This window comes from Zosterops lateralis (genome assembly GCF_965231275.1).
Source record: "Zosterops lateralis genome assembly, chromosome: 1".
NCBI lineage: Eukaryota > Metazoa > Chordata > Aves > Passeriformes > Zosteropidae > Zosterops > Zosterops lateralis.
Window position 1 is genome coordinate 43,873,798 of NC_139762.1, and position 60,948 is coordinate 43,934,745.

The 60,948-nt window shown below is 40.0% G+C and overlaps 1 protein-coding gene across 2 annotated transcripts; it reads right to left on the bottom strand.

The window, feature by feature from the left end:
* Positions 1–3,458: 3,458 nt before the first annotated feature.
* On the bottom strand, positions 3,459–60,361 carry ZNRF2 (zinc and ring finger 2; the record flags this gene model as incomplete). Of its 2 annotated transcripts, none has more annotated exons than XM_083857303.1 (6): positions 3,459–4,236; positions 8,720–9,346; positions 10,473–10,550; positions 11,264–11,369; positions 30,748–30,843; positions 59,896–60,361. In XM_083857303.1, the coding sequence occupies 4 exons, from the start codon at positions 60,359–60,361 to the stop codon at positions 10,493–10,495; spliced, it is 726 nt and encodes a 241-aa protein (XP_083713429.1). In that variant the 3' UTR covers positions 3,459–4,236; positions 8,720–9,346; positions 10,473–10,492. The 2 variants fall into 2 exon arrangements, with proteins under 2 accessions (XP_083713429.1, XP_083713428.1); XM_083857302.1 differs by having other exon boundaries at positions 8,720–9,349.
* Between the last annotated feature and the right edge of the window lie 587 nt (positions 60,362–60,948).

The following is a 60,948-nucleotide window of genomic DNA, read 5'->3' on the forward strand; positions in this document are numbered from 1 at the left end:
CACGGGCCTGCAGCTGCTGCTGGCACCAGCACGGGGGCTGCTGGCAGGGGGCTCCCTGCAGCCCAGGAGGCTGCCCATGGTGCAGTGCTGGTCTGAGAATGGTGACGGGCAGCTGGCTCAGGAGGTGGCTGCAGGTGACACGGCTGAAGGGACACTTCCAGCACTGCAGGGAGTGGCTGTGCCCGACAGCAAACCAGCCCCGGGGCAGAAGTGTCCCCCCTTGCTCCCCTGGGGCAGGGACCAGAGCCCCAGCTCCAGCAAACTCCTTGGAAACAACTAAATTATGCCCAGACTCTCCTGTCTGGGGATTCCCCTTACACACTGAAGGCAGCAACTTAATTAGCTGAAGCCGGGAGACTTGGACCTCACAGAGTGGAGCAAATGAAGCTGTCAAGCTTTCATGCTCCCATTACCTGCCAGACACTTTAATCCTGAGTTCAGCAGATGTTAATCCTGGCCCGGGTGACTTGTGAGGAGGAAAGCTGCTCCCTGGAGAAGCCCCCGGGCCCGCAGGGGAGGGAGGGGGTGAGGAGAGCCCACTGCCAGGCGGGATGGGAACAGGAACAGCCCACGGGGGTCACTCCCTGGGGACAGAGCCCGACGGGGCTCGGGGAGAGGCCGGGCAGCTTCCTCTGTCTCCTGTTTGAAGCCGGCTGAAGGAAATAACCAGGAGGGAAGGGGGGGGGGGGGGGGAGGTTTTGTTAAAATGTAAACGCATGTTCAAACAAAGCAATCTGTAAACAGGAAGGAACGAAAGTAGGGCAGAAGCTCGACACAAAACATGACTCTGAAGATAACGGGCCAAGCGGGGAGAGGCACCTGCGATTGCCAGCGGGCTCAGCTGGGGCTGTGTCCTCCCTGCGCCTCGGATCTGCCTCCTCTGCGCTCTTGCCCTTACCAGGAGTGAGTCATCTTGCGTCAACTGAGGATGGGCTTTATGCAATTATTTATTTATGTCAAACCCTCCTCCCTGCCACCATGCATCCCTGATCTCATCCCCCTCAGAAAACAGATGCTTTATTACATGAGGGCTGGAAAACTCCATCTCACTTGGCTTTTGCTGAGGCTCCCTGTTTCCCAGTGACTGGCTGGCAAGGAGACTGCAGGAATGAGCTGCACAGCACCTCACAGGCAGAGTGCTCTATAGCCCTATTTTGCTTTTTGGACACCAGCAGCCCTCTCCCTGCAGGGTGGGATGGAGCTGGGAGCCTCCTCTACTGAACAAACATGCTGGGGGATGTTTGCAGACAGCAGCAGGCTCCAGCCTGCACCCCTCCAGGCACAGACATTGCTCAGGTGTTGTAGCCTCAGAAGGAGAATGAGACCTTACAGAACAGGGCACTCAAAAGCCAGGGTAGGGACTTCCCTGTTTAGCTCCTGCTGCTGCAGGGGACTCTTCCCACCTCTTTGCTGCAGGCTGTGTTGTTTCCCTCTTTCTGCACAGCACCCAGAAATGTACATGGTCCACTGGCTGTACCAAACAACAGCGTGTGTGGTAGGGCCAGACACAAACACACACGTGTACAGCATCACCATCTATTGCTGACAGTTCCCAGGAACACCCTGGGGCCAGCACAGCATCCCAGATCCTACAGGACAAGCAAGTTGGGGCAGAGGTGGCATGTTCCATATCCCAATCATAGGGAGGAAGGTAGGATGTGATACCAACAGATGTCACTAATTTAAATTTCACACATGAAATCCTGTATCTACTGAACTGGAATGATTTCCAGCAGATTTTTCGGATGCAAAGCCAAACTCGGCTCTAATGAGTTATCAATTGCTTCCATGACACAGCTCAGGACTGAGGAGGAAAACACAGAAATAACCGGCAGTTAAGGAATTCCAGAAGGCGACTGGGAGGAGCGGCTGGGGAAGTGGGGAGGGGTGGTGGAAAAAAAGTTACTCTGACAAATGATAGGAACATGTTCCTCAGTTATTACATCCAACTGTTTCTGGGTGCAGACTTGAATAATTCATGCATTAGAATTCTCATCTCCCACAGGGAGAATTGTGATGGTCTAATTGTCACTGTGCTTTAGCAATGGGTTCAGCTACCCCCAGCCACACCAAAAGGCTTATCTCAAAAGTGGAGCAAGCAAGGACGGATGCACAGCTGTGGGGAAACCTGTGCCATGAATCCATGCATCACATTCCATCAGCAGGTATTACCAGCCTGCACAAGTCCCCCTGGCTGGGAGCAGCACCCGAGAAGCATCTCCTGCCTGGAGAGTGAACTCCTTTTGTTATCCCCCACATCCTCCACATAACCTTGGTGAAATGCACTTGGATTTATTCAGATCACCCACAGTTCCACTCCCAACTGGTGTAGGGGGAGAGGTGTAAAATCACACCTTCCCCGCAGCAGACTTACCCTGTACACTATCCAATACCACACAGCTCATCTGTTCTCCTGTCCTCATCTCACTTCATGTTCAGCACAAGGGCTACAGCTCCCAGCTGCTCCCAGGCCAGGCAGGAAGGTTTGGAGTGACAGCCAGGTCTCTCACATGCACACCTGCCTGCTGCAGGTGACCTGACTTGCAGAGCTGCAGCCACTGCCCCAGGAGAAAGTTTCCAGGCAGTTGGCGTCACAGTGCTCTGCCCTTGCCAGGATGACTGGAGAACAATTTAACACCCTCAGTGGCTCTGGGCAGAAATTCCCTCCTCCAGCAACATGTCTTTGCAGGAGCCTGTTGTAGTAGCCTCCTTCCAGCTGTTCAGGGACAGACAAGAGTGCTGGTAACCATTGGGGATAAAGAAATCCATGCACTGTCCAGCTACAGGTATGCTGTGAGGCAATCAGTTTTTAAGAAGCCATCATGAAGTGTTTTGGGAGGAAGCTAAAGGGGTATTTAAGTTTGAGCAAGCTGAAGGAAAAAGCAGCTATTAAGTTATTTTGATCCTCTGATGGAGGTTCCCAGACTCCAGGTGATGAGAAAGGACTGTTTGCTGCCATCTTCACCTCATATTCCATTTTTTTTTCTTTTGAAACCACCTGTGAGTTTCCCTACCTCCTGACCTGGCAGCTCTAACTTATGCTAACCTTGAAGGCCATCGTGTCAGCTGAAGACCTACAGAGGATGCATTAACCAGAGACATCTCACCTCCAGCCACCCCCACAAAACAGCAGCTACATCAGCTCTTGTCTGCTGAGACCTTCCCTGGCCAGATGGACGCAAGCCTGTCACATCAAGCAGTGATGTGGGACAGGTGAAGAGTGAGAGGAGCACAGAGGGGCTAGAGGCTGGCCCAGTGGGTTGGTTGCACTCCCCACCTACAGGATTGCACACAGGTGAGATGCCAAGCTGCTTTTCTGGCTGTGACTCTAAACCATGCACTGCTTTTCCTTCCTCTGCTCCAGCTCAGACTGTGGCACAGACATAGCGAAGTTCTGTCCCACAGCAATGCCTCTTTGATCAATACTTAAAAAAAAAAAATCACCTGGAAGTGTGAGGAAAACTGTGCTTCAAAAGATTTATTACATATATTTGTACATATTTTACATGAATGGAATGTTAAACATACAACCTAAAAATCAATAAAAAAATATTTTCATTCGTGATTATGTACTGGCAAACCACTGAAAAGAGTACCTTAGAACAACTTAAGTCAACTTGCAATCATACTGCTCAATTAAAAAAAAAAAAAAGAAAAAAACAACAAAACAAACAAATATGTTTTACATTTACATTAGACATTGCAAATTACATTCCAATTTCCGCTCCGGGTAATGAAAGAAGGTATCTTGTCCATTACCACTGCACGTACAGGTGGCATTTCAGAAGCAAGCATGGACTTCCCTCTAACTCACTGTGGGCAAGGTTAGCTCTGTAGGAGGAGGCATGTAAAAAAACGGAGTACACACTCTGCTCCCTACCAGCAGGTATCTGCCAAAGGGTAGGAAGAGCCAGGATGAGATTTGTAACCAAGGGATAAAGGTTAACGCTGGATCACCACTCATTCTGTGCCACTGCAGCTCTTAAAATTTGTTACAAATAGTTTTTATATAGTTCATTAAAGCATCCCCTCTACAGCTAAGCCAGCTCCCTTCTTCCTTGAAAGTTACACAGTGCTTTGGCAATATCAGCTAGGGGAGAATTCTTCACTGTATGGTAATGAATATTCCAGCTTCATCCGAATATATACGAGACCACAGAATCAAGCTTTGATGTTTCTTCCTCTTAGAATTTCACACCTCGAGAGCTTGTGACCAGTCATGTTGAGAAGTGTTTACTACGAAATATAACATATCAGCATTAAAAGGGACAGATTTAAGGGAAAACAAGAGGAACAGGATTCAGCAACAGATTATGTTCTTGCAATGTCGGGTTACTTACACTTGAAACTCTGCCAAAATGGAGCAAATCCTATTTATCGTTGCAAAATCTTTGCCAAAGCACACCCAAGGGCAAAAGTCTCTCAAACAAACACACATAGATTAAAAGCTGCCAGAAAGATCACTGAGTGGGCTGGCTGCCTTCTACTTCTTGTATACTGGCAACTTTTTAGATCCAAGGCAGAACCAAGTCCAGCCTTTTTCAGGTGCAGGATATTCCTACGGTAGTTTTCCTGAGCAAGTCTTCAACAGCTAATAATGCCCCGCAGTGAGGTCATTTTACAGTTATCCCATCATCAGCTCTGATGTACTAATTGAGACATGACTTTACAGAACACAAGCAGCTTGGGAAGCCAGCCTACAATTGTGGAGTAAGACAACCAAATGTAATTATAGAGTTTGGACTGGGTTTTTTTTTAACCCCCAACAGGCTAAAACATCTCCAACTTGATTTTAGAAGCAGGTTAACTTATGTGGTGAAACAGAAACATCACAAATTTTCTATTCAGGAAACAAATCCTGGACACAGTTCTGTTGTGAATTTCTCACACAGAGTCTTTTGAATGACAAAAAATGTTATGTGGTAGGAGCTGCATGAAAAAAGAAAACATAACAAGCCTTCTCTTACAGTTACAACCTCTTACATCACTTCTGCTGATCCAATGAAAAGCCTATTCATATGGGAATATGGCCTAACATATCTCATCTTCAGCAAGGCAGAGAAGAAATTGATACTAAAATGACTTTTATAAGCTTGGAAGGGTGAAAAGTGAATCATTAAATACAGCACTCATTAAAAAAAGAGTTAATTCGCCACTGGCAAAGGTGAGCTGGAAGATCCCATAGTAGCACTTCTGCACTCCCAGGTGTGTGGTAGTTTCTCAGCAGGAAACTCCCAACTGCACAGCAGAATTAGTACCAAATTTGCACACAAATACTGTTTCAATACAGGAAAGTGGTTAAAAGCCACAGAAACTCAGAGAGATCACTACCTGTATCAAAACCAATGTGTTTTGCCACCATTTACAAAGAGAGAATAGCAACATTCAAGTGCCAAGTTCCTTGCTTTTGGTGGAACACAGAAGAAATGGAGCAAGTTTCTAAAACCCTTACACAGAAAAGGCAGTGCATTAAAAGCATTCTTAAGCACATGTCACATATTAGACATATCCCTCCAGAAACACCAAAGATCCACATTTCTGAATAAAAATTATCTTTCCCATATTTGCTGAGATTTTGGTCTCCCGGGAGTCTGTTTTACCAGCTCTCCAGCCTTTCAGCAAGGCTTAATTAAAAACCCAGTGCTCCTAAAATTAAGAAGTAGGATAAGATAATCTTGAGATTTAGTCACAAACCCCCTTTACATCCTAAGGGGGGAAGCAGGGAAAAAACCAAGGTCACAAGTATCCACCTACACTTTTGCACATCACCTACATGTTTTCCATTCCAAAATACCCCAGTACACTTACCCTTGATTATGACAGCTAACTTGACTACAAATAAGACCATCTGGTTTTGGCTTTATCCCTCCCAAAAATAAAATACCAATAATTGGTGGTGTGGTTCGTATTTTTGCTTTTATATCCCACTCAACTCATTGCTGAATGTACACACTGAAAGAAAATGAGCTACCTCCCTCCAAAGTGAAGCATTTACTTCACTTCAACTTCTAAGTGACTTATAAGAGCCAGGACAAAGGGTACCCTGCGCTGACAGCAGTTTTGACCCCCTTGTTATTGTACAGGGAATGGTTATATACAATCCAACTGACAGCCACCTCCACTATGAACTTCAAAACACAAATTGCTACTGAAGAGACATGAGTATGCTACAAGTTCAGAAAAATCACACATTTCAAGACAGTGTCAAATCTACTCTTCCCCTGCTGGCAAGCAGCATGTTTATGGCAGACCTGAGTATGGGAATTATTTCACACCCTTACATACTTAGGGAAGATATAGGTCAGACGACAGAAAATACTCTGAAACGGCACAGAATTGGCAATCTCAAGATATTTACAGGCAAAGAAGCATATCGCACCGAAATTGAAGTTATTGCTTCTTGTGGACAAGTGTGGTGTTCCTTGTTTGAGACACAGGACTTGTTTGGTGTTTATTTTTCCCTTCTGAAGCACAATGAGTTGACACCCCTGTGAGGATGTTTTCAAAATGAAGGTGCTGTCTGTGACTGGAGCTGTGCCTACAGCATGGTCATCACCAGCTGATGGTGACAGAAAGCTTACCTAGGTGAGTTTCCACAGGTGTTTTCAAACCCAAGCATTGCTCTCGTGTTTCCAGGGTCATTCCAGGCTTGGTCTATGTTACAGGTATACAAGAAAACCTCCCATAGTCTTTCAGAAGAGATTTATGGATCAAGAACATCAAACTAAGGCTGACCTTGTACCAGTTCCTCAAATAATCCAAGGAATTGCTGCTCTACTCTGCTGATGGAAGCAGTGATGGACCCTTGCCTGCAAAAGCATCACCAGTGCGATGACTTAGTGACCTGCTTGTCTTACACTGTTCCTAAACATGGGACAATAGTCCTAACTGCTGGGTCTTTAAATCAGCTACTTCCATCTGAATACAGAAAATGAAGGGTTTTGAGGAAACAGTAAGTGAACTAGAAGTATTAACTACCAAAACTGAGCTCAAGTTGTAAACAGATTTATGTTTGTTGTATTTACCTACTTAACCCTCAAGCCAAAGACTATCTATGACCTCAGAGCACAGGACATCAAAACACTGACCTACCCTCTTTACATGACTACAGGTGAGTTTCTGTAGGCATGAAGCCAACAGTAAACACTAAATCAATGCAAATGGAAAAGTTTTACTTTCAGAAGATATCAGGAGTTTAAATCACTGGGAAAATGGGCCTGCAGGCAACACCACTATTTGAGTATTACAGGTGCTGTAATTCCTCATCCCCTCCCTCCCTCCCCCCAAGATAATACAAGGCAACACAAATATTCTCATTGAAAAAGGACTCTGTACAGGGAATGACTGTACATTTGATGTGACTACAGAATCAGACATGTGACAAAATGATTCTGCTCCCACTGAAAAAGAGAACTCAACAGGGCCCCCCATAGATTTCAGGTTCAGCTAAAACCAGTGATGCAAGCTCAAAAGTGTAGAAACTGCACTGGCAATTACAGTAATTATCTAGTTTGGACTCCTTTAGATTTGCAGCGTAACAAAGGCATTTTACAGAGCAACATTCAGGAGAAAATGTTATCCAGGGAAAAACTGCTCTTTAAGCAAGATGGGAGAGTTTAGGAACATGCACTGCACTTGTTCTCCAGGTAGCAGCAGTTGCTCCTGTTCTTTGCCCTTTTTGATATAAATAACAGCAGCAACAGAGAGAAATGTGTATGGAAACAAAAAGAAAAGAAAAGAAAAAAAAAAAAAAAAAAAAAAAAAAAAAAAAAAAAAAAAAAAAAAAAAAAAAACCCAAACCAAATAAGTCCAAAGAAAAAACCAACCAGATTTATGTACAAGACAAATGTTTGAAGTATTGTGCAACTTATTTTAACTACTGAAACTAAGAATACTGTTGCTAATAAATATTCATAAATTCTTCCCTGTGTTGTGAAATTCAGAAACTACTACAATGAATTCTCAATATAAAAAGTATGCTTCTCAACCCTGATATCTGTTCCAGTTTATTGTCTTTTTTAAAAAAAACCCTATTTTAACTGTGATACTTTTTGGGACTAATACATACCCACAGTTTTACTTGGTGTACCCATCCAGAGACATCCTGTGTTTTGTGGAGTTCTGGTATACCAATATATTACAGTAAAATAATAATAAATTAAACAACTGCAGATGCATTAAAGAAAAAAAAAAAAAAAAAGAACTCAAACTAAAGGAAAACCCACACTGTCAAATGCTGGTCTCCACACAAAGACACCAAGGGTTTAGATGCAAAGTACTACAGATCCTGCCACCAAAGAAACCATTCAAACAAGGAAAGATAAACTTGCGCATGTTCAAAAAATAAACACAAATCCCACCTCAGCGTTCTCTCACCCATGCCTATAAAAACTTCTCACTGTGCCCACATTTGCAGTTATTCATTTACACCTCAGGAGGCAGCCTGGAGATGAGAGTAGTACAATAAAATAATTACCTGAAACATCTTTAAAAAAATACCCGTTAAACAAATTACCTTAACTGGCAGCACTTAAAATTGGTAATTCTTTTCTTTTTCCTATTTTAAAAAAAGTTGCATAGCTGTAAGATTTTGCTTTGCTGCATTTCTTTCTGTCGTTTTGACTCACAAGCAGTAAAAGAGATGTTTTAGTTACTTAAATAGCAATACAGTGTGCAGATTTCAACAATCTCCATAGCTTGATCAATATAAATTAGTTACCTGTCTTGGTTTTACTCTTTGGACTGCATTGTGACAAAGGTTTAGTTACAAAACTCTGAAATACAGTAATCCTATGCGGAGCGGTTTATGTTTTCTGTTCTTGAAAAAAGTGAAGAACGTAAAACAGGGTGTGAATTCAGTAAATTAAGGTCACACTGTTAGATTTTATTTAGTTTGCCATTTACTGTTCTTCAGCCAACGAGAAGGTGAAAACGTTCCCACTCAAATCTGGGGCCGTCCCCGTGCGAGGGTCTCAGATAGCAGGTATCGAACGTCTCCGCTTCCACCAGAGGCAGTAGGAAACATGTCCAATAACTCGCTTCTTCACAGAACCAGAAGTTAGGCTGAAATTAGGAACTTTGGCCTTCGATACAAAATAGTGTCAGTAATGTCTCTGGGGAGTCGATTGTTACAGGATGTGCAGCATTTTCAAAATCCCTGTGTGTCCTTTGCATGAGTGTTTGGTATACCGAGCACTACTGGCAAGTAACGGTGTCTGCAATGCTTTCTCCGTGTCGCTGTCCATCTTTGCCTTTTTCAGCCACAAAGAAATAAGTCTCAAGCCAGGCACGCTGTGTTCAGCAAGGGAACCTCACATCTCCTATGTTTTCTGATCAGTGGAAGCAGCTGCTGGAAAAGCAGAAGACAAAAATGCCATTACTTCAGTACAGAAACCACTCAAACAGCATGAGCACAACCACTGAGTTTTTCTTCTCCTTTTTTCCTAAGCCCTCAGTTATCACCATCCCTGCTGTGGAGAAAGTAAATAGAATTTACCATGAGGCTGGACAGCCATAAGAACATACAGAGACAGAGGTGTTTGTGAACAGCATGCAGCCTTCTGTCACAACCAGAGATTGGGGAAATGTGTTTGTTTATTAATTTTGCCTAACACTGCCCTGAGATTAAAACAATTATCTCTATAGCAGGGTGTTTTCCTTGAGGTTTTCTTTGCTACCCCTACAACACAGACACTGAAATAACATGAAACAAATGGACAAATAAACGCTAGTCATAAATGCTTCAGTTTTTTGTTTTTTTTAATTTCCCTCAGAACGACAAAACCAAACCCTCAGCTACCAGACAGAATTTTGGGTATCTCTATTTCTCTAAGAATTATGATGATTGTTGGTGTGCTTCACAAGGCTTAGGGGCAATTTTTAATGTAAGATAAAATTGCTGAGTTAGTCAACTAAAGAATAAAACTATCCTTTAAACTTTTAACACAGATTGCAGATCTGCAATCATTAACACAAAACATAAGCTGGAAAAATGTGAACTTCTGTGAGATGGGATGGATAGAAACACATCAACATTTTTTATTTCCATGTTTTAAACATTCTGAAATGCATTGACATTAAAGTAGTTTTGAAAATAACCTAGCTTCAACCTTTTCATATGATTCCAAAAGCCTTCTGTCAGAAATACATGCTAGTACTCACAAAACAATCCAAAATTACACAATTTTTTGTGTAATTATTTTAATTTTGTTTCATTTCTATGGAAAAATACTCTTAGAAAGTTAATGTTAAAGGTTAATTGACACTGAATTTCCACTTTCCAGTACTAAAACTGGAAAGACCACGCCATGTAAGGATGTGGAACACCTTTAGCCTATATTGCAATATACATCAATCCTTACTGATTAATATTGTAGTTCTGAAACACAGCAGTAAATTCACCATTAAAAACAAATAGTACAGTTATTTCAGATAATCAAGATATTTATTGCTGGAACATAAATAAACATTACCTAAAAATATGAATCTTGTCTTAATCTGATGGATGCTCAGGGCAAGATCTATTTACTTCAAACCATTCATCTATGCAGCTGTTGGATACAAGACAAAAAATGAAAACAACTGACATGAATACCAGTAACATTTAGCAGTAGAATATGAATATAAATTGGCTTCTCAATTTCAATGACTTGTAGAATTTTTTATTATTCAAAGAAGTATATGCATATACACACATCACTGGAAAAATTAATAACCCCAAACCACAGTAATTTTGGGTATTAAATACTGTTGAAAGCCTAAATTTTTTAAGTGTTAAAATTTTCTAGGGAAGCATTTTACAAATTACAGATTTTATACATGGGTTAATTACTATTAACACTGTCATCTTACTCAGATCACTCATTGACATTTTACTCTCTGTAAAGTACAGACACTTATAAGAAAATATGAAACAGGTTAAAAAAACATTCCTCCCTCTCCCTGCCCAACCCTATTGGCATTTGACAAAACTTAAGCCCACACGACCTCAGCTTCTCAGCCATGATACACATTCCTTCCCCATCTGGGTGATTTTCCAAGAATGAGAAGCTTGTAGCAGGGAAAATTAACTTCAAATGCATTTGGTAGAGATGCAGAAAAATGTAATTTAAAAAACATCTTTAAGGTTGCTACTGCTGTTTCTTTGTTGTTTTTAAGTGCAAAAAGCAATTAAGTTTAAGCACTTCTTTAAGCACTCCTTAAGAAGAGTTACCCCATAAATGCAACCTCCTGAAATTTTATATCCATCCTGAGGAATACTTGCCCTTTATGATATATGCAGAGGCAGGGCAGCCGTGCTATAGTATCTCCTTGCTGCAGGTCTTCCAGGCATATTGCACACTCCCCAGCATCTTTACTCAGCACATCCTCTGAGGAAAGAGCACAAAGTGAAATGGTTAAGAATCAAACTATTACAAGCAAAATGTTCTTTATTCAGAACATCAAGGACAGCTACAGGAGAAAGTATTTTTTGTCCTGCAGAAAATTAAGGATCAATGAAACACCAACTGACTGAAGATTTATGATGAGAACCCATGCTCAGTCTTCAACATGAGGGTAAGTTCAAGCCTGAACATAACATTTCTCTGACAAGGCACTGTAGGTAAAGTTCTTCCTAGCTTCTAAACACTTAGCCCGTCATTTGATTTTTCTACTCTCCTACTCATCTTTCTTCTATACATCTGGCTTTCTTTGACCAGCCTTGCTGTAACTCTTATTTCACATCTTCAGCCTCTTCTCACCACACTAGCATGTTCTACAACACATCCACCTTTTTCTCAGTGTAAAGTAAGAAACTGTTAACTATAGGAATGTGAGATTTCCATGAAGGAAAGATCATTGCTGTATGGCTCCAATGACTCCTGGAGACACTGAATTTTTTGCAGTATTACCAAGTCCTGGAACAAAGGAGAAAAAATAAATTGCTAGGAATGCAAAAGAGTTGGCTTTCACTAAGAAGTTTCTGGGAAAACATATTATTTTTAATAAAAACCTTCTCTCTTGGACACTTCTCCATCCCTAGAATGTGGGATGCAGAATTCAGTCTTAGTACAAAGCAAAACAGAAGATCACATAAGGCCCTGTTTGCCAGATGCAGATTAGAAGTCCCAGTTAGACACAACCTCACACAGTCAGTCCACAGGGCACTCCCAACAAGAGACCACATAGCAACCATACCGGCAGATCAGAAAGGCACACACTTGACGAAATGTGGGGAATATGGGGAAAAAATAAACAATATACATCCACCACAACAAAGAAAAAATTAAAATGCATTTTATGCACAGTAAACTCCAATCAGACTTTATCAACTCAGTAAATTTCAATCAGAAGCTGTAAGCTTCTCAGAGCATTAGAGATACTGAAGAGACAAGGTAATTTAAAATAATACAAAAGACTCTAAGAACTCTTTACCTGTCAACTTGCCCAGAAGAGGGTGCTAAGGATAAATACTTCCTTGAGGTTGGATTTTGGCATTTGGTTGTTTAGGGTTTTTTTAATACAAAGGTATTCTAATATCTAACACCAGTAGGCAAACTCTCCAGACATTGTCCAGCTACAGAGTTATCAATCTTTGCCTGACGCTGTCAGACTTCATCCTCCTAAGACCACATCTTTGCACAACTTTACAAGAACTCCTGTGAGCAGCTGTCTTCTCACAGTTAGGTTCTAGGAAGCAGCACCATTAATAATTCAAGCATGTACATACAGGGCATACTTAATAAAAGTAACTTTTTCCACAGAGTCCCTTTATCAGATCAGCAGCTGCTACCCTAACCAAAACGGGACTGAGATATCTCTAGTGAATTAAATCCCAGTCTCACTCCCTCAAGCACTCGAGAGGGGAGCATTTAGTCAAGCTTTGATAACAGAAATTAAAAAGCTGTCTGATAAAAATACAGTTTATAAAAGAAAGGATTCCTGTGAACAGCTTTCCCATCGTTCTCTGTTGTACGTGTCTGGCTTATCCTGCACTCCCCAGACTGCACAATGCTTGGATCTGAACTCCCACTGAGCAATTTAGCAAGGTTCTGCACCTTTTGGCTAACATTAGGGCATGATGCCAATTTAAACATTTGTATCTCCCACCAGCCCTGGTGTAAGTGTCTGACACTCCTTTATTTTACCTCCAGTATTTCTGTACTCTCCCTCTTGCCAGCACTGGCCCTACTGCACAAGTCCCTGGCAAACAGCTTGCTGCCCTCCCTGGCTTCACCCCAGGCTTCCCAACTGGGATGAGCCACCAGGCACACACTGGGCTTTGCCCAGTCATGCCAGAGGGAGCTGGTGGGAGTGACGACTGGCACAGACTGCACCTCAGAAACACGGCACAGTTCTGCCATCCCTGCAGAAGAGGTTATGTTCACAGGACTCAGTGCTCCTCTTCCTCTGGAATAATGAGGAATCAGCAGCATTCCCTACTTGTATAAACCTCATGAATCCCACCTAAGGCTCTTGCGCATAAATACTGAAAGTACAAGAACAAGAAACCAACTGCTGTAAATGCCCATGTGTAACTTGCACGTTAACACACTCCAAACCCATGTCATTAAGCTCACAATTAATTACACCCACAGAGTGATGACAACAAAACCAGTCCTTCACGGACTTATGACACCTTGGATCTACCTTTTGACCACTTTAGGTGATTCAGATCATCAATCTCAGACAAAGAAAAAGGAGTGTGAATAATCCTGTTAGACCTGGATCCAGTCAGATTTTGTTCTGTACTTGTTTTATACAGCACTCCCCTACACCAACACTGGCTTCTATCAGATGGAAGTCAGTTTAAGGGCCATTTAACTGTGACTTTTAAACATATCTGTTACAGAAAAATCTGTGTATCATTTTGCACAGAACCACTGCAGTCTGCAGAGGTTTTTTGTTTTCATCTTTTCCTGCAGCAGAGTGATTCAGCAGATACATTTTATAATTTTTCCCTTAAAAAAAACCAAACAAACAACAAAACACACAAACCAAAACAATGATAAAGTTTTAAGCTGCTTTACTCTATGTTACGATTAAAACATTTATATCAGTGTATTACCTAAATGGAAGTGGGAAGAAGAAATAAGCCCCATTTTTCCATTTCACCCACATGTGGGTGCATACACAAATACCACACCCCCACATCCACGTGCACTGCACCAATAGGAGGTAAACACTCCTCCACCCTCCCAGCTACTTGAACAGGTACTCAATAGCCAAAGACTGGTGTCAAAGACGAAATCTTGAAAAAAAACCCATAGTATTTCCCTCCTGAGTACTTCTTCCTCTTCTCCCCTATCCCTGGTTACTACTATTTTAACTTTGGGTTGTCAGTAATTTTTCCTCCTAAACTTCTGCTTTTATCTTTACTGGAAAATAAATTCTACTCCATTTCTGCATTTTTAGCAAAACGGGTAGTAGAGGATTAAAAAACAGGCATTCTGGCAATTTTGCACATACTTTACCAATTAAAAACTTTCCCTAGAACTACCGAAAATACATCCAATACTTACAAAAGTCACTAACGCAGCCATGATTAGGATTATAGGCAATATCTGTGATTAAAGTGTCTTTAAACTGAGGACTGCAGAAGCATACACACTGCATACCTTCTGGATAAGGTAATTAAAATCTGTGCTGATGATTTTTGTTTTTCCTTTTAAAACACAGGCTGATACAGCCCTAGGCTCAAGAAACCTGAAGTCACAGATCATGGAAATGTCAATATATTTTGGGAGCTATCACTTCATAGCTGCAGTATTTTACTTCTCTCTGGGCATTCACTGGAAACAGAATACCAGGTTAGAAACACCTTGACCCAATTTAGTATGACCACTTTTCAAAATGTCTATACTTTTTCTAAAATTAAAAACCTTAAATGTCCATGGAAGCTGCCATCACAACTAGCTTGCTAGTGAAGGACACCACAAAGGACAACCCTTTTGGGAACACAAATGAAACTTAATTGAAACATACTTTTTGGCACTAAAATTGGTAGAATTAAAAAATTGATGAAACTTTATTAAATAGTACATATTACCATGTATCTGTTAAACATTCATTCAATTTTAAAGCTGATGACTAAAAACTGTCTTAGTAAAGTACCAGAGACTATCTCTGCTTGTTTTTAAATGGAGTATGTAGAGCTCTAGACATCTAGAAACCAATATATTTGTTCACATATAGAGGATGATTTCATCCATATTGCAGAATTTATTCTACATTTTTACTGCTATCACCTTTGCTGATATCACAAGGTGTCAAAGAAGGACCTAAATGTTTCCACAGGTACCTTACTATTCAGCAGCCAGGAAGCATGTGTGTATATGATTATACACTTATTAAATGTTATTGATTTGATTCACTAAATTTTTATGGCTTCTGCCACATCAGTTTTTCTCCCTCTCCATTTCTTTCTGGCTGTCTCTTGCTATGCTTTCCTCCTCATCACACTCATTTTCCCTAAAATGTGTTCTCTCTAGACCTGTATTTTCTACCACTCCTTCTGCCCTCCATCATCTAATTTAATTTTCTGTTGCAAAGCAGGCATTGGAGAAAGGAGGAAGAGAGAAATATCTTTAACTATGTGATACAAATAATATGGACAGCCATCTAATAGGGGGTTAATGTCCTTGGGAGAAGTTGACACTAGAATGGAAGGAAAACCATTATGCACAGGATATGCTTCTCTCATGTAGCTCAGTGATTGTCTTTGCAAACTGGTATTGCCTGCAAGCAAAACCTGTCTTTCCCAGTCCATCCTAAGCACTAGGGGAGCCAGCAGTTTCTCTGACATTACAGCTGGTTTTCAGTATTCTGGCTGCCACAAGAGGAATACTCTTGATTCTCTAAGGATTATTCTTGGATGACCAGGTCAGCCATCCACTGCTGCTCAAAAATTGAGGCAGAAAGACACTCTGAAGGAGAGATGATTCTTAAGTGCTCAGAGCTCCCAACAGAAGGAGGAACATCATTCAGTTGTCACTGCAGATGCTTGTTTTGCCACTCAGCTTTCACAGCTACAGGGTCAGTCAGCAGATTGAGCAAGGCAGAGCTGAAGCCATTAGCTTAGCTCACCCATGAAGTTTGTGCCTTCGCAGCCAGAAGTGGAACTTGACTACCCTCGGCAGGGAACACACCTTCTGAAGAAGCAGTGGGTTCCTAACTAGAAACATTTCTTTTTGCTCTAATATAAGCCACCTCCTGTGGATCAGATGTAAAAAGGGAAGATATTTAATATCCAATGTTTTAACTTGTACCACAGCTAAGCAGTTTTCAGGATTCACAACACCACAAAGTTGAGCAGGTGGGAATTCAGTATTCAGCTCCCCCGAATAACTTAAATCCAAATTCCTCTTTAGGCTGCTAAAAAACCCCAATACTCTTGTGCTAATCAAACAAGCACAGGCAGTAACTTTTCGTGCATACAATAACCCCAAATGCCACTGCACGACTCATGTGGTAATACCTAGAACTTAAGCAATCCGTAAATACATTCCCAGCCACAATATACAAAAACCAAACCTCTCCAAAGCAAGCTAACAAGCTACAACAAATGTGACACTTCATCAAATACTGACAAAGTGCTTGATGAATTGCTGGGTTGGGGGTGTGGTGATGTTGTTTGGCACTCCTCACCCCTTGCAACATGGCAGCCCATTACAATTTCCTGCTCTAAGTCCAAGCATTTTCCTTTGTTTCCCCCATCCCTCTCACCATTGCTCAGTGTTGATCAAGGACTGAGATAGCTATCTACAAACAGATATCCATCATGAAAGACTTCCTGCACACACATTGTCTTTGGTGCTCCCTCTTGTTAAAACACAAAAGTAAAGGGGAGGGAGCACACAAACAAAAGGGAAAGTCACACAAGAAAAAATATTTGCAGAATTAGGCCTAAGTGACAATACTTGTGTTGCAACACCAGGCTGAGATGGAAGGAGATAGCTGCAGAAGTTTCACTGTTTCTTAGCTAACCCACATTTGAAGAACTGGATTTAAATTTTTGTGGAACATTCTGAGCTTAGTAAATTCTGAGAAATAGCTAAATGCTTCCTGTTCAGACAGATAACAATCGGGTTTACGGTAGAGAAAAAGTACTTCTGGTTAGATAAAGATAAAAACTGAAATAGTAGCGATAGAAATACATTTTAGGGAGCAGGAGTAAAAAAGGCTGTGTGGTGTAGTCTAAACAGAATTGTATCCAGGTAGCTAATTAATATAGAAAGCAGAAGCATTTGCACACTGAGGAAAACTGAGTTCTTTTGTAGAAAGATTTAGCTTCAGCAACAAGGGAAACCTAGCAAGAGCTATACAGGGCGCCAATGTAAGTTAAGGTTCTGAGAAAAAAAAAAAAAAAAATCAAATCCCAAGTATAAATAACACAGGTTTGATACAATGTCCAATTAAGGTATCTTACCCACAGACAAAGTCAAGTTTGCACCTCAGGGCTCCCAGTGAAAAGCCAGGCTTTGCAAAAAAGGCCAAGTAGTCAGAGAAATAAAGCTCCTCACTTCCAAGCATCCACATCTACAGCCATTCCTATGGTATTGTTTACCAGCTTTCTCAGTCTATATGTACACTTCTGGCAGAAAATGTTGGGGTGAAATAGGTATTCATACTAGATAAAGTCTATCAGCCCAACTGGCCATGAAATGTCTTGTCCTCCCATCTTGAGATTCATTGCCAGTGACTATGCCTTTCCACTGTAATTCAAGATTTGCTCTCAATACAATTATCTGATTGACAATAAAACTTCTGCTCAAGTCTTTCAAATGTCTATTTAGTAAGTCTGTCGGCAGTTTAAGATGCCTTTGGACATTAAATAATCTCAAGATAGATAAATAACTTTCTCCTGTTGCACTAACTTCTAAAGATAAGTTCCGTTCACCACATTTGTAAGTACCATGTCTTTAAATTATCGAATTTTAGTCTAGGTATGGGCCAAAGAGCTGCACCTGTTCATAAATGAACCACAAATAAACAGTCTACTCCTCCACAACAAAATGTAAAAAGAATTTTTGCCAGCCTTACCCTTCTTGTACTAAGTCTCCACTTCAAGTGAATTGACATATATTTGTTTTCTGAATAACCCAAGGGGTACCTTGTTCTTGAGGAGTCTTCCTTGGCATGTTGTATTTTGTCCCAACGCTTACTCCACTTTGCTTCTGAGAGACAATACTTCTAAATATTGTCTTCACTGGAGGTGATTGGGTGAAAAAGTCTTGAATTCATCCATAGCAAATTTGTGCCCCATGTGAAATCCCACCATGAATGGTGTACCCTAACACATGCTGCCTGAAACAAAGCTGCTCATTGCAGCACATGGAATAAGGACGCTGCCTTCGGGCTGTTTTCTTGGTTTTTCATCAGTATTGCATGACCTCTCAGGTTATCTCATGTTAATCTTGAATGTCAGGAGTTAAAAGCAGCATGTAAAGGGGCAAACCCACAAGAAACAAAACAGCAGCAAAACAAGATACCTTAGGAAACAGTGTAAAGAAAGGATCACTTGGGGAATATATCCTCCTTGGCTCCATGAGGTAAGAATGATTTACACTTCTCAAGGCTGAGTTTACCATCAAAAAGGATCTTACACCACAGGTATGCTACAAAAGGAAGAGTAATTGATTAAATGGCCAGAGGCAACCAGAATGCTTTGCTGACAGAGTCTTTCTTACAGGGAGCAGGAAAGAAGGAAATTTACAGAAGCAGGCAACAAAGAAGTTTGGGATCCACACATGCAGATCTTCTACAATTTTTCTTTCAGTTTTGCGTGTGCAGAAGTAAAACAAAGCAAAATATTTAAGTGCTGCTTATGTGTACCCACCGATCCATACCAGTACTAAGAAACTGCTACAACAGATGAAAAATCAATTTATGTCTATTAAAAACCTGGGACTGCAATCCAGAAATCCAGTTCAAAGGTGGGTGAGCCATACAATTTCCACTTAAGCAACAGGCAGGATTACCAAGCAGGGTAGGCTCAAGAAAAATGAGAGACCTGAATTCCAGCTCGTCTTGCATAGCAGATAACTAAAAAGGGTAAAAAAAACAAAACCCAAAACCAAAAAACCATAAACCCAAACCCACCAAAAAACAACCACTCAACCAACTAACCAAAGCAAAAAAAAAACCCAACCCCCACCATGACCAGTCAGGCATATAACCCCGAGAATATTTATCTATAAAAGCTTCTTCTGGTAGTAAATCGCTTGGCTATCTGAGTTAATGATTTCATGAAGAAAAGCTACCACAGTGGTCAGGAGAAGGGCAAAGAATTCCTTCCAAATACAGTGCAGAGACAGGTCTCTTCTCATAACTTTACAGTCAAAAGGAAGACTTCACTCAGATACTCTAAGTCTGTTAAAATGAACAACTTTTCCAAATTAAGACTATCACCAACAATGTTCTTAGAAACTTGGCAGGTAAGGCAGAGCATGGATGTGGCAGAGGAAACAGAAAATGACTGTCTGATCAAGCTGAAGGAAAGATCTAAGTTGGGTAATATCTCAGAAGTGCAGGATGTTGATGTGGCTGTTCAAAAAGATCTCCCATTGAGTTTAGGAAATCCCTTTTGCTTTGTCAGCTTTTTAAAGTGACTAAATTTATTTTGTCCCTGACACAAAAGAAGACCTAAAAGACTGCAGAGAACAGTTTTCCAAGTAGCAAGTCTTCAACCATTCAGCATCACTGAAACTACAGCCAGAAGCCAGAGAAAAGGCTTTGCAAAGATTTTCAAATAAGATTCCATTTTTCATAGTCTGCAATGGACCGGGAGTGTGATGAGGACACACTGGCCCAATGAAATGTGCGACAACTCTCACCTGACAGAAGGCAGATAAAAGAAGCACATTAGAAAACTTCACAGAAGGAGGAAAGGGTAGGGCAGTTAGTGTCCCTGAACAAGAGAGGCAGAGAGAAGGAATGAAGAAAAGCAGCTCAGATTAAGTTATCTATTCTGTTAGTCTGGGCAATATGGGTTACTTTAATGGTGACTTGTTTTGAAGTTGGATGAAGGATTTGATTCCATGTTTTGTTCACTTTGTCCTATTCCAGGCTTCCTACAGGTGCCCTGAGCACAGTGAGTTTTGCCAAGTCTTTTTTCCAGTCTTTTAACATTGGCCAAGTAACTGACTCATTGCAAGCAGAGGAGTTTGGTTTGATCTGATGCAAAATGAGTGCACAGGGAGATGGCATGAAAGATGAAACTATGAGCCTAAGGTAAAACAGGAGGGGCGGGGGGTAAAAGCAGGTGTGTGTGTGACTAAGACACTATTCTTAGGGAAGATAGGATGCATTACTAAGCAACACACAATGAAAACATCTGTGCCAAAACTCAGTGTGCATAAAGTCTGGCTTATTAACCCCAGTGCCAGGTGCTGGGCCTAGGAGGTATTTTCCCATCAGGCTCCAGATCAGCCTTCTCCAGATTAACACAATATCTGGTGTTAACGTGCATACACGGGACAAGGATATAAATCACCTCATAATTTTTACTTGTCTGTCTTTTCTGTTCACAGCAGACAGACTGCTTTATACAAGCTATTCCTATTTTAAATGCAATTATCCTTATGATATAGATGGAATGCAAAACAAGTCTGAATGCAAAAGGTTCTGATAACATCAGATATTGAGTCAGAGATTTCAAAGTTATCTCAGTTTTTCTACTCTACACTAACCCATTATCCAGTATTATAATTTATTGCAGCAAGTATAGAGATACAGTATTTCTGGTGCTAACAGGTACCTACAGGTTATTACTATCCCAGTGAGATACCAAGTATGTAGGTATTGAATTGCAAGAGGATGAAAAAAGAAACCAAACAAAAAGAAACCGTCAATAAACCTCCCTTTAAATCTTAAAACAACTAAATTAAAAAAAAACAAGCACAATTCCAACAGTACTCAGCCATCATGATCATTCATGAACAATAACACTAAGATTAACATGGAAGGTGTACTTTAAACAGAGGTCCCCAAAGACACTTCTCCAGTATTTGTTCGAAGTCACATGCCCATAATCTAGCAGTATATTTCTAAAGCCATATTAAAGTTTTATTTTTCTCATTTTTTTCAATTTAGAGGTTACCAAAACTATTAAACACCATTATGACATCATTTCAGCTAATAAAGCCATAGATCAAAACAGACTTCCTTGAAACTGGGAGAAGAAAAACAGTCAGTGTTAACCAAACTATTCCTTCCTCCACCTCTTCGTTCCAAACAGATAAACATTATTTATGGGCTAAAAATTAACAGTGAACACTACATTCTTGCTTAGCTACACAGAGGCTATCAAATACCTAACATTACACATGAATAGTACCTAATGAAACTTCACACAAGGAAGGAGGGCATGAGGAACATGGTCATAATGATGAAAATATGATACAGCTTCAAATTACAGATAACTGTTAGTGCAGGGTTAAAATGGAAGTTGAGGTTTCTATGAGGAAGTTTTAACAAGGTTTCCTGAGTGTTAATATAATTCAGCACTAAACAGCAGTGAAGTTTCTCTTGTTTCAGCTGTGTGTTAGACCTGGAGGTTATTTCTGAAGCTGAGCAAATCTGTAGCCACATGAGACAAAGTTATGGAAATTTTGGGGAGAAAGGAGGTTCCCCCAGGGAGGAGAGAATAGGCAAATCTAGTATTTTGTACCTATGTCAATAGGTGTTTTACATCCTGCTCTAGAATCACCAGATTTTGTTTAAAATACTAGAAACTGGTAATCTTTTCCCCTATGTAAGCAGTGATAATAATCCCCAGTTTAGAAGTCAGAGTATTCTATCACACTAGCAGTGTTCTCACCCAGCTTGTTTCTGAAGAGTTCGGCTTCATTTAACATTGAAATCCCCTACAAAAGCTGGACTAACTTACTCTGTACATTGAAGGGCTGAGTCTGCAGATCAGAAGCACAGGACTGTTTAAGCAATCAAAGGGTAGCAGGTTTTAAAGCAAGATTTTAATCTGAAGAAAAAAAATTACAAATGACATTTCAGGCAGCACTTTCAAATTGATCTGCCCTTGGGGCAGTTTCTGAGCCAGATGGAGTGCTTCTTTTTCTTTTATACTTCTTTAGGGAAAAAAAAAAAAAAAAAAAAAAAAAAAAAGGAGAAAGTCCTGATCTGCAAATAATCTGTATTAGTTCCTGTAAAACAGTGACAAATTTAGGGAAGGAAATACCTTGAAATTCCTATGCAGGTTCACTCAACCTCAGTGAGATGTATTCTGGTATTTATTTTTTAAAACCTAATTATTTCAAGTAGTTTTATTTCAAAATCCAGCAAATGAAATCCATTGTCTATGATTAGAAAAGGGGTATTTTCAAGGTTTTGTCTCCACAGGGCAACTAAGGGAAAAAAAAAAAAAAAAGAAAAAAGAAAAAAAAGAGGCATACTGCTGCTAGCAAATGAGTAAAATCTTACGGTTTTAGAGGTACCAGCTTTAAAGACTGCAGAATTACCACACAAAACTAGCAAAACGAGGAACACTATTTCCCCTGGAGCCAAGTTCCCAGCAGTCACAAGACTGCAGCAGTTGCAGCCGAGATTTATGACATCCTCTGAATGACCTCTCGGAGCTAAAGCCCGATTAAGCGCCAGGCAGGGAAGGTGGCTGCTGTCTGCCCGCATCACATGAGTCACAGCGCGGCCGGCGGGCACAGCCGTCCCCGGGCACTGCTGCAGGTGTTATGTAACACGGGCACAGACACACACAGGTATGTAACACGGGCACAGCCACACACAGGTATGTAACACAGACACACACAGCCAGGGTCGAGTCCCCTCCCCCAGTCACCTGCACACACACACACACACACACACCCCCGTCACCTGCCCGTGTTCCTTGCGGCACCGCTTCACAGGTGTATCCGGCATTTTCTAGGACAGAATTGTCATTTTGACTTCACGGCAAGACAACAGTGGTATCTGAGGTTAAGGAGTGGCATATAAGCAAAAGAAATACCTTGAGCTATTCAGCATGTGAATAATCCCATTTTCTCCATTTCTTTCAGAAACCTGTCAAAAGCTTTATTGTATGTATGCAGTGCTGCATATAAAATATTCCCATGGCACAGGTATGCATTTAAATAAAGGCGATTCCAGTGTACTAAGAAAAAAAAATGTTGTCCTGCTCTCAAGGACTGAATTAAGCATGAAGTGACATTGAAGCTGTTTTGCCATGGCTTTGCCACAGGAAGTTCAGTTTAGCAGATTTAGGCCTGGCTGAAAGTGAAGTATGCAGAAAACACCTTTCCCCAAAGGTTTGTTAAAAGATTAAGTCACATGCGCAACAAATCAGAAAAAAAGTTTAAGATATTAATAGGTGTGATCTCTGCAGTGTCCTTCTCAGCAGAATCCAAGCATGTCAACTTTACTTCATTACAATAGAAAGAAAATCCAGCATCACCTATTGAGCATTTCCAACCTGAACCATGAAAATAAGCTGTAATAAGCCTCTTTACAAATCTATCTCCCACCTTTCTCTTGCATGAAAAGTAAAATAATAAGCAATATTGATACTTCAACCACACCACGACTACATCTCCATGAGTGTATCTTGCAGAGATAAATGGGGCAGTCTGCAGTTCTGGGAATTGCTGCTCCAGACATTCAAAGTACTTCCCTGTCAGTTACACTGTGTTCCCATTTGATGAGCTTTCTTCACAGCCACACCACTACAAACACACAGCTCACTTTTCTGGCTCCATAGCAAAGGGTTGACAGTTTGTGGGTGTGGAGGAAAGATAAGAGACTGCAGCTTGTAAAAGTGCTGCAACTCCACACTGTAAGAGACTGACCCAGTTCATCCAGTGACTGAGGCTGGAATGGGGTCACTGAAGCAGGTCCTACCTCCTCCCTTTAGGAGGCAGGCACAGGTTGCACAAGTTGAACTAGAGTGTGGTTTTATTTAGTGACATTCATCAGCATTACTCTACAAAATGAAGAACTTCCATTCCCAACAAACTTGGAATGTAACAGGCTGCTTTCTCAGTGATGCTCTTCTGTGAGGTACCAAAAACTGTTGAAGGAGAGATTTGGGACGGTGGGAAGGAAATACAGCTTTACTGAACAGCGGGAGGAAGAAATTAAGTTTGCCACTGTTCCTCTTGGCAGTCTGGTTTGGACAAGTAGCTGCCTTTGGCCTAGACTGGTGAACATCAGTAAAAGTTTGCTCTTGTTCAAACATTATCAATAATTCTTAAAGGGAGAAAGTACAAACCAGTCAATATATTTTAATCAAACATTACTTCAAACAGAATTTCTCTTCTTAAAATGACAATTCCCTCCTCAAATTTAACAATGATTTGCAAGACAAGTTATGAAAAGTCTGGGCCAATATTATATTAATTCACAGAAGAACATCTGTGCAAATGTCTGAGAAGAAAATTTTATTTACTGTAATAATGTTCTACTGCCACCACATTAAACAAAATTTCAAAGTTCAACAATTCTTTATATTTTCAAGAACTACTAAAGAAAACAGTTTTAAAGCATTAGGGAAACTGAATGAACCTCTTTCATACTCTGGAGGATGTTTACAAGTACAGAAAATCAAAAGAAAGAGTAAATACCACTATTTTAACTGCAAGCAGGGGATAAGTGTCTTTTTACATGTTCTGTGAAACTACCTTTTAAAGTATGCTCTTCTGCCCCCCCCCCAGCATCCCTGAGGACAGAGTACAGAGCCACCTAGGGCAGAGTAAGAAGCTAGAAACTTTTAGCCAAGAATCTTGTTAAACTTTTAAAATTATAGAACCAAGAAATTCTATGGAGAATTTTACACCTTGGATAAAGTGGAATGGAGTAACTGATCTGCCTTAGCATTATTTTGTACTGCTCTGCTAAAAGTCTAGTCCTATTAAAGGATGAGGACAAGGAGGAAGGCTTAAGCTTTTCCAGGCAGACTGGCAAGATGCCCTTTTGCAAGGTCTTTCAGGGTATGATCTCAGGAACCTTGGCAGAGAAATTAACTTGAAGTTAATAACTCTTTTCATTCCTGAAGTTTTGAGTGCATCAGTCAAAATGATTGAGAGCATCAGCCCTGCTGAATAAAATACTCTCCCCTTGCTGCACAGAAGTGACCAAGTAAGTCAAGTCACTGCAGTGGGCAGGACTACCAGAACGTGCATTTTGGTGCTCAAATATTAGGTTAAGGTGCACTGTTTTTCTTTCCTTCTACTGAGCAATATGAACTCAACAAGTTCTGGCATAACTATCTTGCCCCAAAGATGCTGAAACAGGCAGCAATCAACAAAGGTTATAACTTGTGTTATTAAAAATTAGGTCAGCCCCATTCACAAAGAATGTTTCCAAAATATTTTTATTTAGTCCTTTAGGTGACTCATGCCAGTATTTAAATCTCTGCTCTTCATCAAAATGAATGTTATGGCCATCATTTCAACACTGAAAACTCCTCTAGAAGGATTACTGCTTACACAGATTCCAGCTCAAAATTCTGACACTCACTCACCTGCCAGCCTCAGCATATGGCAGTCCCAGCAAGAAATGCTTTCCTCACAAGACAAAACTTGATGCAACGCCTCAAACCAATTTAGAGCAAAAATCAGTACGTTTAAATAATGACAAACTCCCACTTTGCATCCTTGCTCATCTGAATCAATTGCACTGTTGTGGCCCAAGTCAACTGGAGATGGGCTCAGTTGGCCAGAGCATGGTGCTAATAACACTGTAACACACGAGGTTGTGGGTTCAATCCCTGTGTGGGTTATGCACTCAGGAGTTGGACTCCGTGATCCTTGGGTGCCCCTTCCAACTCAGAATATCCCTTGATTCTGTGAATTTGTTTAGACGGCATGGCAACATTCCAGTATTTGTGCCTGGTGATGGACCAAACACCCCAGAAAAGTACATTGCCAGACGGAAAGAGCACATTGAGTTCCACTCTTGTTATTCCGTCTGGTACACATACCTTAATTTTTAATATTCAGTCTATAACAGTTTTCCACACAGTAATTCTCCATTTCAAAGAAATTGGATAAACTCTTAATATAAAATCATATCTGTAATCCCTGCTATCTGTGATGTCTGATCTCCTGCTGTTTTTTAATATGATAGGCCTAAAAAATTCACTTATTGTAATTTTAACAGAAAAATTACAAAGTCCTTACTTTGAGCAAGGAAAAAACCTTCAGCAGTTCATGCACTGGATGTCTCAACACTCTTCCTCTCTGAATTACACTACTGAAAGCTCCTCCCCTTAAAATGAACCTGAGTAAATATGTTGGCCAACAGTGAGACCCACTGCCATATGTGAATTAAATGCAGAGTGCTCTGAGTGAGAGCAACACCGATGTCAAAGCAGAACCACCCCTGAGTGAGCGGCTTTGAGGAGATCGGCTTAGAAAGTTTCCAGTAGAACACCATTCCAACAGAAAGTGCTGACTTGATGAAACCCAAAATATTCCACAGGAATGTGCTAATTCAATCAAAACTTTTGAAAGAGGACAGGCCGGCTCGCCAAGCCAGCCAACCAGTCTAGTGAGCTGACTGGCTGTCCCCAGCTCTCCAGGGTCACTGGCTTCCCCATCTGGCCAGGTGCCAGGCTGCTGTCCCTGCCCTCTGAGGGGCCCTCTAACAATAATAAAAATAATGGAGTCTTACATAGTGTGCCGAGAAACAAACAAAAGAATTTAAAAATGAAAATCAGAATTATTTCAGAACCAACTGGAGGGTTTCATCAGAAGGAATTGAGTCTATTTGTTGCGAAGCATCTCAAGTCACAAATCTTTCCTGTGTCTCCTCAATCTTTTATAAAACATCTTCCAGGGAACAAAAGCTGTATCAATATCGCCACAACACAAAATAAGCAATAATTATATTCAAAACCCAAACTTCACACGGCCCCTGTAATCATCAGCAAGAAGTTTAAGGTAAGTTGCTTCCAAAGCACTCAAGAAATTCACATAAATGCCCACACCTGATTAAAACACAGGGCTACAGGGTAAGCAACACTTTTCACAGAGCAGTCCCTAAGTGGGCTCCCTGCTTGTCACCATGACAAATTTGAACAAGATGGTGCGATGGGCCTCATTTAGCACTCTGGAGAAGCTCAAGGGAATAGGTATGGCTGCACAATATTTTAGCAGTCTTTTTTTTAAAAAAACCCTGTCAAACAGCAAGTAACCCACTTTCTTCAAAAACTGGCGGTTGGCAACCTGTGGTTAACCAGTGCATGGGACCTAGTCAGGGCCCTCAGCAACTCAGCAAGTAACAGTAGTTGCTAATTGCTGGGGAAGGTTTTTGAAGACAACGTCACCAAACACCATGATGTTTTTTGCACAATACCATTCATTTAACCAGCTTTTGTAGAAAAATGCCTAGATATTGGTTCATGTGTGAACACCACAAGAAGTTTAAGAAATGTGGAACAAAGTTCCACAGAAAAAAAGAAAGAGCTCTTTTTAAATGCCTAATTGAGTCAGCAATGAGATCTCTGTTGCAGGCAAGTCACATGATTTTGAAAGAATAAAGCTAGTAAAATGTACTGATATATTTATATGAAAATCAGCACAACTCACAGCATAGAACTGAGACAACTTTGAGACCACTCTTTCAGAGAACACATGTAAATCAGACAGCTGCCCGAGTTTGCAGTTCACTGACCCTTTCAAATGCCAAAAGCAATGCACAAAGGTAGCTCAGAAAGCAATTAGAGATTGGCTGGGACGACTCATTAATTTATTTAAACTTCAAATCACAACTAAGCAGTCTTGTAACATTTTTCTGGGGAGACTGTATGCCTCATACTCATATCTAAAAAGAAAGGTTTGTCTTCTCAGAATGACAAAATACATACAATTTGTTCCTGGTGTTTCTTAGAAAGAACAACTAATACATTTACAGTACCATGAGGAAACACATCTACAACAGAACAAGACATAAGCACAGTTCAATCCAACTGCTCAATCTCTAAATATTTCTGCACCTGCAAAGTTTAAGGCTCCCTTCACCCACTTGCAACACAAAACTCAGAGACAAAAGAACGTGAAGAGAAAAAAAAAAAAAGAAAAAAAGGTATTTTTCATTCTAGTGATAATAGGACTGGGAAATATCAGCGACCAACACAAGCACATGATGGTTGGCTCTATTCTAGTATATATGGCATGAGGCCAAGATTACAATGAGAAAGTAAAGCATAAAGAGATGCCATCCATTCTGGAAGCAGGTATCAAAAGTTGACAGAAGCATCTTTTCTTCTCTCAAACAAAACTGGAGATGCCCTTGGCCTATGGCAAAAAGGCAGATTCATCACTGATCTCATGATGACAAACAGCAGAACAGACAGGAAAAAAAAGCATGCATATAGACATTCATATGCAGGTCTGGGCCTGAAATCATGGCAGCATTAAGTTACCAATCTGGTAGTTAATTTTCTTTCATTACCCTCATTAAAGGGACCACAACTATAACACAAAGTAACAACTGAGCGCTACAGCACAACTCAGAAGCCATATCCTCAATTTCTTCATGCTGCAGTAATTTAAATAGCCAGCTATAGACTATAATTTAAGATTTAGTCCATGACTCCAGGAGCTAACCAACTGGAGCCACAAGGATCAATGCACACTTCTCTGGAGTGTCTATGAAAACGAGACCATACTTCTGAGTATCTCTCTCAAACCAGCCTACCTCATTTGATAATTTCCTTATTTCACATTTACATAACCATTTCCTAGACTCAGTTTCTGAGGCTCACTGTACAACAGACACACTCCTAAACTGAGATTACATGCTGCTGTTAATTTATATTGCAGTGCCCACAACCACTTTTGTTATGCTGAAGATTATCCAGAGTGGCTTCACCTGCCACTCACAGGTTTTACTTCTGCTTGTTTGTTGACTTAAAAAACTGTACAAAAGTAACAAGATGGCCCAAAGGAGCCCCAACCAGCAGTGCATAAGCTGAGACAATGCAAGAAGGAAAAAGGAGTCTGGAAAAGGCATCACTGTGATTCAAACAAACATCATAAATGAGACAGAGTTTACATTATGTAATTGCTGTCTCTTTGAGCAAAAGTTAGTCAGCTGAGTGCACTCATATGTACATGTAGGAAGCAGCAGGGGAAAAGGATTTCAGTCAGTCAAATTTGTGCACACCCCATCAGACGGATTAGTGCCAGAGCTTGTTCTCTGCCAGTCTGCCTCCTCCTGCTCCACCCTATCTGATCCCAAGTGCATTTTCCTGCCCTCACTGGGGCAACTAGCATGCTTCTCTTCTCTCCAACATCCAACATCCCTCAGTACACAACTTAACTTGGAAAATGCTCAGACCTGAATTTAAAAAGGAAATATAAAAAGAAAAAAAGCCCTCTCTGTTAGATGAAGTCAACCTTCTCAAATATATTTGTGGTAACACCAGGAAGAAAAAAGAAATATTTACTTTTCCCAAGTACTGTGCTTTCAAATGGATTTCACAACTCTAAGCCTATGATTTCAAATTATTTTTGCAATTAAGGGCCAGTAGTATTGGATAGCATTATGCTATCCAAAAAATAAGATGGGCCCAACTATTCTTCAAGACTTGTTTCAATAAAATGGTCCAGTGCAGAATACCCTAACAGCAAGCTGCCTGGAGGATCAAAAGCCCATGACACTGCATGTTATTTATGCAGTAAATAACTTAAGTTGGAAGGGACCTCTGGTGATCTTCTGGTCCAGCCCTTCACTCAAAGCATGACCAAGTAAGACTAAATTGCTCAAGGATGGAGGTTTCACAACCTCTTAAGTGCCTTAACCACCCTCATTATGTGACATTTCTACTTAACACTGAATTGGATTTTTCCCTGCTGTAACTTGTGACCACCAACTTTCAGCTTCTTGCTGTTCATCTCCAAAAATGTCCAGCGTCCTCTCCTCTCTACAGTTCCTTTCTAACTGCATTCTGTTCTGACATCTGATGACTGGTGGGCAATTATCTCATTAAAGATGCACTGTAAGATCTTCTGCCAAAGCAGGCACTAAAATTTCAGTAAGATTTTCTAATTCCTGGTTTCCTCAAGCCTTTTTGTGTGCTCACCACACAAAACTGAGTGTCAGCCTAAGCCACAGTTATAGAAAGGTTTGATCTCAGTGGCAAAAGCCTTGTTTGCCTTGCATTAAAGCTTGCTGAGAAGGAAAGCTTAGTAGTAGGGGGAAGCAACCAGCACTACTACACATGATTCATTTGATATTGGCCAGTTTGATTAAAACAACAAAAACACATAACCAAGCTTTATGAAGTATCACATATGGAATCAGCTCAAGAAAGAGAAGTTCTTTAGTTCCTTCCAGACTGTGTGATTTTTTTGAATACTGTGCAAATGCACAGCATGTCAAGTAATAGTCCTTAATAAAGTCCCCAGGAGACTCGATCAACCCACCTCACTACTTAATATTGTAAGATGAAAGGATGTGTAAAATACACAAATACACGTATCTCAACTGGACAATAAACACACAATGACCAGTGGTCAAAAAATGGAATAAACACATTCAAATAAGTATAACTTTATATTTGCAGGACAGAGGGTATAAATTGTATTTGCATGCAGTGTATAAAGATCAAATTCTTAGGTATTAATTTGAAAAAAAATTACTACAATAAAAAAAACAAAAACAAAAACAAAACAAAAAAAAACCACCATAATTTTTGAGTCCACCAAACTAGTTACTAGAATATCTTATTAAGCAAAGGATTATTATCACACTGACATTTAAAATGAATAAATAATTATCAGCTTACTTCTTTCTTACCATTGTAGGTTATCCTTGGTTTTGTCAAACACATCACAAGATGTAAATCCATTTCATCAGAAGATACAAATTTTGAACATACAGGGCACTTGAATCCTATGGAAAATAAAAATATATGTAAGTGTGAGCATACTCAACCATGTAGCAAATATATATATTCAAGCCAAAAAGCTATTCTGCACACATAAAAAGAAAGAAATCCTGGAGTCTTTTCAGCTTTGACCTGATATTTCTTACATAAATATGATTCCCTTGATTTCAAAAGATCTCAAAACGGACTATTTTTTCTGGAAATCATTCTGTTGACAATTGCAAACATTGTCAGCACCTCTGGGACACAAACTTTTGCAACAACTTAAGAACACTTTAGGGCAGGAGCAAGAGGATCATACGACTCTACTAAAACAGAAATTACAAATGTGTAGAGGACATTGCCATTAAAATTTGAACTTGGGCAGGAATCCTGAATTAACATGTTCATTTTTACCAGGAATTGCACTGAAACTTTAAGCGAGGATCTTGGTTTTACATCTCGTCATACAAGCTGCAACATCTTTTACCAGTCTGGGGCACTGGGAAAATATTAACTCAGGGGTGTTGCCTCACCTACTGAATCACTAATACTTCCTGTAGCACTGAATTTGTCTGACTGCTCTCATCCTAGCACAACCTTGTTTAGCTTTTGAGGTCATCACCTCAGGCAACATGGGGTAAAGAATAATTAACACAGTCTGGATTGTGATGCAACTGCATAACAGTCTACGACAAAAGTGCTTAATACCTTAATTTATGTCATTAACAAAGACAGCAGTCTTCAAGTTAAAGGACAAGATCAGTTGGACAACTTTTACAGTCCACAGAAGAGCCTGATTGATTTTGATCTGCTGAATAATTAACACACAAGTGAGAGACAAAAAGACCACTAACAAGGATCTCCATGCATAACAGTTGTTAAGGAGTACACCTACAGGTAAATTGTCCAACAGGACAATATTTGGCAAAAATACCTAATCTACATCCACTCTCAGCACAAATGAACAACTTTTTCTCTCATGCTGTGAATGATGCAGGCCTGTTAAAAAGTTCACTGCACCTTCCACCAGCATGCTCCCACATGTTTTAGTTTGTTGCCTCTTGCTTTTGTACTTCTAACCTTGGGAGTCCACAATAAACCGAGTCAGTCAAGGATGACAAGCAACTTGATGCTGCACTTTCAAATAACTGATGCCTGAGAATTTTCTTTACTGTTAATTATTATCCAGATGTAGATCAAGCAACTAACCTGAAGCATTAGCACTTGTATCAAGTACTGCACTTCCTTTATCAAGAAAATGATTTATTTTTTACTGGCAGCTCATAGGAAACAGGTCAAAGAGTACAGCTAGTAACAACCATAAGGAACTCAGGGCAGCAGCTGAACATGTGCTAGAAACCACTTCCTGAGATGAAGTACAGTTCTGCTTCTTCCAATTTTAGTCATATCTATTTCTCCTTTGTGTCAATCTTACACTTCAGTTTAAATATTGCTCTTCTCTCCTTAATTTTATTCCTCCTCCCCCAACCCACATTTTTTCAAACAACAGATCAATAAGCATAGCACAGCCAAACATGTCTTTTGGAAAAATTTCCTGAAAGCATTAATTTACTTGTTGAAAGGTTTATCAGTGACCTTTCAGCCACTGTGTAGCCTCCTTTACGCAGGCTACACCTCGACATGACTAAAATCAAAATTAGTACCTCAGTGCTCCAAACACTCAACCCCACCCATTACTGCTCTGTTATGGTTTCTTCAAAAACTGACCTAGAGTAAATTTTCTTTCAATCTTTATCACCCTTTTGCTGCTGATTACTAGGTTTTGACTAGACTTGAGAGCCATGCGTTATTCTCATTCATATGCTTCTATAAGGCGTAATTGACGACACAGTTTGATGTGAAAAAGCCCGTAACTTCCTCATATGCTTCAGACCGAGTCCTGCTGTGACAGAAGGGGGGTGTTTGTATTACAGCAAGTTAACTTTTATGTTCATGGCTAGTTAAGCACTGAGACAGTCATTAACAAGCTCCCTCTGCTTTCTGGACAGAACTCTCCTAGCTTACTCCCTAGAGCCATGAGCACACGTAATTGGGAGTGACAGGGGGCATGGACAACCACCAACAGGTCCTTAGAACCACTGTTAAAAGTTAACGGTGTTAAGAAGGTACATATCCCAGGAATTCTTGGAGGAAATATTTTAATTAAAAAAAAAATACTGAAGAAAGCTTGAGTGAATAATAATTATTTAATAATAACACTGTTTTTACTCAGAACCATGCTTGAAGATAGACAGCTGTGAAAAATCTTTCAGGTTCTCCACCTAGAGTATTCAGATGAATATGCTTCTACTACCATGCACCTGCCCTTAAAACTAGTAAATAATCTGTGTTCTAGCAATATAGTAAGTATTTTAACAACACATTTTGTTGTGGCTTGGCTTGTGTCAAGGGGGATGCAAAGGTAGTGGTTAAACAACTACAAACACCCTCCTGACACAGCAAGACTGGGATACCTGGTGGCTGTAGCTCTACTCAGTGTGCAGAAAGAAGAACCCAAAGAACCCAAAGAACAGAGGCCATCACACGTAACAAAGTTTTAAGAAACCACTTAGCTGACAGAAGTAAAAGATGTATTTGTGGAAAATATGTTCTTCCAGTGACCACAATCAGCTGTATGCCAGAGACTAGCATAATAGCAGAAAAAGAGCCTTGGGCTCACAACACTTGCTGAAGCACTCTTTAAACACAAGTGAAATCTGATTTCTCATTCCTTCACAATGTTCCACTACAATCCAGCTCCTGGATTTACCCATCTTCCCCAGCAGATGCACAGTGTAAGTTTTGTGTGGAGGAAATTACCATTTCCAACTCTTTTCAGTAATCCCAAAGAACAATTATTTTGACTATAGACAAAATATTTACTTTATTCTAACTGTAGCTGAAAAATGTAAAAAAGTGAACAATCTACACTGTCCACAAGCCAGTTGAAGGTCCTTAAAAAAAGCTCATATTCTCCTACCTTTCCTCAAATCAGAAGGCAATAGTTTCATGACCCAGTTTACAATTAAGTACTGGGTAAGAACAAAGACTCTATTGTACCCCTGCCCAGCAGGCTAACAACATTTATAGCCTATGTTTGTTTTTATCATCTTCTCAAAGAATAATTCCAATGACTTAAAAGTTTCGCATGACTTTAACAATCAGCAATGGGTCAGAAATAACTTGCTCTCTACATGACTTGTTCTATTGAGTTTTGTAGATAATTCATGAACATTTGGACAAAAAAGCAGAAGCAGTTATCAGATGAGACAGCATCACATCAAGTGTCTTCCAAAAACCTATGAAACTCTATCAACCACTTCCTCACTCTCTTTACAAGGAGAGCACAACAGATAATATATACAGTTTTAGGTAAAAATCCAGCTCTTAGGAAAGTGTTGATTTCACACCATCCCTTATTTTTGTCCCAGATGACAACTATAACCTTTGTATTAGCGTTGTCACTGTCAGTACATCACTGCAAAGGTGTCCTTCCTTTTCCCATAGTAGAGAACTCAGCCTGTGACACATCCTAAATCAGCTGAAGGACCACCTCTGACCCATTCCCTATGTACAGAAGTACAGCACTAAAAAACTGAGAACCAAAACTGAGCAAACACACACCCCTGCATCCTCAGGAGGGCCGGGAGCCAAATTCTTACAAGCTCCCACCATGTAGTTTCACAATCCTGGCTAAAATAGTGAAAGTAACACATTACTTAAAACAATGGAAAAAAAAATTACAATTACAAGAAATGGAGACAGGAACAGAAAGCTGTGGTACAGCTACTAGAAAATCCCAAGGTGACAGAGAAAATCTGAAATAACTAAACCTGCTTAAGTGTCAAGACTTACATTAGAGGTGAATTCTGACTCTCATTCTCTCAAATGTATCACTTTCTTCAAGCTCTGCCATCTTTTGCAAATGAACCTCCAGTTAGCCAAGAAATCCCATCCTCTCTCACATCCATCTACCAAACTCAACAGTTTTCATCTCTGGCAGAGTTGGGAACTACCCACAGGGACACATTGATGGGTGGCCACTCATTCTATGGGCACCAATTTCAACCTTTTACTGATATCCTACTGTGTTTGCCTTGCTTTGCAAACATCAGACTGCTTAACTTGCACTTCAGTGCACAGTGGAGCAAACATAAAACAACCAATGAAAAAAAAAACTCCTGCATTGCTAAGATTTTTACAAAACCATGCCGGCACTTATTCTGGAGTATCTACTTTATGGTGCAAAAAAAGAGAACTGCTGAGAGTTTCCAGACAACACAGTGCAGTGTGTCACAGAACTGCACATAAAGAAACATGTTAGACTCGCACAGAAGAGTGGATCATCCTTTCAGTCACTATTAGACAGCTGTATACCAAGAAGTAAGCACAAATAAAACCTGCACCAACACAAAAGACTGAATCAGCTTGACCAGAGTAACTTTTCAGCAGAAAACATCAAATGGAACACTGCCAAAGCTAAACTAAAAGTAGAATGGGAACAGCTGCTCTTTTAAAGTATGCAGCAAATTACTATTTTAAATCTTCGTATCCTTGTGTTTTCAAATAAGATGGATAAATCCACCTTGTTTTGCATTTAAAGAAGTCATAAGAGAAATCCTTCCATCCACACACCTTTTCTAAGGTGTATTTAAGAATAAGATGCCTGACAAATGTTACTTACATATTCACACATGTTCTGTGGTACTTAGAAAAAGAAATACAGACAATCTGGAAACACAGCATCCAGTAAATCTGATGGTATGAGGGTGGTATGTACAATGACTATCACACCAAGAAAGCCTGCATAATGATGCTAAAAAGAAAACCATACAACACAAAAAAGGAGTTGGTTACTTCTTACGTGTTCAGTAGACATGAAAAAATAGTCAGTAACTCTGCCCAGTTAAAACACATGTAGATAGTGGGAAGTATGCATCCTTTATTTTTTTCCCCAGTCTAAAAAAACCAGGTTACTCTAATCTTTCCTCACAGGCCCTGGTGTCTAAACCTTTTATTGCTCTTCTTGTCCTCTGGCCTCTCTCCAATCTTACCATGGTACATTGCCAAGAACTGGGCAGAGCTTTCAGGCTAAGACTTCACAAGTCCTAAGCAGAAATTAATGCTTACCTACTACATTGCTCCATTAGACTAGGTGTTAGTAAATATAGACCTGTCTATACACAGTGATATCTCTTTTATGGGTGTATATATAGGTAGGTACAGTACAAACAAACAAACAGGTGGTTGGCTCATTCCTCTCATGTCTCACAACAACCCCTTAATCTTCAGCAGAACTGCCAAGTTGCCAGCCAAGTCCATTTTTAGTGTTATATTTCTGCTGCCATTTATTAACTCTTATCTGTCTTTTTTTTAATCCATTATTAGCACCCTTTTAACTTGTTAAAAAATTACGATCATAAATTTTGCCCTCTATAGTGCTAATAAGTTTTGCATTTTATTTAGCTTCTTCAAGTGCCCAGCCTCCAAAAAAGAAGTTGACTGGAAATAGACCCAAAGCAGACCACTGTGAGATTTGACTGAATTGCTTTCCTAAAGCAGCTGTAGGATTTTTTCCCCAACTACTTCAGCATCCACCTACTTTTTCACCTAGACCAAATTCTCTAAGTTGGCTTATAAGAATATACATCAAAATAGCATAAATATTTTTAAATCAAAGCGTAATGCCTTTGTTTCTTTCACCTCTTCCTTTTCTGTTCAACTGTGTAGAAGACTACAAAGTGAAATTTTAAGAACAGCAGAAGAATAAATGGAAATAATTCAGCTTCTCAGTGAAGTAACAATTCTGGTCAAGATAAAATTCTGTTACTCCCTTCCTCTGTAAACTAAGTTGTGAAATTTGAAGAAGTTTGAAAAAGAAAAAATAAGCTGTCCAGTAAAGACCATGTGGTCTATCAGAGTTATATGGTCACAGAATTCTCTCTTTTCCTCAGACAGCTGAAATGGAAAAATAGAATGAGTAATTCTATAAGCTCAAAACCACGAAGCTTTGTACATGAAAGCATATTGCTTTAACACAGCTGACATCTTGCCTGGCAAGTTTACCCTAACCATCAAAGAGAATATGAAAATTATTTCACACTAAATTCCAGAACAAAGAACTAACATTTTAAAAAGTCTTTAAGTTAGAAAGCAAAGAAGAAGGAAAAAAAAAAAAAAAAAAAAAAAAGTCATTACCAATTCCCCGGGAACCTTCTACAGGAAAATTTCTAGGTGCTGTAGCTGGCAATACAAATGGCTACTCAAGAGGAAGTTTGCCATTTTAGGGACATAAGTTTTTTGTTAAGGAAAAAAATGTCTCAGTGAAAAATCACATCTAGTTCTCTACCTTTCATCCTTCCTTATGCTGACAGTTGTCTAAGCCAGGAGAACACAGCACCACCTGGAAAGACTTCTGAAGATGAAATAAGGAAATACTCCCCTCACTTTGGGAGAGAATATGAAATCAAACAAATAAGGAACACAATACAAACATCCTAAGCTCTGTCTTTTTTAGAAAACTGAGTCACAGTAAGAACAAATAAGCACTTACTGATTTCAGGTTTATAATCTAGTGGGGTTTTCTTCCCCAATTTTGTGCCATAACACTTTTTGTTGAAGTAAACAAACCTGTGAATTCCTTGAGGGAAACAAGGGATTTTCTCTTGTATTTTCTGATTTACAAGTCCCACAGAACACAATGGAAAAGGAGGATATATAAAGTGGGGGAATAAAAACAAACCTGAACTATTTTAGTAAGGAGTCCACAAAATAATTAGAAAAGATATGTTTGGATAATACTTCATCGCCTAAGCAAAAAGTTGTGAAAGACAGAATCTTATTACATAACTTCTTCAGCTTCCTTCATCTTGGTAAGTGGGAAAGTTAGATCTTCAGTAGCAACCACTGAAAAATAATGCAGTACAGAATGAAGAAGAGAAATTGAACAAGACATTTTCTGACTTGTAAACAAAGCCTTTATCAACTACACAACTTCAGGTGTCTAATATCAATGTAAAAGTATCATGTGATGTTGATTATAATTGACAGCAGCACAGTTTTAGAAACTGAATGAACACAACCATTAAGAGAGAGAAAAAAAGCCCAATTTTAATATATCTTGCAAACTGGAAGATGAAATTACAGGCAGGAAAGACCTGTGGAAAGACTGATATTAACTTCAAATCAAAAAATAAGAACAGCTGTTATTAGAGAAACAGCCTTTTAAGAGTGACATTTCTGATCGATGCAAGCATCCAACTAAGGGAGAAGGAAAGACCTTTTCAGCTCCACCTGTTCTGCAAGTCAGTGTTACCCTCCCATTCTGTCATCCATAGGGATTCTGTAGTCAAGCTAAATGAGAGATTGCTCAAGTCTCCATCATCCAAAGTCCTAGTGCACCTGCACTTTCAAACTGAAAAACACATTAAAAAGAACAGTTTTTCAAGTGACTTGTAAGCCATTGACTCTTTAACATACTTCATTACCTGCATTTCAGACATGTCACACCCTTCCTATTCCAGATCCATACCACCAGTTTCTCAATGGATCTGAAGTAGCTGAAGACTGACAAGTGAGAATATAAACTTTGGTTGGGAGTAGGCATTAGTTTTCATATAAAAAAGGCTCCACCCACCCCCTAAACCCAGAAGATTTTAGCTTTTGGCTAACAATGCTTGAGAAGCACATTTTCAACGAGCAACCAAAAACTCCACTTAACAATGACACTTTGCCCAGAATATCTTTCACTCCCATTTCCCCAAGGGAGGGGGACAGGGGAGAGAACCTGAGGAAACACAGTTCTCTTTTTCATGTAGCTGTGATGACTCCCTTCCAAAATCTGACTCAAGGCCAAGAACAAAAAGACACTTTTCTTCTCTCTCATGTCTCTCTATCATCAGATCTTTGACAAGCAGAGACAAGAGCAAGGTGCCCCTCTAGCCTCACCAGCAGGGTAACATAAGGAGTATGGGAAGAAACTAACCCTGTCACCATTTCAGAGGCTTCTGTACACAAGTGGGGCCACCTGCCACAAAGCTGAGCTCTTGTCTGAATATGAAGTTCAGCCAAGGTGGACACATTTTTGAGCCCAAATGACTACCATCTTCAGAAAGCAAGTAGCCAGAAAGCAAAATCAATAGTTCAGGGCACAAATGTATTTTATTTACATTCGGCAGGCAAGATCAACCTGTCTAACTAGCTCAGTTATGATGACAGCTCACTGCAGGCCAGCTTGGAAGTCTGAAAAATTTCACACAGATGAAATGCCTGAAAACTCTTACTTCAGAGATACCCCATTATTCCCACTGCTTTTTTCTTCTTAACTCACCTACCATAGTTCAAAGAGGAAGAATTGTGCCTCATTCCTAGTCTCTCCTGAACCTATAAATTTGGGTTTTTTCTTTCTTCTTGAAATTTGCTACTCCCTCAATTTTCTCTTATTGCCTGGAGCAACATTTTTCTCAAACATCTGAAAAAGGTCTTTTCATTCATCATTTTGCAATACAAGTGGAGGAAGACGGACAGGACAACTGTGTTCTGTGGACAGAAGACACTTCTTGAGCAACTGAGTAATTTGGCAAGACAACTACAAATTTTTAAGTGCAGGGAACCAGTTTGTCTACACTCCCCTGCTCTACTTCACACTGTCAATAAAATCACTACTTTCAAAAACATACCAGTATTAAAGAAATTTTTCCATTAGAAATCACATCAGTGAAAACAGAGTGTAGGAAGAGCTGCTCCAAGATCAGAAGAATCGAGTCCTACTTTTTCAAAATGCACAGGCATAAATATCTTGAAAACTTGTACTGTACAGTGTAACAAATCTGATCAAAATTACAGGAAGCACGATAACAAGAGAGGAGAGGGTGGCTTTACCATGCTGAGAATATATCTAATGATACTAAAAGGGAAGAGATATGATGTGAAAATGGCTGAATAATGGTTGACAAGGATGACTAAACTGAACATGAGAAACAGAGCATCTTGTTGGACGCAGAGAAGTCTTCTGAGCAAACTGGCCAAAATGCATACGAGGTCTTATGAGAAAAAGAAATGGGAGAGACAAAGTAAACACTGCACTTGAAACGCAGCAGACAGGAACAAAGGAACAAGCCCCAGGAGAAGGCAGCATCTTAGAAGACAGCACAGGTAATGATGCTGCTTGAAAGCATGCAGAAGACAAAGTCTCTCGGAAAATCTGAGAACTATTACTCTACTACACAAACAAGGCGATAATGGAGACCTGAGAAAGCACAGCATTTACAGACAATTAGTCTGTTGTCTACAAAGTTTTTACCAAAGTAAGTGAGGGTAAAAAAAAGAAAAAAAAGAGGTCCTCACTAAGGCAAAACTTTGTAAAGTCTGATTTAGTCGAAATACTTACCAATAACCTACTTGTTCCTGCAGAAATAGAGGTAGCAGTGACAAGAAAAAAAAAGGGGAAAACCAATCAATGACAAAAAATGTCAGAGTACAAAATAAAATACATCTGGGAAGAACATATGTAAGTAAAATGTTAAATTATTATGTGGGAAGTTCCCAGGAGTTTATATATTCATTCTAAACAGAAAAATGATTCATTTTTTGACAGTAACATCAAAATTATATACCAAAAGTATTTAGTATTACATTTATTACTCAGTATAACAGGAAAATTTTACCTATTACAGTTTCAAGAAAGTCAAGAACAAAGGTTTCAAAGCATACTTTTCTTGCGCTTTTCATCTTTTTTTTCATCACACATACAATAACTTTTATTACTTAAGCACAACAGCAAATTTTCCTGTATTATTATACTCCGTATTTTCCCCCTTTATCTTGCCAAAATAGCAGCCCTCCAGAGATTACATCATTTATCAATTCAGCAGGGAAATATCTAACCAATGCACTCATTTACTTTTATTCACTTGAAACTGGTGAGAGTTGAGTAAGTAAGGCTGGTTGGCTGGTTATTTGAATTTGTTGTGGGGAGGTCGACTGGGGGTTTTGAGCATGGCTTTTTGTGGTTTTTGTTTGTTTGGCTTGATTTTTTTCCAGAGCAGGAGTATGGCTTACAAATAAGAACAGAACTTATTAGAAAAGTCTGGCTTAAAAATGCCATTCATTGTCAGAACAAAGGAATTTTCTTTTTATTTAAAAGTACTGACATTCTCTGCTTATCATAAAGCAGCCTTTTGTTTTTAAATGGAACATTCAGCTAAAAGAAGTTCATAGTCCACTGACCTATCTATTCTTCCAGCTTGGAGGATATTTACCTTAATGTATGGACTATTGGCCAAACTAGGGTGTTGGACCATAAGAAGCCAGACATTTAAGAATATACAAAATGTAGAGATGTCCAAGGGTTAGTTAAAAAACATGTTAATTTTGAAAGTGTACATTGGAATGAGACCATTAAATTCCCCAGAATTCACATAATTTAAGTGTTTAACATGAGTAACATACAAATTTTTTGGGAAAATGTATTGCCGAAGCTTCAATAACACACATCCATGTAATGCAGGCACTAGTTGTGCAAAAGTTCCTGTCTAAGAGCCTTTTAAGAACATTTGGGAATGTACCATTGTGAAGAAAGCATCCAAAATGTCTAATAAGAGGAACAGTAAAGAAGATGCATAATTAGTTCAGAAAAAGACAACTGAAGTAAAAAAAGATAACCCCCCAACTACTGTCAGTAGAAAGTGAAGAAAAGCTATTGAGTTACATGTTTTAAAGATATCAATGAAAGATTTGTCTATATTTAGTCTTTCACCTCTATTAAGAGAGTACACAGCACCCATAACATATCCTGCAAAATCTTTAAGAACATCCATAAATCCCAAACCAACCAAACTTCCAAAAGATGTTACACCACTACTACCACACCACCACAGCAACTAGGGCAGGAACGTAATTCTTGCTTTTTCACAGCTAAGACATCACAATTTGAACAAACTGGTCTTATTTTCTCTATCACTCATATTTTAAATATCCCTTGTAAGGAATGGTACTGAGAATTTCCTATATTTTTGCTGTTTACAACTGCTGCATTCGTCTATCAGTTAAACTTTTGAGAAATTTGATTAGTCACCCATTTTAAACATCTGTGTGTAGAAAAGAACCATCTTATTTACATTAACCAGATCATGCTAATAAGATGCACATATGCATGCATACACACACACAGAGCACAGACTCTAAATAAATTTTAACAGGGATCTGCAGTTGGAAAAAAAATCGTTTGAATGATAGTTTGACTTTTCAGCATTTTGAAAAAACAACATGGTAACTCAAATGTTTTTACTTTTCTAATTACAGCTTTCACATAGGGTGTTATATGCTTTCATGCCTCTACTCATCCATAAGGCTACTGAAGGTAAGAAAACCTACACCTAACTTAAGAGGTATGAATTTTTTTCTTTACTCTTCCAAGAAAATCATGACCTATCCTTTGGTATACATAAGCAATACTCATTTAAAAAAAAAAAAAAAAAAAAAAAAAGGCACTGTCTTGAGTTTGAAAACTGAGATAGCATGACACTGCTAATGAATTATACTTTAATAAGAAAGGTTGTTTTGTGGTTTTTGTTTTAGAAGCAACTAAGGAGCAATCATAGTAATCCTGTTTCAGGAATGTCCTTATTAGATCAGAATCACAGCATGCCAAGTGGTAAAAATATGTTTGTTCACATATATGGATTAGTCCCTCCTCCAAAGAGCTTGCACTCCAAAATAGACAAGAATAAGCAATGGTTACAATGGGAGCAATGTCTCCATTATATACTTGAGAAAGGCAGTAAGAAACTAGTTCTACCTTACACAGAAAGTCAAACAAGTCTCCTAAGTCTGTCACCTTATATAAAAATGCCTATTTGCCCACAATGACACTGAGACAAGGGTCACAAAAAGAGTAAATCAGTGACATAAATTTGCTCTGCCTTTCTATGTAGCTCTGCCTTCTTAACCAGTGCCTTACCTATGAGTTAGCAAGGCTCTACCACAGGTCCCTAAATCCAGTGACTGCATAGTTTAAACATAAATAATAAAATGCTCATTGAAAAAAAATTCATGTTTTGAAAGAATTAAAAAGCTCTTTAGAACAGTTCTTGATGGCAGCATAAAAAATGCCAGAGTTTGAGCCCGCACTCCTCCCAACTTATTTACATGTCCATCCCTTCACCTTCCTTCTCTGCTGTATTAGCCAATTTGGAGACTGACAAGATCAAAACAGCAGCTACAGGGTAAAGATCAATAAGGTGCATCCAAATAAACCCTTCCACGACATAAAAAATCTCCAAACAAACAGTTAAAAAACACCTATGCTAAAAACCTGTGGACTTGCAGAACAAGAGACAAGCTAATGAAAGATGTGCCCTAAAAATATGCACTATATACATACTTTACCAGCAAACAACTTACTTACAGAAAACCACCTTCCATGATACACATTAAATAACCCAACACCTGGGATGTAATTCTCTTCAGAGAGGCACTGAAATTATTTTTTAATACCCTTCACACGTTTTAACAGGGATCTGCAGTTGGAAAAAAATAGGAACTGAATGACAGTTTGACTTTTCAGCTTTAAAAGCCCTGAGGCAGACTACTTCAGACAACTACTACCACCCCAATGTCAGAATAATTAGAGACACAGATTTGTATCTGTTTTCCCATAGTAGCCTTTAATTCTAGGTTGAAATTCTTAACTTTCCGAAGTAGTCTGTGAAGGAAACTAGTTCTCAAAAGGCACTTTTACTTAAGCAAGCCATTGCCCAAGCAAGAAAGATTCACACTGCTAAGTGTTCAGGCACTGAATTGTCACATAATTCTAACTAACACTTAACATAATTTATAGGCAATTTTCTTTTTCAAATTAAATCTTCTCCTTTATCCAAGAGGAGCATTAATACTTAAAAACCCCTTCTGTTTCAATAGACAGGAGAGGTACTTTCAATGTCTTATGAAATAAAAATCCCCATAATAGTCTTGGAAGTATAAATCTCAAACTGTTACCAGTGTTCTAAAAAGCTTTCTTATTCTGGATTTTAGGAGAGGTCAAAGCTGTTTCCATATGGACAGGAGTTTAAATCCAGTCCTTTCATTGTGGAAGGAGCCCTCAGAAGGCAAGTAAGTCCACTGCACATAGGTGAGTGTAAGAGCAACTGTGATAAATTTCACAGTACAGCCACACACAGAATAGTGAGATTAAGCCTGGTGTAAGTCATGAACTCTGGTGTAAAGACAGACTTGTTCCAGTCCTTCCACAGCTAATTCTGTATTTAAGACTTCTGAGGAGTAAGTCAAAGGCATGCAAAGGATAGCCTCTGTCTCCAGGCTTTGTAACTTTTTCGAGTAACTTTTTTAAAACCTGCCTTTAACTACCATTTTTGGGAACACTTAATAAAAGCTCCTAAGGGAAGCCTGGCATTCCTGCCAGTCACCACAAAAGCTTACTCTTCTCTCTAGAGGATGTCTTGCCATAGCTGTCCTCTACAGCAGTTGTATCAAATCAGAGATCAGTAAACCGAGACATGTGCCACTAAGAGAAATCTCTTTTTATTGTGTTTTTTCCTTTGAAATTAAGCAATACTCAATTACATTTCCAGGCTTTGTGCAATGCAAATGCCATTTAAACCATTAAACTTATGTCTCTTCTTTCCAGAACTGTGCAAACATTGTACCAATTCTATTAATCCTGTACCTACAACAGTTTCTGGTCTGGAAGATCTCTCTGCAGGGCAGTGGGCACACTACAGAAAACTAACATGTCTCTAATCCTTCAGAGAGTTCCTCCAGCTCCAGGTTGCAAAATGAGTGAATGCTGAACTTGTTCTGTGAACAGAAGACTTCAGCCTGGTACACTCTCTGTCAGGTACTTTGCCCAGAACATGGTAGGATGGACTGAAACTCAGCTTCTGGTGTAAACCTGGTGCTTAGCTAAAACTACATCACAAGTATCCAGAAGCTGGCCTAAGAGGAAAAAATAGATGCAGTTGGAAGGGTTATGTCATATATATGGGAACAGAATTCTTTTATACATGAGAATACATTTCTGGGTAGAAGTCAAAAACAAGAAAATTGCCCTTCTTCACTATTGCCTAAATAGGACAATTTTTATTGACATCAGAGCTATTCAAAACAACATTGCAAATTAAACTCTTCATTAAGGAAGGATGTTCACAGCACTTAACATCTACACAATAACTTCCAGAAGAAAAATAAAAACTTAACTCATTTACCAGCTGTCTACCTGCAATAAAATTCATATGGGTTGCACTAAATGTTGAGATGGACTGACCTTGGTACACTGTCACCTGGTTACTCTAGGGCCATACAGTGACAGCTTCAAGGGCAAACAGGTGATCTAGGCTCAGAAAAACAAAATCAAATGTGTGTCAATTCACTGTATTACTAACCTACAACACAGGTGGGATTATTGCTCCTGCAGGACCTTATTGTTGTTCTTGGCCTGGCCTGGTTTGTCACAAAGTTGAGTGCAGTGCTATCCACAAAATAAAACAGCAAGCCTTCTGGAAGCAATTCCAAATATTAAAAGAATAATACAGTATTCTAATCTATTACTATTCTGGCAAGAACACGAGTACACAAATCAGAGTCTTTAAAGCCAATTTACACAAAAATCCTGACCTCAGATATATTAACATAGACAGCTACAAAGCTGCCTTATTTTTCATAGACAAATGGCTCATACACAGGCAATTACAAAAGATACAGGAACATCTTCTGAAGTGCACCTTACAACAACTTGTATTATCAAGCAACTGTCCCTCAGGGACAGTTTTACAGAAAAGAAACTGAAAATTAAGCAAAGAAAAAAACCCAACATATAAAACTACTAGCGTAAAGTAGGTTTTAAATTTATTTAATGTAAATGTAGATGGTAGGTTCCACCCCCAACCAAGCAAATACAAACAGCATTTCATTTACTGTCCAATCTCTATATTTCTTTAACTATTCAGGGAAAAAACTGTTCTTATACCAAAGTTAAGAAATCAGAATACCAAGGAAATAACTCCTAGAATGTGACTTCAATAAAAACTCTTGACTTATAAATAAAATTGTGTTATATATCATCTCCAAAATTAAGCACGATTAAGGGGAGGAAAAAAATAATACTGAAAGATAGAATGCAGCCCTGGAAATCACCCAACAACTTGCCACAATTCCCAGATATATGGCAGGGGTCCAACCTAAACAAAGCAAAGTTACCCATAACTTAGGGACAAGTGATTCACAAACACATCTTTTCCAGGACAGTATGAAAACTCTAAAATTAATTTTGTTTAATGATGGATTTCCATTTTTCATTTAGAAAATACACTCCAACAACTGAAATAGCAAAACCAGTTAATTTTCTTTTCTTCCTGAAATTCACCTTATTTCTTCCAGTAGGGAGGGAGTGCATGATATGCATGTGAGTTACTTTTTTATTTGTTCAGCAGCAAACTGAATAAAGCTACCAATGTTTTTATAGAACCTGTGTCCAAAAAGTCTTCAGCACAAAAAGGAATTCATATTTACTTTGGATGCCCACCTCTAAGGTAAGTCCTGCAAGACTTTGCTAAAAAGATGACAGTAAGTAGGGAAAAAAAGCACATATTGTCTTAAATAAACTGCACTTTACAATATTTAAAAAAAAAATATTCAAAGCACATAGCTCTCTGCAGCAGGGTCATAAAAAGAAAGGAAAAAGGTCACTAAAGTATTTACAAAACTTGTTTTCACATAGAAATCAAAGTATTACCATCTTTTCCATCTTGGCTTTGAAAGCCATTAAGTGAAATTAATTATTCACATTTTGTTCTTTTTCCTCCAAACACAAGATAGATTTTGTCTCGTTACCTCAGTGTTACTGGATGCAAAGCTATCCCTTTTCAAAAGTAAATATTTCAGAATACCACCTCAAAGATTTTATCCTCTTGTCAAGAAAAACTAGTATTATTTCTAAAGGTCAATCTTTCAGTGAGCCTTCTACTGCTCAGAGCATCTTTCTAATACTAACTCAAAACATATCAGAGGTTTCTCCATTTTTAAAAACATTTAAGGTAAAATACTTTAATCCTCTCTTTTTCAAAACAGTGGTGTCACAGAGGGTAAAACAGACAGTGAGAACAGCAAGGATCTGCATAATTTGCTTTTTCTTTTCTACTTCCACTTACTGTAAGCAGGGAAGTCCAGTTGAAACCACAAGCCTACCGAAACTTTCAGCAGAAAATGAGAACTAGCTCCAGAAACTCCTAAAACCACGTGAAGAGTGAACAACAGAGACGAAACTAAGAACAAGGAAGCTGGTGGTTTAGCAATGTTTTGGAAAGCTGTGACAGAAACCTATTTTCTAAGATAGAAGTGAACAAGTCGCTAGATTTCTGATTTTAAAAAGAAAAGAAAATAACTGCAGGCCTGTGAGTCAAACATGGAGAGAACAACCAAGAGCCTTCCAGGGAAGTGCACCCGGTCCACCCTCAGGGCTGTGAAAGCTGCTTTCCGCACCACAGGGCGCTGGGGCAGATGAGAGCCTGTGAGGAACTCCTGGTCTGTTCAGTAGGATCCAGCATCCAGGCGGGAAGCTCTGGGGCCCGTACAGCCCCGGTGCGGGCTATGGGAGCGCCGGCCCCGGGCGGGGAGCGCCGCCTGCGCTGTCCAGGGCCCCGGTGCTGAACAGGGTCTGCCGGGACCGACTCGCCCGGGCCGCCGCTTTCTCCTCCCTTGGCTTCCCCAGAGCGGGTATTAACCCCATACAATCTATCCTTCATTACCAGTCTTTTGTTCATCCTGTTATTCGGTGTACTCAGCCAAATACCACAAGAATGACACAAACATTCTGAGGTCTGTCTTCTGCAGCCAGGCCAGGATCAAGCCCTTTAGGTTTTTACTCTCAGCCTTAGGCCGAGATTCATGGCTTAAATATAAAAATTTCAGTTTGTGTACCAGGATGACGAGGTATATGCAAGTGTAAGAAAAACCCTGAAATTCTCCACTATTTATACAGCACGAGTGCCAGCTTGTATAAACAGCCACAATGGTACTTTCATCTGTGTTACAGAAACATCTTTCTACAGCTCAAACAGCTGCTTTTAGTTTTAAGGAATAATTGCTGCTGGCTTTCTTGTTTATACAAGAAGCAGCAGCTTCAAGTTTACTAGCTGACACAAACAGTAACACTAGATAATTCTACACACAAGCCTGTTTTCAATGAATTCTCTTATCAATCTATCCTCTCGAATCTCACTAGGCAGGCAGCCACTAACAGAAACAAACCACCTACGTTTTTAAAGACAGTAACTTTATTGTTAAATGTTGTCTTCTTCATTACCACCCTGGTCCTTTTTTGTCAGACACTTCTAGCAAACTAGAGCTTTCTACAAGCCTAATTCAATGTAAGAGGCTATAAAAATTGAGAGACACTAAGTGCAATAAATGTCCTCTCAGTTACATTTCAAGGCTATATGCATCATTGAAATTGTAGCTAATAGCTAGCAAGAGTCAAGTACAATTAGAAAGGAAAAAAAGAGCCCTTCATGATTGTAATGAGAAATGAACTATCTGTTAAAAAAATGCATGAATTACAAATTTCTGCATTCAAAACTGGAAATCAGTTGCACAACAGTAAGAGTAATTTGCTTATTAGGAATTTTTCCAATGGTAAAATTAGTTGTCAAAATAAAATACCAGAGAAATTAGATGGTTTTCCACTAAGAAATTAAGAAACAACAAACATCATCTGCTCAGAAGGGGCTAAACCCAGCTGATCCCATATTCCAGTGCCAGTAGGAATCCCAAGGTCCCTTCATGTGCTATGAACATCAGAGAGACTTTTGCCCACACATCACTCTTTAGAATTAAATCTGTTCTTACAAGCCCTTTTGCATAAGGTATTTGGAGAAAAGTAATTGTATGCACAATAAGCTAAATGTGATAATGATTTTTTTTAAATTATGGATTATTTTCCAAAACACTCTGTGAGAAAGGAAAAAGCAATGTTTACATATTGCTTACAACAGCTGACTGAAATTTCTGGCTAAGTATCTTTCCTTCTATACTTACCTCTCTGTGTACAAGTACTTGTGGTGATATTTGTAATCCTCAGGTAGAGGGATCAATTGCCATATCGTTCACTGACTTCCAGGGTTAAGAAAGCACCATTAAAATTTGCTTACAATTTATGAGTTTCTGCAGAGGGTTACAAATCTAACAATTTAAGAGGATGAATACTGAGACTGCAGGAAGAGCTCCCTGCCCTTCAGCAGAGGAAGAAATCCTTGTCAGTTATAGATGACAATTCCTGACAAATGGGATTATGCCCTTCAAGGTAGATTTGTGAGCAAACAAAAAGTTCTGCACGAGCAAGGCTCACTGACTGGAGTAAAGCTGTCCTCACAGTGTTTCAGCTGTACCAATAGCTTAAAAACATTGTACCTAGTACATTCATCATCATTGCCTGAAGGAGAATGAGGCTTAGTATGTCAGAGAAACTACAGGAGGGGAAATAAAAGAAAAATAAGGTCCTATCTTGAGGCTTTTCTTCCTTTCTTATTTCTATCTGAAATTGCACATGTCTGAAATCAAATTACAAGTGTGTAATTTTGTAAATTTACAAATCCTTAAGGCATAAACAGAAAACCAATAGGATTAGAATTTAATATGTTGACATTTAAATTCCAGGCTATAGTGCCTTGTGCTAGAAGTACAGCCTATTTACATGGTTAGCTCTTTGAGGGAGCAAATTTTATCAGTTTTAACTTAGATGTGCTTCAAAACACTGCTAAAAGAAAGCAAAATTTACATCACAATTTTCAAGTTTGGGGAAATTCAAGTGAGAAAAATTGGAATTCAAGAAAATATTTATGAATACTCTAAATTAAATAATTTAATAAAAATGGCCTCTTTGATACAGAACTAATTATCTATTTCAGTAGGTTTCTCTTCAGTATTATTTGTTTATAAATACTACTGATCTACTATTGCTAGATAAAACTAGGATATTGAAATCCAAATAATATATAAAACCCTAAACTGTCTTTGAAGAAAAACAAAGAAACAAGTCCTAAACTCAAACCCTGATCTTCTTTTTAAATATGAGTATTTATAAGATCCAGCTAAGTCAGTATCTCTGCATATTTATTTTTTGTTGTCAATAACACTACAGTTACTAATAAAGGTGTTGCAAGTAAAATGACTCATCCACACAAAATAGCAAAAGGGCAGGGAGAAGGAAGAGAAAAGGAGAGGCTCTTAATAAGTGACACAGCACTTTAGTGTCACAAGACCATAGTTTAAGAGATTAGAAAACAATTGTGTCAGTACTCATATCCCTTCATCCCAGTTCCCTCTAAGTAAGAATGCAAATACACCACCGCTCCATACAGACCTCTCCTTCTCTCTTGCTTACAAATCTGGCATCCTTGCCAGATGGATTTCTTTTGAGGGTAACATTTCCTGGGGTGCTTACATTTTTCACTCATTTTAATTCTGCATCTTTGTGAATCGTGCTGGGCCAGCAACACGTTGAATACAAACATTTGGTTTTAGGCATATTTCAAAGAATGCTCGCATGCTACAGCTAACTAAGTTTTAGGCTGCCATGGGACACAGCAATTTAACAGCCCAGAGGTAGTGCAAATCCATGACAGAACAATGATGAAAACCAGGAGTACCTAGAGGTGCATCTTATAACCAGTATCTTGAAGCACTTTGGAAAATACAGGAGTATTGGCAAGCTGCAGTTTGGACCTTCGCCTAAATAATTCTTTTAAAAACTTGTTCAATATTTACCTTTTTAACTTGTTTAAGCATCAGAGCAAAAGACTTCAAGGACCTTTGTTGTGGTCCTTACTTTTAGAATAATAAAAATTAATTTCTGCTATTTCTTTCAACTCCTGGCAAAAATTATATTTTGCATAGTTTTATCAATGCTAAGTATGCCTTGCCTTGTATTTGTGGCAGCCTTTCTCTGCAACTTGCTTATTGGCTAGCCAATCCCTAAGAGAATCACAATGGCCAGAATTTAAAAATTAGAATGCTTTTGACAACTGCTCCCTGGCCCCAGATTCCATGACCACATAAATCTGTGTGGATAGGAACTATCTCAACACTGCTGTCAGTCCAAGCTCTCTTCATAGAGCTTAATTCCAGCTCACTTTTCACAAATTAATGGGTTTCCCCAACATATTAAACTGTTTAATGTCAAGAAATCACATCATCCAAGCTTACAATGCTTTTAAACATTTCTTCTAAACAAAGCTTTAAAGCAAAATGTACAATAATTACATGCATGTAAAAGGTTGGTTGCCTGCACACCTCTAGAGAAGTCACATATACCAGCCCAGCCCACTAGGAGGAACTTCTGCCCTCCAGCTCCAAATGTGTTCATCATTTCCTCTGACTTCATCAGCTGAACACAACTGTGTGCCTGGAGAGGCCAAGGAGAGACACAAAGGGAATAACCTGGGCTGAACACGTCATCCATTCCCCCCCTTGCACACTGTAAAACACATTATTTGCATTAGCTTTCTTATCCCTTTGTTTGCAGCAAAACTAGTCCCGCATTTCCAAGGAACATTTCCTCCACTCCCTAGTTCTGTGCTGTCACTGGACCTTGATCTTATCTAGTGCATGAAAACCAGTTTATTTTGGTACATGGTTTATTATTCTAGCAATGGCATCTGTATTTCCTCCAAACCAGAAGCTATTTCAGTACTGTATTTTATTTCAATGGTACTTTCAACACTTTGGTTTTTCACAGCCATGGTTATGAAGAAGCTCATATCATGTGTCTTTGAAAACGTTATCACTTACAAAACACACAAATTCACAGATATGGCACAGTGGGATATTAACTAATCCAAGAGCCGAGCTATAGCAAACATGCATTACTCTTCAATTAATTTTAATTGTATTTCAGTCCTTAAAAAGCAAGGCAATGCCTTTACACTTGTCATCTGGTATCTTAATATTCGATATTTAGTATGCAAATGTTAGGACAGCTGAATTAGATATTCAAAGGGTTCTTTAATAGCATGCAGCCCTTTTCCATATGTGAATTTCATGTTGCTTTCATTCATGTGCTGTTTTAGTAGATCATTTCTCTTCAGCCTGCAACAGCTTTATGGTACTACTGCATGGGTGGAGCAGGTATTTTATTTCTTTACACAGCACTTCAGAAATATAGAAATAGTTTGACCATTATGTTTTATTATTTTGGAATTGTAATTTGCTAATAGATTGCTTGAGCTTTAACAAAAAATCAGGTCATCTTTGCTCTGCTTTGTACTTGTCATTCATTGAGTAACACTCCCAATGTAAAAATAAAGCAAGTATCTATCCAAACTGATCTGACTGCCTTTAACAACTATACTACATGACTGAGAGAGTAAAAAAAAAAAATCCTAAAACTCAAACACTCAAACCAGCTCTAATTTACAACTGAAATTGAAAAAAATCACAGCACTGAAAAATCAGAAGGAAAGTTGCATAGCCAACCCTGAACTCAGCCATACCACCTTTGAGAAAACTTCATCACAATCAGCTCTGATGATGAATCATCATTATTCAACGTAAGATATTATAGGAGCCCTGAGTCACTCATACACATGCAAACTATGCCTTCCAATATTCAGAACACAGGTGTGTGATTTTAAACTCATTCTTCCCAAAGGACAACAACACACACAAGAAAATGGACAGCAAATCATCTGGCATCTTAGGCTACTTCAGTCCTCCTTGCTGATGCAGTAGAGAGAGTGAGAAGAAAGAGAACTGCCTCATAGTGAAAGCAAAGCAGTTAAATGACCACAGAGAACCACATTTTACTATTGTCACTGTCCTTTATGTTCTGGAGATTGTCCACCATTATCTCTGTGACATTTGCTTAATTGATGATGTTCTGATCTATTTGGTAGGGCCACAGCATTTTCTTTAGAGAAGCAAGATTCTTTTTCCCCAAACTGGAACTTTTATCCATATTCACACTGAAGAATAAAGGAGGAGTGATGTTCTTCATTCTACAATAAGTAAAACTTCTGATAGCTGCAGGAAATCAGGATTCAAAGTAACGTGATTTCCAGGGAACTATCTAAGATTCTTGACAGGATGACAATCTAGTTTGTAAGTTTCTGAAGGACCATCACCAGATAGGTCCAGATTTCATTATATAAAAAAAAAAATTAAGACTCTCAAAATACTGCTTATGTGTTCAGGCAATCTGCAGAAAGCAGATGAGCAGTCTTGTCTTTTGCTGCAAATGGAAAACTTCATGTCTGTTAGTGCATACCACAACAGGTTTTTATTTTAGCAGTAAAGAACAACTGCATTTAGGTTACGCTCAGTTCAATTCAGCAAGAACCCATCCTTCATTTTTGTGTCAAATCCAACACTCAAAGACAAATGCACCTGTGTTTTAACAAGACATGGGATCCTCCCCTTTCTGCATTGAGTCCTCTAAGTGCCTTAACCATACTTCAACTCAAGAAATTGCATATACACCTACATTTCAGGGGAAAACATTCCACGAGAGTCATGACTAAGCTTCATTTTTTACCAGAGAATAACCTTTATGGAATACGCTAGTATTGGCATTAAAAATACTGTCATTTACTAGTATTGACAGTATTCCAGATGCTCAAGTAACCTCTCGTATGTAAAAACTCCACCTTCAACATTTAAAACCATAATGAAAATGCAGTATAAATCAACCTGACATAAGGACTAATTCTGGGAGCCCAACTAGGAAGTGTTTTGGAATACCGCTAGTTTTAAAAGCCATTTACAGTTAAAATGTTACTAAATAATTGGCTTTATATAAATGATACTTTGTATGGAAAGCCAAACAAATCATAACAGCTTGCTTCTCCTTGCCATTATTCTTAGGTGAATTTATTATAAGTTACTAGAAGACACGCAAAGTGCATGCCAGATGAGAACTCTGTATTTATAGCACACTAAGTCAGTCAGCAAACAGAATCTACTAAAAATAACCCTGATGGTATGCAGCACACCCACCCTTCTGGGACTGCACAGGCTGTGGTGGTCTGATTTTGAGACAGAGCAGACTAGCAAGAAAACACCCAGCTAGGTCAGTCCCTGAGGAAGACAACTGAGACTGAGAGTCAAATCCCACACAACACTTGGTATTCTGCTTGGCAGGCAGTCAGACACCTCGAGGCCTGTGAGATTTTCCTGCCTGCTTCCTGATCTCTCCAGGTCAATACTACTCAATTTCCATGCAGAAAATAGAAGCATGTCCTGAGTGAAAGGGAGAACCAGCCTCATTCATTCCATGGCTTACCCTTCCATTTTTGTAAGCACCTGGAATTTGAAGCCTACCAAACAACAGAGGTCAAAGACCTGTGGAGGCACACTGAGATATCCTCATGAAAGTCATGATGACCATTTACAAAGGAAAGGTGGTACTGGGAACATAGGCATTGTTTAGGGAGTATCTATCCAGACAGTAAACAAAAATCACTTTCCTAGATGCTTAAGATATGTAGTTCTGGTTTTACTCAGGTAGCTGTGTTTTTATACAAATTGTTTTCTTTTGATTGGAAAGATGCATGTCTTGTAAGGTGCTCCAAAATAAAAACTCAAAGCACTCAAGGATTTCTCACTTTCTTTTCACGGGTTAAACATCTGCAAGAACAACATGCTCCATTACCACAGTAAATGAACACAATCTGTTGAAATGACCATACACCTCTTCTGAAACTAATTAAGCCATTAATGGGCACTAGACACACTGCAGAAAAATCTTCAAAATAATATAAAATTGGTTGCACACAAACAGCACAGTAAACCTACCCAAAATTTTTCACAATGTTATTCAAAACTTAAAACTTTCCAGCAAGGCTAAGAGGGCAATTCAAGAACGTTTGCATGATGAAGATTTCATGAGCAGCTGGCAAGAACAGCGGAGGAGAACTTACCCAAACAGATGCATAGGCAACGTGTTTTAAAAATAGTTTTGAATTTCTAGCAGTGACAAAAGGCTTTCTTTATGAGACAAAGAAATTCCTTAGAAGATTGTTGGAGACTAGTCTGCAATTATATGACAGAACACGAGGAGAGACACTGTCAGAATATCAGGGTTGCATAGGTATTCAGAAGACAATTAATAAGGGGAAGGCCTTTGTTTGAACTGGCACTGCAAAGGTTCAATCAGGTATTATCACTACCTTGATAGCCAAAAGAAATATTTATATATGCCATGACAATTAGGCTGTTTCCTTTTCTTCAGATGGCAAACTATTTACATTTCTCCCACAAATGCAGTGCTGCCATTTCTTATTATTTGGCTTCTCCTAAACCCTTTTGTTTACCAAGCAGGAAGAAGGGAACAAAAAAAAAAAAAAAAAAAAAAAAGCGCCTTTCAAAGATCCCCTATCACTTGCTTCAGTCTTTATTTCACTGCCCCAAGCTACTCATCATCACAGAGACTGCTCTCCAACTGCAGGAAATGAAAGATGACTCCCAGGGACTTCATGAGCACCACCAGAGGACACAAACAGTTCTTCTTTTAGCTCACTTTGTCCAAACACTTAACATTTGAGACTATAAGCACTCTCTTGACTGAGCTGGAGCAGGTGGCTGGTGGTGTGGGAATTTTTGCTACTTTTTCTTGTCCCTGATTCAGGAGGGTTTACAGCTTTGCTGCCAAACCAGAACTGTATATTGCCCTCTGAATGTATGCAGGAGCAGAGAAGCCAAACTAAACACTGGAACTGTGAGACTCTGCAAGACCCCAGAGTGCCCCTTTGGCTGGCAAAATGGGAGCAGCATTAAGTCTGAAGTGTTTCAGAGTATTCATAATTTCTCAAAGCAAGAGTACTTGTGTCATACTGGACGAGAAGGGCAAGGAAGAGACCAAAAGACAGTTGAACCTCAAAAATATATCCAAATGTATCATATTACTAAACAGATCTGATGGGAAACAAAACAAGATGTGGCCTTCTAGGCACTGTGAGAGACATCTAAAAAACTCTTCTGAGAGTTCACATCATTCTTCTACTGTTACCTGCTTCCTACAATCCAACTAGGAATTCAGGTTCCCGAATTCAGTAACCTGAGGCTCTCATAAACTTTCTTTTATAGAATGAAGAATTCATTCATTACTTCTACTATTATTACAAACAGATGCTACTATAATATACCTACAAGGTTCTACCCATTATGTACATTTAGTAGCTGGTGATAACTCCTGCACTGTAAAGTACTTAATAAAAAAGTCTGATCATTATTTGGCTTAAGAAGAATGTAACAAACTTCCTTCTCCTAATAAAGCTGAATAGATGCAACTTAATCTCCAAATCATTACTCCCAATCTTGACATGAAGACTGTCAGCTGTATCTGACAACACTATACATTTAAAAATCTACCTATTAAAAAATCATGTAAAATTGTATAAGATCATATACAACACAAACTGAGATTTTGTATACCTGTACAGTCTGCTCAATCATCTTGAAAGAAGAACTGATGTGAAAAATTAAAAAACTCAGTATGTTTGAGTTTCTGCTACCTTCAGCTGAATTTTAATAATTATTCCCTAAGAGATCATAATGACAAAACAAAAAATAGTTTAATGGCATTATTGTCTTACAATAACATTCCTAAATTTGAACACCAGGATACTTATACTAGGTGTTTTTGCCAAGAATTCTCCCAGTTGTGACCACCCAGAAACAGGAACATAAACACGAAAAGGGTTCTGAGGAGCTGTTGACACTTTAAGTGATGGAAGTAACACATCAGCAGTTACCCAAAGCAAAGACCATCCCCAAAGTCCATTTTTAGCTGAACCAATTGCATCACTGACAAAAACAAGCTATATTTTAACTACACTGGTAGCTTTGCTGCAGTACTGACAAGTATGTGATCTCTAAAAACACTGTGGAAAAACTAATGTGAATCTGGCCCCATGGTCCCCAGGGCCAACTCTTCTACACATAACAGAAGGTAGGAATATTTACTTTGGGGCTGGAGGAGAGGGGAAGTCCCATTTACTGAGGAACAGAGCAGGGAAACTACTGGTCAAAATTCCTGATAAGTGTTATCACCTTAAAGGAAGCTGGAACTTGGCACTGTGTTGCAAGAAAGCCCTTGAATGTCATGCACAGGTTTGGCCTCCCTGGGAGTGCCGTAAGATCTTATGGAATTTGGGTCTCACTCTACTTAACGCCCTAAGCCTACTTCAGGCATGCTCACAGCACAAAGTTAAACACACACACACACACACATATATATATAATTTTTTTTTTGTTAGACTAAGGCCCTGGTTATTGAGTGAGCTGAACTCCCCCTGAGATGAGAAAAAGCTACACAGCAGCATTTACTCCACTACACGTTGTTCATAAAAGTGCCTTAGCCTGAGGTCAGATGGGAACATGAGACCTTCACAGTCAGAAAAGGCTGTTAGTATTACAGTTCCTACTAAAGGAACAGAGGCATGAACTGAACATACCTGCCAATACATTAACGTAATTTTTATATTCTCATTCAAATGGTGCATTAACAAGCTTAGTATATATTTAAGCATGTTACATCAGAGGGTTAATACTTATACATTACTTCAGCATGCAAAACAGCCCAGTAAAAGTGACAATAGAGTGTAATTCACTAAAGGCAAATTAATTACAGTAATTTAACAAATGCACCACCCACGTGTCACTGACTGATGAAGCCAAGCAGTATGCCTAAAAACATAAATAGCTGGAGATTCAGTTCAACTTACAGAAGGTATTCTTGTTCTTCCTTTTTATTTTAATTGTCACAGAATTGCTATGCTAATCCTCACAATTAATTTTGGCAGTTTTCAGAATAAAAAGAAATAATTCAGCTAATTTGCAAGTTACAAAACAAGGGAGGGGACTTCAAGCACGCTCAAGATATACAAGATAAATGCCAGATACCACACCTAGACAAGCTTGAGCTAGTTATCACCAGGACAAAAACAATGCTTCAAGTTATTTTTCAGAATGCTGATGCTATTAATGCATGATCTCCAGTTGGGCTACTTTTTCCCAGCATGTAGTTATTACAAGGAATCAAGAAAACACAAAATATGCAACTAGGAAAGGATGGCAACACTGAGTGGGATGTGGAGTAACATATCACCAACACCACAAAATATTTAAATTGGAAGAAAGAATAATGCTTCAAGTGAGACCTTCTCCACAGGTGTTGCAGTATTATGATTAAGCAGTTATTCATCCCACTAAGATACATTGTCTTTATGTGGTCACAAGATAGTCATGAATCTATTTGCTTCTTCACTAAAAGTCTTACTGTATCCTGAAACTTTCCAGTTATACTCCTAACATATGGCAGTCCTTATTTATTAGTGAGTAACTAAAGACAGTGTACCCCTCCTGGCATTTCTCCTGCACCGGTAAAAGCAACAAGCTTTGCATCAGTCCAAGGACAAAATACAACGTAGTACAGCAATTAAAAAAATATTACATGCCATAGAAAAGTAAGATCAAATTCAGAGTTATTCTGAAGAGACCTTCCTGCATCTGAATACAGCTTCCTATGTTATTTATCCTCATCACTTCATCTACATTTAATCCACTCCCTCCTGGCACCAAGGCAAGTTGCAGCACAGTATTTAAGCAAAGAGGGGGGGAAAAAAGAGTTTCACCTTGGAACAACAACTGAATACACATTCTAATGACTCCCTTGTGCTTAGCACGAGCTGTACAATACTCCATGGCAGCGCATCCTTTTGTCACTAAAAGAAACACATGCACCTTTCTTCCCCCTCAAGATACTCTGATGGTGTAAATCAGTATCCTTGCAACAAAGCAAGCTGTTGAGCAGCTTGGTACTATGAGAATAGTTATGTTCTCTTTCTTAGAGGAAAATATCATTTTATTATAATAAGGTTTGACAGCTTTCTGTTAATGTTCAACTGCTGGGACGAGGCAGTTTTGGATGTGGGAAGTAACAGCTCTGCTGCCTTGAGGTCACCGCCAGGGCCATGTGACAGACACCTCGTGTACCCTGCGAGGGCCAGGCTGCACACAGCCCCGCTTTCCCTCAAAACCGCGGGAATTACAGAAAACAAGAAAGCCAACCTGTTGCAAATAGTATTCCCAAATGGATTAATAAGAATATGTAAATGTAGACATTTTACATTAGCCTCTTCTTCCCCCCCCCAAAAAAAAAAAAAAAAAAAAGCTTTGGGGTATTAAGTTTATGTAGGTATGTATATTTTTATATATAAATATATAAAATGTATTAAAAATATCAGTTGAAGAATACATCCATTAAAAAACCAAAACTTTCTCATTGTCTGACCTACATGAACAGCCTTTAGAATGAGCAGTACTTAAAGGACTCAGCAACTTTGAAAACAGTTGGCAATTAACAAGATGATTTTCAACTTCAAGGTAAAAAAACACAGGCAGTAAAACGCTCATCCTAAACAGCGCTATTAACCTCAGTAGCGCAAGACAGAAAAAAACCCTACAAGGTGCTCCATGTTTAATGTGCTTCTCAAAGGGCCTCCTGGTTATTTTAGAGCCCAGTGTTCTCCTGCCCCGAGAGCACACGTCCCATCCTCAAGGCTGCAGGAGAGCGGGTGCACTGACAATGAAACTTATCTTAACTTCTGCTTTCCTGAGGAATGAGGGCTTTCCGAACAGAGAACCCCAGGACTCAGAAAGAAGAACAAGCACCAGCCACACATTAACCAGTGCCTAAAGAGGAGTTTGGTCCGATTTTAGAATAAACGGCGGAGACGCATGATCCAATTAAACTCTAATTATGTAAGTAGCAGGCAAGAGTATTTACACAGGCACTGATTACAGCTATTAGAGTCTAAAGTCGCCGGCCGGAGAGGCTCCGCTTCCTCCCGCCGCCGGGCTCGTTTCATTTTTAACCTCCCCTTTTTCCAGCTCCCCTCACAGACAATGGAGCCGCCGGCCCCAGAGCCCCGAGTCCAAACCCGGCCGCCAGCCCGGAGCGATGATTCACTGCCCGTCCCGCCTGGGAGCCGGGCACAGACCTCTCCCCCCCCCACACACACACCCCCCCATGCCGTCCCGCCGCCCGCAGCCCCGGCGGTGTCCCTTACCTCCGAACAGGTGCGGCGAGAGGTGCGCGGGCAGCGAGCCGATCACCAGCCGGGGCCCGCCGGAGGAGCCGCCGCCGCCCGCGGGCCGCTCCCGGCCGCCCTCCTCCGGGGTGCTGCTGACCGAGTCCTGCGAGCCGTAGGGGCCGCTGCTGTGGGGGATGTTGAAGGCGGACTGCGCCGCCCGGGCCCCGGAGGCCGTGCCGCCCCCCAGGGACCTGCTCCGGGGCGCGGACCCCGCGGCACTGCCCGCCGCCGCCGCCGCCGCTCCTCCTCCGGCCGGGGCCGCCGCGCCGGGAGCCGCGTGAGGCGCCGCCGCCAGGTGCGCGTAGCGCCCGCCGCCCGCCGAGCGCCCGCCGGTCCCGTTAGCGCCGCCGCTGCTGCTGCTGCTGGAGGAGGGCAGGTCCCCGCCCGAGTACGCCCGGGTGCGGCCATTGGCGGCGGTGGGGCTGCTTTGCTTGGCGCCCATGGTCCCGCCGCCGCCCGGCGCTGCCCGCTGCCCTTGGCGGCCGCCGCCTTCCCCGCGGCGCCCGCGGCTGGTGGCGGTCCGGCCCCGGCGGGGGCGATCCGAGGCGCGGGTGGCGCCGGGGAGGGGGGACAGGGAGAGCCGGGGAAGGGGGACGGGTCGCTCGGAGGGTCGGTGCGGAGAGGGGAGAGCCGCCCGCCGGGATCGGGCTCAGCTGGCGGCCCCGGCGCGGCCGCTGCCGGCGGGTCTGGGGCGCCACCATGAGCTGCTCGGGACGGTGCTGGCTCCCGCCGCGCGGCCGCTCGGCCCCGCCGCCGCTGCTGCTGCCGCTGCCGCCGTGCCCGCCGCCGCCGCCGCCATCCTGCTCCTCGCCCGCCGCCGCTGAGCCCTGTGCGGGGCACCGGCGGCAGCAGCGCCGCCGAGGCCGCTCGCTCGCCCGCGGCGCGCCGTGCTGTGCCGAGGAGGCGGGAGGGGGCGGTCGCCCCGGCGCAGCCGCTCCTCTACCGTGTCGCCATGCTGGGGGCGGCACCAGCGGGCGGGACGGGAGCGGTTACGGCGGGCGGGGGCCGCCGCCTCGCCTTCCCCCCGCG